Genomic DNA, 72089 nt, shown 5'->3' with positions numbered 1-72089 from the left:
GTGCTACAAGCCCCATTCGCCCATCCAAAAGTGCCCCCAGAGGAAGGCTTTGGGTACAACTGAACTCCCCAGGGGAGCCTTTATGCAGCCCCACATGCAACTGGACCCTCCGTGTTCGCTCTTTACAGCAACCCTAAATAAAAACCTAGCCAGCATGGCAGAAGACTGAAAACTCGGGCCACAGGAAAAGCGTTTCAAGCCCCTTTCGCCCATCCAGAAGTGCCCCCAAAGGAAGGCTTCGGGTACAAGTGAACTCCCCAGGGGAGCCTTTATGCAGCCCCACATGCAACTGGACCCTCCTTGTTCACTGTTTACGAGCAACCCTAAATATACCCCTAGCCACCATGGCAGAAGACTGAAAACTCGGGCCACAGAAAATGTGTTACGAGCCCCATTCACCCATCCAAAAGTGCCCCCAAAGGAAGGCTTTGGGTACATCTGAACTCCCCAGGGGAGCCTTTACGCAGCCCCACATGCAACTGGACCCTCCGTGTTCGATCTTTCACTGAAACCCTAAATATAACCCTAGCCAGCATGGCAGAAGACTGAAAACTCGGGCCACAGAAAAAGCGTTTCAAGCCCCATGCGCCCATCCAGAAGTGCCCCCAAAGGAAGGCTTTGGGTACAAGTGAACTCCCCAGGGGAGCGTTTATGCAGCCCCACATGCAACTGGACCCTCCGTATTCGCTCTTTCACAGCAACCCTAAATATAAACCTGGCCCGCATGGCAGACGACTGAAAAATCCGGCCCCAGAAAACGTGCTACAAGCCCCATTCGACCATCCAAAAGTGCCCCCAGAGGAAGGCTTTGGGTACATCTGAACTCCCCAGGGGAGCTTTTATGCAGGCCCATACGCAACTGGACCCCCCGTGTTCGGTGTTTACAAGCAACCCTAAATATAACACTAGCCAGCATGGCAGAAAACTGAAAACTCGGGCCACAGAAAAAGCGTTTCAAGCCCCATTCACCCATCCAGAAGTGCCCCCAAAGGAAGGCTTTGGGTACAAGTGAACTCCCCAGGGGAGCCTTTATGCAGCCCCACATGCAACTGGACCCTCCGGGTTCACTCTTTCACAGCAACCCTAAATATAGCCCTGGCCCGCCTGGCAGTCGACTGAAAACTCGGGCCACAGAAAAGGTGCTACAAGCCCCATTCGACCATCCAAAAGTGCCCCCAGAGGAAGGCTTTGGGTACAACTGAACTCCCCAGGGGAGCCTTAACGCAGCCCCACATGCAACTGTACCCTTAGGGTTCACTCTTTCACAGCAACCCTAAATATAGCCCTGGCCCGCCTGGCAGTCGACTGAAAACTCGGGCCCCAGAAAATGCGTTAAAAGCCCCATTCACCCATCCAGAAGTGCCCCCAAAGGAAGGCTTTGGGTACAAGTGAACTCCCCAGGGGACCCTTTATGCAGCCCCACATGCAACTGGACCCTCCGGGTTCACTCTTTCACAGCAACCCTAAATATAGCCCTAGCACGCCTGGCAGTCGACTGAAAGCTCGGGCCACAGAAAGTGTGTTACGAGCCCCATTCGCCCATCCAAAAGTGCCCCCAAAGGAAGGCTTTGGGTACAACTGAACTCCCCAGGGGAGCCTTTACGCAGCCCCACATGCAACTGGACCCTCCTTTTTCACTGTTTACGAGCAACACTAAATATACCCCTAGCCACCATGGCAGAAGACTGAAAACTCGGGCTCCAGAAAATGTGTTTCAGGCCCCTTTCACCCATCCAGAAGTGCCCCCAGAGGAAGGCTTTGGGTACAAGTGAACTCCCCAGGGGAGCCTTTATGCAGCCCCACATGCAACTGGACCCTCCGGGTTCACTCTTTCACCGCAAGCCTAAATATAGCCCTAGCACGCCTGGCAGTCGACTGAAAGCTCGGGCCACAGAAAATGTGTTACGAGCCCCATTCGACCATCCAAAAGTGCCCCCAAAGGAAGGCTTTGGGTACATCTGAACTCCCCAGGGGAGCCTTTACGCAGCCCCACATGCAACTGGACCCTCCGCGTTCGCTCTTTCACAGCAACACTAAATATAACCCTAGCCAGCATGGCAGAAGACTGAAAACTCGGGCCACAGAAAAAGCGTTTCAAGCCCCTTTCGACAATCCAGAAGTGCCCCCAAAGGAAGGCTTTGGGTACAAGTGAACTCCCCAGGGGAGCCTTTATGCAGCCCCACATGCAACTGGACCCTCCGTATTCGCTCTTTCACAGCAACCCTAAATATAAACCTGGCCCGCATGGCAGACGACTGAAAAATCGGGCCCCAGAAAACGTGCTACAAGCCCCATTCGACCATCCAAAAGTGCCCCCAAAGGAAGGCTTTGGGTACATCTGAACTCCCCAGGGGAGCTTTTATGCAGGCCCATACGCAACTGGACCCCCCGTGTTCGGTGTTTACAAGCAACCCTAAATATAACACTAGCCAGCATGGCAGAAAACTGAAAACTCGGGCCACAGAAAAAGCGTTTCAAGCCCCATTCACCCATCCAGAAGTGCGCCCAAAGGAAGGCTTTGGGTACAAGTGAACTCCCCAGGGGAGCCTTTATGCAGCCCCACATGCAACTGGACCCTCCGGGTTCACTCTTTCACAGCAACCCTAAATATAGCCCTGGCCCGCCTGGCAGTCGACTGAAAACTCGGGCCACAGAAAACATGCTACAAGCCCCATTCGCGCATCCAAAAGTGCCCCCAGAGGAAGGCTTTGGGTACAACTGAACTCCCCAGGGGAGCCTTAACGCAGCCCCACATGCAACTGGACCCTCCGGGTTCACTCTTTCACAGCAACCCTAAATATAGCCCTGGCCCGCCTGGCAGTCGACTGAAAACTCGGGCCCCAGAAAATGCGTTAAAAGCCCCATTCACCCATCCAGAAGTGCCCCCAAAGGAAGGCTTTAGGTACAAGTGAACTCCCCAGGGGAGCCTTTATGCAGCCCCACATGCAACTGGACCCTCCGGGTTCACTCTTTCACCGCAAGCCTAAATTTAGCCCTAGCACGCCTGGCAGTCGACTGAAAGCTCGGGCCACAGAAAATGTGTTACGAGCCCCATTCGACCATCCAAAAGTGCCTCCAAAGGAAGGCTTTGGGTACATCTGAACTCCCCAGGGGAGCCTTTACGCAGCCCCACATGCAACTGGACACTCTGTGTTCTCCCTTTCACAGCAACCCTAAATATAACCCTGGCCCGCATGGCAGACGACTGAAAAATCGGGCCCCAGAAAACGTGCTACAAGCCCCATTCGACCATCCAAAAGTGCCCCCAGAGGAAGGCTTTGGGTACATCTGAACTCCCCAGGGGAGCTTTTATGCAGGCCCATACGCAACTGGACCCCCCGTGTTCGGTGTTTACAAGCAACCCTAAATATAAAACTAGCCAGCATGGCAGAAAACTGAAAACTCGGGCCACAGAAAAAGCGTTTCAAGCCCCATTCACCCATCCAGAAGTGCCCCCAAAGGAAGGCTTTGGGTACAAGTGAACTCCCCAGGGGAGCCTTTATGCAGCCCCACATGCAACTGGACCCTCCGGGTTCACTCTTTCACAGCAACCCTAAATATAGCCCTGGCCCGCCTGGCAGTCGACTGAAAACTCGGGCCACAGAAAAGGTGCTACAAGCCCCATTCGCCCATCCAAAAGTGCCCCCAGAGGAAGGCTTTGGGTACAACTGAACTCCCCAGGGGAGCCTTTATGCAGCCCCACATGCAACTGGACCCTTAGGGTTCACTCTTTCACAGCAACCCTAAATTTGGCCTAGCACGCCTGGCAGTCGACTGAAAGCTCGGGCCACAGAAAGTGTGTTACGAGCCCCATTCGCCCATCCAAAAGTGCCCCCAGAGGAAGGCTTTGGGTACATCTGAACTCCCCAGGGGAGCCTTTACGCAGCCCCACATGCAACTGGACCCTCCTTGTTCACTGTTTACGAGCAACCCTAAATATACCCCTAGCCACCATGGCAGAAGACTGAAAACTCGGGCTCCAGAAAATGTGTTTCAGGCCCCATTCACCCATCCAGAAGTGCCCCCAGAGGAAGGCTTTGGGTACAAGTGAACTCCCCAGGGGAGCCTTTATGCAGCCCCACATGCAACTGGACCCTCCGTGTTCGCTCTTTACAGCAACCCTGAATATAACCCTAGCCAGCATGGCAGAAGACTGAAAACTCGGGCCACAGAAAAAGCGTTTCAAGCCCCTTTCGCCCATCCAAAAGTGCCCCCAAAGGAAGGCCTTGGGGACATCTGAACTCCCCAGGGGAGCCTTTACGCAGCCCCACATGCAACTGGACCCTCCGCGTTCGCTCTTTACAGCAACCCTAAATGTAACCCTAGCCAGCATGGCAGAAGACTGAAAACTCGGGCCACAGAAAAAGCGTTTCAAGCCCCTTTCGCCCATCCAGAAGTGCCCCCAAAGGAAGGCTTTGGGTACAACTGAACTCCCCAGGGGAGCCTTTATGCAGCCCCACATGCAACTGGACCCTCCGTATTCGCTCTTTCACCGCAAGCCTAAATATAGCCCTAGCACGCCTGGCAGTCGACTGAAAGCTCGGGCCACAGAAAATGTGTTACGAGCCCCATTCGCCCATCCAAAAGTGCCCCCAAAGGAAGGCTTTGGGTACATCTGAACTCCCCAGGGGAGCCTTTATGCAGGCCCATACGCAACTGGACCCCCCGTGTTCGCTGTTTACAAGCAACCCTAAATATAACACTAGCCAGCATGGCAGTCGACTGAAAACTCGGGCCCCAGAAAATGCGTTAAAAGCCCCATTCACCCATCCAGAAGTGCCCCCAAAGGAAGGCTTTGGGTACAACTGAACTCCCCAGGGGAGCCTTTATGCAGCCCCACATGCAACTGGACCCTCCGTATTCGCTCTTTCACAGCAACCCTAAATATAGCCCTGGCCCGCCTGGCAGTCGACTGAAAATTCGGGCCCCAGAAAATGCGTTAAAAGCCTCATTCGCCCATCCAAATGTGCCCCCAGAGGAAGGCTTTGGGTACAACTGAACTCCCCAGGGGAGCCTTTACGCAGCCCCACATGCAACTGGACCCTCCTTGTTCACTGTTTACGAGCAACCCTAAATATACCCCTAGCCACCATGGCAGAAGACTCAAAACTCGGGCTCCAGAAAAAGCGTTTCAAGCCCCATTCACCCATCCAGAAGTGCCCCCAAAGGAAGGCTTTGGGTACAACTGAACTCCCCAGGGGAGCCTTTATGCAGCCCCACATGCAACTGGACCATCCGGGTTCACTCTTTCACCGCAAGCCTAAATATAGCCCTAGCACGCCTGGCAGTCGATTGAAACCTCGGGCCCCAGAAAATGCATTAAAAGCCTAATTGGCCCATCCAAAAGTGCCCCCAAAGGAAGGCTTTGGGTACATCTGAACTCCCCAGGGGAGCCTTTAAGCAGCCCCACATGCAACTAGACCCTCCGGGTTCGCTCTTTCACCGCAAGCCTAAATATCGCCCTCGGCGCAATGGGAGAAGACTGAAAAAGCGGGCCTCAGAAAACGCATTGCGATTTCCCTTGGACCATCCAAAAGTGCCCCCAAAGGAAGGCTTTGGGTACAACTGAACTCCCCAGGGGAGCCTTTATGCAGCCCCACATGCAACTGGACCCTCCGGGTTCACTCTTTCACAGCAACCCTAAATATAGCCCTGGCCCGCCTGGCAGTCGACTGAAAACTCGGGCCCCAGAAAATGCGTTTCAAGCCCTATTCACCCATCCAGAAGTGCCCCCAAAGGAAGGCTTTGGGTACAACTGAACTCCCCAGGGGAGCCTTTATGCAGCCCCACATGCAACTGGACCCTCCGGGTTCACTCTTTCACCGCAAGCCTAAATATAGCCCTAGCACGCCTGGCAGTCGACTGAAAGCTCGGGCCACAGAAAATGTGTTACGAGCCCCATTCGACCATCCAAAAGTGCCCCCAGAGGAAGGCTTTGGGTACATCTGAACTCCCCAGGGGAGCCTTAACGCAGCCCCACATGCAACTGGACCCTCCGTATTCGCTCTTTCACAGGAACCCTAAATATAGCCCTAGCCCGCCTGGCAGTCGACTGAAAACTCGGGCCCCAGAAAATGCGTTTCAAGCCCCATTCACCCATCCAGAAGTGCCCCCAAAGGAAGGCTTTGGGTACAACTGAACTCCCCAGGGGAGCCTTTACGCAGCCCCACATGCAACTGGACCCTCCTTGTTCACTGTTTACGAGCAACCCTAAATAGACCCCTAGCCACCATGGCAGAAGTCTGAAAACTCGGGCCACAGAAAAAGCATTTCAAGCCCCATTCACCCATCCAGAAGTGCCCCGAAAGGAAGGCTTTGGGTACAAGTGAACTCCCCAGGGGAGCCTTTATGCAGCCCCACATGCAACTGGACCCTCCGTGTTCGCTCTTTACAGCAACCCTAAATAAAAACCTAGCCAGCATGGCAGAAGACTGAAAACTCGGGCCACAGAAAAAGCGTTTCAAGCCCCTTTCGCCCATCCAGAAGTGCCCCCAAAGGAAGGCTTTGGGTACAAGTGAACTCCCCAGGGGAGCCTTTATGCAGCCCCACATGCAACTGGACCCTCCGTATTCGCTCTTTCACAGCAACCCTAAATATAGCCCTGGCCCGCCTGGCAGTCGACTGAAAACTCGGGCCCCAGAAAATGCGTTAAAAGCCTCATTCGCCCATCCAGAAGTGCCCCCAAAGGAAGGCTTTGGGTACAAGTGAACTCCCCAGGGGAGCCTTTATGCAGCCCCACATGCAACTGGACCCTCCGGGTTCACTCTTTCACCGCAAGCCTAAATATAGCCCTAGCACGCCTGGCAGTCGTCTGAAAGCTCGGGCCACAGAAAATGTGTTACGAGCCCAATTCGCCCATCCAAAATTGCCCCCAAAGGAAGGCTTTGGGTACAAGTGAACTCCCCAGGGGAGCCTTAACACAGCCCCACATGCAACTGGACCCTCCGGGTTCACTCTTTCACAGCAACCCTAAATTTGGCCTAGCACGCCTGGCAGTCGACTGAAAGCTCGGGCCACAGAAAGTGTGTTACGAGCCCCATTCGCCCATCCAAAAGTGCCCCCAGAGGAAGGCTTTGGGTACATCTGAACTCCAGAGGGGAGCCTTTACGCAGCCCCACATGCAACTGGACCCTCCTTGTTCACTGTTTACGAGCAACCCTAAATATACCCCTAGCCACCATGGCAGAAGACTGAAAACTCGGGCTCCAGAAAATGTGTTTCAGGCCCCATTCACCCATCCAGAAGTGCCCCCAGAGGAAGGCTTTGGGTACAAGTGAACTCCCCAGGGGAGCCTTTATGCAGCCCCACATGCAACTGGACCCTCCGTGTTCGCTCTTTACAGCAACCCTAAATATAACCCTAGCCAGCATGGCAGAAGACTGAAAACTCGGGCCACAGAAAAAGCGTTTCAAGCCCCTTTCGCCCATCCAAAAGTGCCCCCAAAGGAAGGCCTTGGGGACATCTGAACTCCCCAGGGGAGCCTTTACGCAGCCCCACATGCAACTGGACCCTCCGCGTTCGCTCTTTACAGCAACCCTAAATGTAACCCTAGCCAGCATGGCAGAAGACTGAAAACTCGGGCCACAGAAAAAGCGTTTCAAGCCCCTTTCGCCCATCCAGAAGTGCCCCCAAAGGAAGGCTTTGGGTACAACTGAACTCCCCAGGGGAGCCTTTATGCAGCCCCACATGCAACTGGACCCTCCGTATTCGCTCTTTCACCGCAAGCCTAAATATAGCCCTAGCACGCCTGGCAGTCGACTGAAAGCTCGGGCCACAGAAAATGTGTTACGAGCCCCATTCGCCCATCCAAAAGTGCCCCCAAAGGAAGGCTTTGGGTACATCTGAACTCCCCAGGGGAGCCTTTATGCAGGCCCATACGCAACTGGACCCCCCGTGTTCGCTGTTTACAAGCAACCCTAAATATAACACTAGCCAGCATGGCAGAAAACTGAAAACTCGGGCCCCAGAAAATGCGTTAAAAGCCCCATTCACCCATCCAGAAGTGCCCCCAAAGGAAGGCTTTGGGTACAACTGAACTCCCCAGGGGAGCCTTTATGCAGCCCCACATGCAACTGGACCCTCCGTATTCGCTCTTTCACAGCAACCCTAAATATAGCCCTGGCCCGCCTGGCAGTCGACTGAAAACTCGGGCCCCAGAAAATGCGTTAAAAGCCTAATTCGCCCATCCAAAAGTGCCCCCAGAGGAAGGCTTTGGGTACAAGTGAACTCCCCAGGGGAGCCTTTACGCAGCCCCACATGCAACTGGACCCTCCTTGTTCACTGTTTACGAGCAACCCTAAATATACCCCTAGCCACCATGGCAGAAGACTGAAAACTCGGGCTCCGGAAAATGCGTTTCAAGCCCCATTCACCCATCCAGAAGTGCCCCCAAAGGAAGGCTTTGGGTACAACTGAACTCCCCAGGGGAGCCTTTATGCAGCCCCACATGCAACTGGACCCTCCGTATTCGCTCTTTAACCGCAAGCCTAAATATAGCCCTAGCACGCCTGGCAGTCGACTGAAAGCTCGGGCTCCAGAAAATGTGTTACGAGCCCCATTCGCCCATCCAAAAGTGCCCCCAAAGGAAGGCTTTGGGTACAAGTGAACTCCCCAGGGGAGCCTTTATGCAGGCCCATACGCAACTGGACCCCCCGTGTTCGCTGTTTACAAGCAACCCTAAATATAACACTAGCCAGCCTAGCAGAAAACTGAAAACTCGGGCCACAGAAAAGCGTTTCAAGCCCCATTCACCCATCCAGAAGTGCCCCCAAAGGAAGGCTTTGGGTACAACTGAACTCCCCAGGGGAGCCTTTATGCAGCCCCACATGCAACTGGACCCTCCGGGTTCACTCTTTCACCGCAAGCCTAAATATAGCCCTTGGCGCAATGGGAGAAGACTGAAAAAGCGGGCCTCAGAAAACGCATTGCGATTCCCCTTGGACCATCCAGAAGTGCCCCCAAAGGAAGGCTTTGGGTACAAGTGAACTCCCCAGGGGAGCCTTTATGCAGCAACACATGCAACTGGACCCTCCTTGTTCGCTCTTTACAGCAACCCTAAATATAACCCTAGCCAGCATGGCAGAAGACTGAAAACTCGGGCCACAGAAAATGCATTAAAAGCCTAATTCGCCCATCCAGAAGTGTCCCCAAAGGAAGGCTTTGGGTACAACTGAACTCCCCAGGGGAGCCTTTATGCAGCCCCACATGCAACTGGACCCTCCTTGTTCACTGTTTACGAGCAACCCTAAATATACCCCTAGCCAGCATGGCAGAAGACTGAAAACTCAGGCTCCAAAAAATGCGTTTCAAGCCCCATTCACCCATCCAGAAGTGCCCCCAAAGGAAGGCTTTGGGTACAACTGAACTCCCCAGGGGAGCCTTTACGCAGCCCCACATGCAACTGGACCCTCCGTGTTCGCTCTTTACAGCAACCCTAAATATACCCCTAGCCACCATGGCAGAAGACTGAAAACTCGGGCTCCAGAAAAGGCGTTTCAAGCCCCATTCACCCATCCAGAAGTGCCCCCAAAGGAAGGCTTTGGGTACAACTGAACTCCCCAGGGGAGCCTTTATGCAGCCCCACATGCAACTGGACCCTCCGTATTCGCTCTTTCACCGCAAGCCTAAATATAGCCCTAGCACGCCTGGCAGTCGACTGAAAGCTCGGGCTCCAGAAAATGTGTTACGAGCCCCATTCCCCCATCCAAAAGTGCCCCCAAAGGAAGGCTTTGGGTACATCTGAACTCCCCAGGGGAGCCTTTATGCAGGCCCATACGCAACTGGACCCCCCGTGTTCGCTGTTTATAAGCAACCCTAAATATAACACAAGCCAGCATGGCAGTCGACTGAAATCTTGGGCCACAGAAAATGCGTTAAAAGCCTAATTCGCCCATCCAAAAGTGCCCCCAGAGGAAGGCTTTGGGTACATCTGAACTCCCCAGGGGAGCCTTAACGCAGCCCCACATGCAACTGGACCCTCCGTATTCGCTCTTTCACAGGATCCCTAAATATAGCCCTGGCCCGCCTGGCAGTCGACTGAAAACTCGGGCCCCAGAAAATGCGTTAAAAGCCTAATTCGCCCATCCAAAAGTGCCCCCAGAGGAAGGCTTTGGGTACAACTGAACTCCCCAGGGGAGCCTTTACGCAGCCCCACATGCAACTGGACCCTCCTTGTTCACTGTTTACGAGCAACCCTAAATATACCCCTAGCCACCATGGCAGAAGACTGAAAACTCGGGCTCCAGAAAATGCGTTTCAAGCCCCATTCACCCATCCAGAAGGGCCCCCAAAGGAAGGCTTTGGGTACAACTGAACTCCCCAGGGGAGCCTTTATGCAGCCCCACATGCAACTGGACACTCCGGGTTCACTCTCTCACCGCAAGCCTAAATATAGCCCTAGCACGACTGGCAGTCGACTGAAAGCTCGGGCCACAGAAAATGTGTTACGAGCCCCATTCGCCCATCCAAAAGTGCCCCCAAAGGAAGGCTTTGGGTACAAGTGAACTCCCCAGGGGAGCCTTTACGCAGCCCCACATGCAACTGGACCCTCCGGGTTCACTCTTTCACCGCAAGCCTAAATATAGCCCTATCACGCGTGGAAGTCGAATGAAAGCTCGGGCCACAGAAAATGTGTTACGAGCCCCATTCGCCCATACAAAAGTGCCCCCAAAGGAAGGCTTTGGGTACATCTGAACTCCCCAGGGGAGCCTTTACGCAGCCCCACATGCAACTGGACCCTCCGTATTCGCTCTTTCACAGCAAGCCTAAATATATCCCTGGCCCGAATGGCAGACGACTGAAAAATCGGGCCAAAGAAAACGTGCTACAAGCCCCATTCGACCATCCAAAAGTGCCCCCAAAGGAAGGCTTTGGGTACAAGTGAACTCCCCAGGGGAGCCTTTACGCAGCCCCACATGCAACTGGACCCTCTGTATTCGCTCTTTCACAGCAACCCTAAATATAACACTGGCCCGCATGGCAGACGACTGAAAAATCGGGCCCCAGAAAACGTGCTACAAGCAGCATTCGACTATCCAAAAGTGCCCCCAAAGGAAGGCTTTGGGTACAACTGAACTCCCCAGGGGAGCCTTTACGCAACCCCACATGCAACTGGACCCTCCTTGTTCACTGTTTACGAGCAACCCTAAATATACCCCTAGCCACCATGGCAGAAGACTGAAAACTCGGGCTCCAGAATATGCGTTTCAAGCCCCATTCACCCAACCAGAAGTGCCCCCAAAGGAAGGCTTTGGGTACAACTGAACTCCCCAGGGGAGCCTTTATGCAGCCCCACATGCAACTGGACCCTCCGGGTTCACTCTTTCACCGCAAGCCTAAATATAGCCCTCGGCGCAATGGGAGAAGACTGAAAAAGCGGGCCTCAGAAAACGCATTGCGATTCCTGTTGGACCATCCAAAAGTGCCCCCAGAGGAAGGCTTTGGGTACATCTGAACTCCCCAGGGGAGCCTTTACGCAGCCCCACATGCAACTGGACCCTCCGTGTTCGCTCTTTACAGCAACCCTAAATATTACCCTAGCCAGCATGGCAGAAGACTGAAAACTCGGGCCACAGAAAAACTGCTAAAAGCCTAATTCGCCCATCCAGAAGTGCCCCCAAAGGAAGGCTTTGGGTACAACTGAACTCCCCAGGGGAGCCTTTATGCAGCCCCACATGCAACTGGACCCTCCGGGTTTACTCTTTCACATCAACCCTAAATATAGCCCTGGCCCGCCTGGCAGTCGACTGAAAACTCGTGCCCCAAAAAATGCGTTAAAAGCCTAATTCGCCCCTCCAAAAGTGCCCCCAGAGGAAGGCTTTGGGTACAAGTGAACTCCCCAGGGGAGCCTTAACGCAGCCCCACATGCAACTGGACCCTCCGTATTTGCTCTTTCACGGCAACCCTAAATATAGCCCTGGCCCGCCTGGCAGTCGACTGAAAATTCGGGCCAGAGAAAACGTGCTACAAGCCCCATTCGCCCATCCAAAAGTGCCCCCAGAGGAAGCCTTTGGGTACAACTGAACTCCCCAGGGGAGACTTTACGCAGCCCCACATGCAACTGGACCCTCCTTGTTCACTGTTTACGAGCAACCCTAAATATACCCCTAGCCACCATGGCAGAAGACTGAAAACTCGGGCTCCAGAAAATGCGTTTCAAGGCCCATTCACCCATCCAGAAGTGCCTCCAAAGGAAGGCTTTGGGTACAAGTGAACTCCCCAGGGGAGCCTTTATGCAGCCCCACATGCAACTGGACCCTCCGGGTTCACTCTTTCACCGCAAGCCTAAATATAGCCCTCGGCGCAATGGGAGAAGACTGAAAAAGCGGGCCTCAGAAAACGCATTGCGATTCCCCTTGGATCATCCAAAAGTGCCCCCAGAGGAAGGCTTTGGGTACAACTGGACTCCCCAGGGGAGCCTTAACGCAGCCCCACATGCAACTGGACCCTCCTTTTTCACTGTTTACGAGCAACCCTAAATATACCCCTAGCCACCATGGCAGAAGACTGAAAACTCCGGCTCCAGAAAATGCGTTTCAAGCACTATTCACCCATCCAGAGGTGCCGCCAAAGGAAGTCTTTGGGTACAAGTGAACTCCCCAGGGGAGCCTTTAGGCAGCCCCACATGCAACTGGACCCTCCGGGTTCACTCTTTCACCGCAAGCCTAAATATAGCCCTAGCACGCCTGGCAGTCGACTGAAAGCTCGGGCCACAGAAAATGTGTTACGAGCCCCATTCGCCCATCCAAAAGTGCCCCCAAAGGAAGGCTTTGGGTACAACTGAACTCCCCAGGGGAGCCTTTATGCAGCCCCACATGCAACTGGACCCTCCGGGTTCACTCTTTCACCGCAAGCCTAAATATAGCCCTCGGCGCAATGGGAGAAGACTGAAAAAGCGGGCCTCAGAAAACGCATTGCGATTCCCCTTGGATCATCCAAAAGTGCCCCCAGAGGAAGGCTTTGGGTACAACTGGACTCCCCAGGGGAGCCTTAACGCAGCCCCACATGCAACTGGACCCTCCTTTTTCACTGTTTACGAGCAACCCTAAATATACCCCTAGCCACCATGGCAGAAGACTGAAAACTCCGGCTCCAGAAAATGCGTTTCAAGCACTATTCACCCATCCAGAGGTGCCGCCAAAGGAAGTCTTTGGGTACAAGTGAACTCCCCAGGGGAGCCTTTAGGCAGCCCCACATGCAACTGGACCCTCCGGGTTCACTCTTTCACCGCAAGCCTAAATATAGCCCTAGCACGCCTGGCAGTCGACTGAAAGCTCGGGCCACAGAAAATGTGTTACGAGCCCCATTCGCCCATCCAAAAGTGCCCCCAAAGGAAGGCTTTGGGTACAACTGAACTCCCCAGGGGAGCCTTTATGCAGCCCCACATGCAACTGGACCCTCTGTATTCGCTCTTTCACAGCAACCCTAAATGTAACCCTGACCAGAATGGCAGACGACTGAAAAATCGGGCCCCAGAAAACGTGGTACAAGCAGCATTCGACTATCCAAAAGTGCCCCCAAAGGAAGGCTTTGGGTACAACTGAACTCCCCAGGGGAGCCTTTATGCAGGCCCATACGCAACTGGACCCCCCGTGTTCGTTGTTTACAAGCAACCCTAAATATAACACTAGCCAGCAGGGCAGAAAACTGAAAACTCGGGCCACAGAAAAAGTGTTTCAAGCCCCATTCACCCATCCAGAAGTACCCCCAAAGGAAGGCGTTCGGTACAACTGAACTCCCCAGGGGAGCCTTTACGCAGCCCCACATGCAACTGGACCCTCCTTGTTCACTGTTTACGAGCAACCCTAAATATACCCCTAGGCACCATGGCAGAAGTCTGAAAACTCGGGCCACAGAAAAAGCATTTCAAGCCCCATTCACCCATCCAGAAGTGCCCCCAAAGGAAGGCTTTGGGTACAACTGAACTCCCCAGGAGAAGCCTTTATGCAGCCCCACATGCAACTGGACCCTCCGGGTTCACTCTTTCACCGCAAGCCTAAATACAGCCCTAGCACGCCTGGCAGTCGACTGAAAGCTCGGGCCACAGGAAATGTGTTACGAGCCCCATTCACCCATCCAAAAGTGCCCCCAAAGGAAGGCTTTGGGTACAAGTGAACTCCCCAGGGGAGCCTTTATGCAGCCCCACATGCAACTGGACCCTCCGTGTTCGCTCTTTACAGCAACCCTAAATATAACCCTAGCCAGCATGGCAGAAGACTGAAAACTCGGGCCACAGAAAAAGCGTTTCAAGCCCCTTTCGCCCATCCAGAAGTGCCCCCAAAGGAAGGCTTTGGGTACAACTGAACTCCCCAGGGGAGCCTTTATGCAGCCCCACATGCAACTGGACCCTCCGTATTCGCTCTTTCACAGCAACCCTAAATATAACCCTGGCCCGCATGGCAGACGACTGAAAAATCAGGCCCCAGAAAACGTGCTACAAGCCCCATTCGCCCATCCAAAAGTGCCCCCAAAGGAAGGCTTTGGTTACAAGTGAACTCCCCAGGGGAGCCTTTATGCAGCCCCATACGCAACTGGACCCCCCGTGTTCGTTGTTTACAAGCAACCCTAAATATTACCCTAGCCAGCATGGCAGAAGACTGAAAACTCGGGCCACAGAAAAAGCGTTTCAAGCCCCATTCACCCATCCAGAAGTGCCCCCAAAGGAAGGCTTTGGGTACATCTGAACTCCCCAGGGGAGCCTTTACGCAGCCCCACATGCAACTGGACCCTCCGGGTTCACTCTTTCACCGCAAGCCTAAATATAGCCCTATCACTCCTGGCAGTCGACTGAAAGCTCGGGCCACAGAAAATGTGTTACGAGCCCCATTCACCCATCCAGAAGTGCCCCCAAAAGAAGGCTTTGGGTACAACTGAACTCCCCAGGAGAAGCCTTTACGCAGCCCCACATGCAACTGGACCCTCCGGGTTCACTCTTTCACCGCAAGCCTAAATACAGCCCTAGCACGCCTGGCAGTCGACTGAAAGCTCGGGCCACAGAAAATGTGTTACGAGCCCCATTCACCCATCCAAAAGTGCCCCCAAAGGAAGGCTTTGGGTACAAGTGAACTCCCCAGGGGAGCCTTTATGCAGCCCCACATGCAACTGGACCCTCCGTGTTCGCTCTTTACAGCAACCCTAAATATAACCCTAGCCAGCATGGAAGAAGACTGAAAACTCGGGCCACAGAAAAAGCGTTTCAAGCCCCTTTCGCCCATCCAGAAGTGCCCCCAAAGGAAGGCTTTGGGTACAACTGAACTCCCCAGGGGAGCCTTTATGCAGCCCCACATGCAACTGGACCCTCCGTATTCGCTCTTTCACAGCAACCCTAAATATAACCCTGGCCCGCATGGCAGACGACTGAAAAATTGGGCCCCAGAAAACGTGCTACAAGCCCCATTCGCCCATCCAAAAGTGCCCCCAAAGGAAGGCTTTGGTTACAAGTGAACTCCCCAGGGGAGCCTTTATGCAGCCCCATACGCAACTGGACCCCCCGTGTTCGTTGTTTACAAGCAACCCTAAATATTACCCTAGCCAGCATGGCAGAAGACTGAAAACTCGGGCCACAGAAAAAGCGTTTCAAGCCCCATTCACCCATCCAGAAGTGCCCCCAAAGGAAGGCTTTGGGTACATCTGAACTCCCCAGGGGAGCCTTTACGCAGCCCCACATGCAACTGGACCCTCCGGGTTCACTCTTTCACCGCAAGCCTAAATATAGCCCTATCACTCCTGGCAGAAGACTGAAAACTCGGGCCACAGAAAAAGCGTTTCAAGCCCCTTTCGCCCATCCAGAAGTGCCCCCAAAGGAAGGCTTTGGGTACAAGTGAACTCCCCAGGGGAGCCTTTATGCAGCCCCACATGCAACTGGACCCTCCGTATTCGCTCTTTCACAGCAACACTAAATATAACCCTGGCCCGCATGGCAGACGACTGAAAACTCGGGCCACAGAAAAACTGTTAAAAGCCTAATTCGCACATCCAAAAGTGCCCCCAAAGGAAGGCTTTGGTTACAAGTGAACTCCCCAGGGGAGCCTTTACGCAGCCCCACATGCAACTGGACCCTCCTTGTTCACTGTTTACGAGCAACCCTAAATATACCCCTAGCCACCATGGCAGAAGACTGAAAACTCCGGCTCCAGAAAATGCGTTTCAAGCTCCATTCACCCATCCAGAAGCGCCCCCAAAGGAAGGCTTTGGGTACAACTGAACTCCCCAGGAGAAGCCTTTATGCAGCCCCACATGCAACTGGACCCTCCGGGTTCACTCTTTCACCGCAAGCCTAAATATAGCCCTAGCACGCCTGGCAGTCGACTGAAAGCTCGGGCCACAGAAAATGTGTTACGAGCCCCATTCGCCCATCCAAAAGTGCCCCCAAAGGAAGGCTTTGGGTACATCTGAACTCCCCAGGGGAGCCTTTATGCAGCCCCACATGCATCTGGACCCTCCGTGTTCGCTCTTTACAGCAACCCTAAATATAACCCTAGCCAGCATGGAAGAAGACTGAAAATCGGGCCACAGAAAAAGCGGTTCAAGCCCCTTTCGCCAATCCAGAAGTGCCCCCAAAGGAAGGCTTTGGGTACAAGTGAACTCCCCAGGGGAGCCTTTATGCAGCCCCACATGCAACTGGACCCTCCGTATTTGCTCTTTCACAGAAACCCTAGATATAACCCTGGACCGCATGGCAGACGACTGAAAAATCGGGCCCCAGAAAACGTGCTACAAGCCCCATTCGACCATCCAGAAGTGCCCCCAATGGAAGGCTTTGGTTACAAGTGAACTCCCCAGGGGAGTCTTTATGCAGCCCCATACGCAACTGGACCCCCCGTGTTCGCTGTTTACAAGCAACCCTAAATATTACCCTAGCCAGCATGGCAGAAGACTGAAAACTCGGGCCACAAAAAAACTGTTAAAAGCCTAATTCGCCCATCCAAAAGTGCCCCCAAAGGAAGGCTTTGGGTACAAGTGAACTCCCCAGGGGAGCCTTTATGCAGCCCCACATGCAACTGGATCCTCCGGGTTCAATCTCTCAGAGCACCCCTAAATATAGCCCTGGCCCGCCTGGCAGTTGACTGAAAACTAGGGCCCCAGAAAATGCATTAAAAGCCTAATTCGCCCATCCAAAAGTGCCCCCAGAGGAAGGCTTTGGGTACATCTGAACTCCCCAGGGGAACCTTTACGCAGCCCCACATGCAACTGGACCCTCCTTGTTCACTGTTTACGAGCAACCCTAAATATACCCCTAGCCACCATGGCAGAAGACTGAAAACTCGGGCTCCAGAAAATGCGTTTCAAGCCCCATTCACCCATCCAGAAGTGCCCCCAAAGGAAGGCTTTGGGTACAACTGAACTCCCCAGGGGAGCCTTTAGGCAGCCCCACATGCAACTGGACCCTCCGGGTTCACTCTTTCACCGCAAGCCTAAATATAACCCTAGCCACCATGGCAGAAGACTGAAAACTCGGGCTCCAGAAAATGCGTTTCAAGCCCCATTCACCCATACAGAAGTGCCCCCAAAGGAAGGCTTTGGGTACAACTGAACTCCCCAGGGGAGCCTTTATGCAGCCCCACATGCAACTGGACCCTCCGGGTTCACTCTTTCACCGCAAGCCTAAATATAGCCCTAGCACGCCTGGCAGTCGACTGAAAGCTCGGGCCACAGAAAATGTGATACGAGCCCCATTCGCCCATCCAAAAGTGCCCCCAAAGGAAGGCTTTGGGTACAACCGAACTCCCCAGGGGAGCCTTTACGCAGCCCCACATGCAACTGGACCCTCCGGGTTCACTCTTTCACCGCAAGCCTAAATATAACCCTATTACGCGTGGAAGTCGAATGAAAGCTCGGGCCACAGAAAATGTGTTACGAGCCCCATTCGCCCATCCAAAAGTGCCCCCAAAGGAAGTCTTTGGGTACATCTGAACTCCCCAGGGGAGCTTTTACGCAGCCCCACATGCAACTGGACCCTCCGTATTTGCTCTTTCACAGCAAGCCTAAATATAACCCTGGCCCGAATGGCAGACGACTGAAAAATCGGGCCAAAGAAAACGTGCTACAAGCCCCATTCGACCATCCAAAAGTGCCCCCAAAGGAAGGCTTTGGGTACAAGTGAACTCCCCAGGGGAGCCTTTATGCAGGCCCATACGCAACTGGACCCCCTGCGTTCGCTGTTTACAAGCAACCGTAAATATAACACTAGCCAGCATGGCAGAAAACTGAAAACTCGGGCCACAGAAAAAGCGTTTCAAGCCCCATTCACCCATCCAGAAGTGCCCCCAGAGGAAGGCTTTGGGTACAACTGAACTCCCCAGGGGAGCCTTTACGCAGCCCCACATGCAACTGGACCCTCCCGGTTCACTCTTTCACCGCAAGCCTAAATATAGCCCTAGCACGCCTGGCAGTCGACTGAAAGCTCGGGCCACAGAAAATGTGTTACGAGCCACATTCGCCCATTCAAAAGTGCCCCCAAAGGAAGGCTTTGGGTACATCTGAACTCCCCAGGGGAGCCTTTACGCAGCCCCACATGCAACTGGACCCTCCGGGTTCACTCTTTCACCGCAAGCCTAAATATAGCCCTCGGCGCAATGGGAGAAGACTGAAAAAGCAGTCTCCAGAAAACGCATTGCGATTCCCCTTGGACCATCCAAAAGTGCCCCCAAAGGAAATCTTTGGGTACAACTGGACTCCCCAGGGGAGCCTATATGCAGGCCCATACGCAACTGGACCCCCCGTGTTCGCTGTTTACAAGCAACCCTAAATATAACACTAGCCAGCATGGCAGAAAACTGAAACCTCGGGCCACAGAAAAAGCGTTTCAAGCCCCATTCACCCATCCAGAAGTGCCCCCAAAGGAAGGCTTTGGGTACAAGTGAACTCCCCAGGGGAGCCTTTATGCAGCCCCACATGCAACTGGACCCTCCGTATTCACTCTTTCACAGCAACTCTAAATATAACCTGGCCTGCATGGCAGACGACTGAAAAATCGGGCCCCAGAAAACGTGCTACAAGCCCCATTTGACCATCCAAAAGTGCCCCCAAAGGAAGGCTTTGGGTACAAGTGAACTCCCCAGGGGAGCCTTTACGCAGCCCCACATGCAACTGGACCCTCCTTGTTCACTCTTTACGAGTAACCCTAAATATACCCCTAGCCACCATGGCAGAAGACTGAAAACTCGGGCTCCAGAATATTCGTTTCAAGCCCCATTCACCCAACCAGAAGTGCCCCCAAAGGAAGGCTTTGGGTACAACTGAACTCCCCAGGGGAGCCTTTATGCAGCCCCACATGCAACTGGACCCTCCGGGTTCACTCTTTAACGTCAAGCCTAAATATATCCCTCGGAGCAATGGGAGAAGACTGAAAAAGCGGGCCTCATAAAACGCATTGCGATTCCCCTTGGACCATCCAAAAGTGCCCCCAGAGGAAGGCTTTGGGTACAACTGAACTCCCCAGGGGAGCCTTTATGCAGCCCCACATGCAACTGGACCCTCCGTGTTTACTCTTTCACAGCAACCCTAAATATATCCCTGGCCCGCCTGGCAGTCGACTGAAAACTCGGGCCCCAAAAAATGCGTTAAAAGCCTAATTCGCCCCTCCAAAAGTGCCCCCAAAGGAAGGCTTTGGGTACAACTGAACTCCCCAGGGGAGCCTTTATGCAGCCCCACATGCAACTGGACCCTCCGTGTTCGCTCTTTACAGCAACCCTAAATATAACCCTAGCCAGCATGGCAGAAGACTGAAAACTCGGGCCACAGAAAAACTGTTAAAAGCCTGATTCGCCCATCCAGAAGTGCCCCCAAAGGAAGGCTTTGGGAACAAGTGAACTCCCCAGGGGAGCCTTTATGCAGCCCCACATGCAACTGGACCCTTCGGGTTCACTCTTTCACAGCAACCCTAAATATAGCCCTGGCCCGCCTGGCAGTCGACTGAAAACTCGGGCCCCAGAAAATGCGTTTCAAGCCTAATTCGCCCATCCAAAAGTGCCCCCAGAGGAAGGCTTTGGGTACAAGTGAACTCCCCAGGGGAGCCTTTATGCAGCCCCACATGCAACTGGACCCTTCGGGTTCACTCTTTAACCGCAAGCCTAAATATAGCCCTCGGCGCAATGGGAGAAGACTGAAAAAGCGGGCCTCAGAAAACGCATTGCGATTCCCCTTGGACCATCCAAAAGTGCCCCCAAAGGAAGGCTTTGGGTACATCTGAACTCCCCAGGGGAGCCTTTACGCAGCCCCACATGCAACTGGACCCTCCGTGTTCGCTCTTTACAGCAACCCTAAATATAACCCTAGCCAGCATGGCAGAAGACTGAAAACTCGGGCCACAGAAAAACTGTTAAAAGCCTAATTCGCCCATCCAGAAGTGCCCCCAAAGGAAGGCTTTGGGTACAACTGAACTCCCCAGGGGAGCCTTTACGCAGCCCCACATGCAACTGGACCCTCCGTATTTGCTCTTTCACAGCAACCCTAAATATAGCCCTGGCCCGCCTGGCAGTCGACTGAAAACTCGGGCCAGAGAAAACGTGCTACAAGCCCCATTCGCCCATCCAAAAGTGCCCCCAGAGGAAGGCTTTGGGTACCACTGAACTCCCCAGGGGAGCCTTTATGCAGCCCCACATGCAACTGGACCCTCCTTGTTCACTGTTTACGAGCAACCCTAAATATACCCCTAGCCACCATGGCAGAAGACTGAAAACTCGGGCCACAGAAAATGCGTTAAAAGCCTAATTCGCCCATCCAAAAGTGCCCCCAGAGGAAGGCTTTGGGTACAAGTGAACTCCCCAGGGGAGCCTTTACGCAGCCCCACATGCAACTGGACCCTCCTTGTTCACTGTTTACGAGCAACCCTAAATATACCCCTAGCCACCATGGCAGAAGACTGAAAACTCGGGCTCCAGAAAATGCGTTTCAAGCCCCATTCACCCATCCAGAAGTGCCCCCAAAGGAAGGCTTTGGGTACAACTGAACTCCCCAGGGGAGCCTTTATGCAGCCCCACATGCAACTGGACCCTCCGGGTTCGCTCTTTACAGCAACCCTAAATATACCCCTAGCCAGCATGGCAGAAGACTGAAAACTCGGGCCACAGAAAAAGCGTTTCAAGCCCCTTTCGCCCATCCAAAAGTGCCCCCAAAGGAAGGCTTTGGGTACAAGTGAACTCCCCAGGGGACCCTTTATGCAGCCCCACATGCAACTGGACCCTTCGGGTTCACTCTTTAACCGCAAGCCTAAATATAGCCCTCGGCGCAATCGGAGAAGACTGAAAATGCGGGCCTCAGAAAACGCATTGCGATTCCCCTTGGACCATCCAAAAGTGCCCCCAAAAGAAGGCTTTGGGTACAACTGGACTCCCCAGGGGAGCCTTAACACAGCCCCACATGCAACTGGACCCTCCGTATTCGCTCTTTAACAGCAACCCTAAATATAACCCTGGCCCGCCTGGCAGTCGACTGAAAGCTCGGGCCCCAGAAAACGTGCTACAAGCCCCATTTGACCATCCAAAAGTGCCTCCAGAGAAAGGCTTTGGGTACATCTGATCTCCCCAGGGGAGCCTTTACGCAGCCCCACATGCAACTGGACCCTCCGTGTTCGCTCTTTACAGCAACCCTAAATATAACCCTAGCCAGCATGGCAGAAGACTGAAAACTCGGGCCACAGAAAAACTGTTAAAAGTCTAATTCGCCCATCCAGAAGTGCCCCCAAAGGAAGGCTTTGGGTACAAGTGAACTCCCCAGGGGAGCCTTTATGCAGCCCCACATGCAACTGGACCCTCCGGGTTCACTCTTTCACAGCAACCCTAAATATAGCCCTGGCCCGCCTGGCAGTCGACTGAAAACTCGGGCCACAGAAAATGCATTAAAAGCCTCATTCGCCCATCCAAAAGTGCCCCCAAAGGAAGGCTTTGGGTACAAGTGAACTCCCCAGGGGAGCCTTTATGCAGCCCCACATGCAACTGGACCCTCCGGGTTCACTCTTTCACCGCAAGCCTAAATATAGCCCTAGCACGCCTGGCAGTCGACTGAAAGCTCGGGCCACAGAAAATGTGTTACGAGCCACATTCGCCCATTAAAAAGTGCCCCCAAAGGAAGGCTTTCGGTACATCTGAACTCCCCAGGGGAGCCTTTACGCAGCCCCACATGCAACTGGACCCTCCTTGTTCACTGTTTACGAGCAACCCTAAATATACCCCTAGCCACCATGGCAGAAGACTGAAAACTCGGGCTCCAGAAAATGCGTTTCAAGGCCCATTCACCCATCCAGAAGTGCCCCCAAAGGAAGGCTTTGGGTACAACTGAACTCCCCAGGGGAGCCTTTATGCAGCCCCACATGCAACTGGACCCTCCGGGTTCACTCTTTCACCGCAAGCCTAAATATAGCCCTCGGCGCAATGGGAGAAGACTGAAAAAGCGGTCTCCAGAAAACGCATTGCGATTCCCCTTGGACCATCCAAAAGTGTCCCCAAAGGAAATCTTTGGGTACAACTGGACTCCCCAGGCGAGCCTTTATGCAGGCCCATACGCAACTGGACCCCCCGTGTTCGCTGTTTACAAGCAACCCTAAATATAACACTAGCCAGCATGGCAGAAAACTGAAACCTCGGGCCACAGAAAAAGCGTTTCAAGCCCCATTCGCCCATCCAGAAGTGCCCCCAAAGGAAGGCTTTGGGTACAACTGAACTCCCCAGGGGAGCCTTTATGCAGCCCCACATGCAACTGGACCCTTCGTATTCGCTCTTTCACAGCAACCCTAAATATAGCCCTGGCCCACCTGGCAGTCGACTGAAAACTCGGGCCAGAGAAAACGTGCTACAAGCCCCATTCGCCCATCCAAAAGTGCCCCCAGAGGAAGGCTTTGGGTACAACTGAACTCCCCAGGGGAGCCTTTACGCAGCCCCACATGCAACTGGACCCTCCTTGTTCACTGTTTACGAGCAACCCTAAATATACCCCTAGCCACCATGGCAGAAGACTGAAAACTCGGGCTCCAGAAAATGCGTTAAAAGCCCCATTCACCCATCCAGAAGTGCCCCCAAAGGAAGACTTTGGGTACAACTGAACTCCCCAGGGGAGCCTTAACGCAGCCCCACATGCAACTGGACCCTTCGGGTTCACTCTTTAACGGCAAGCCTAAATATAACCCTCGGCGCAATCGGAGAAGACTGAAAATGCGGGCCTCAGAAAACGCATTGCGATTCCCCTTGGACCATCCAAAAGTGCCCCCAAAGGAAGGCTTTGGGTACAACTGAACTCCCCAGGGGAGCCTTAACGCAGCCCCACATGCAACTGGACCCTCCGTATTTGCTCTTTCACAGCAACCCTAAATATAGCCCTGGCCCACCTGGCAGTCGACTGAAAACTCGGGCCAGAGAAAACGTGCTACAAGCCCCATTCGCCCATCCAAAAGTGCCCCCAGAGGAAGGCTTTGGGTACAACTGAACTCCCCAGGGGAGCCTTTACGCAGCCCCACATGCAACTGGACCCTCCTTGTTCACTGTTTACGAGCAACCCTAAATATACCCCTAGCCACCATGGCAGAAGACTGAAAACTCGGGCTCCAGAAAATGCGTTAAAAGCCCCATTCACCCATCCAGAAGTGCCCCCAAAGGAAGGCTTTGGGTACAACTGAACTCCCCAGGGGAGCCTTAACGCAGCCCCACATGCAACTGGACCCTTCGGGTTCACTCTTTAACGGCAAGCCTAAATATAACCCTCGACGCAATCGGAGAAGACTGAAAATGCGGGCCTCAGAAAACGCATTGCGATTCCCCTTGGACCATCCAAAAGTGCCCCCAAAGGAAGGCTTTGGGTACAACTGGACTCCCCAGGGGAGCCTTAACGCAGCCCCACATGCAACTGGACCCTCCGGGTTCACTCTTTCACAGCAACCCTAAATATAGCCCTCGGCGCAATGGGAGAAGACTGAAAATGCGGGCCTCAGAAAACGCATTGCGATTCCCCTTGGACCATCCAAAAGTGCCCCCAAAGGAAGGCTTTGGGTACATCTGAACTCCCCAGGGGAGCCTTTATGCAGCCCCACATGCAACTGGACCCTCCGTGTTCGCTCTTTACAGCAACCCTAAATATAACCCTAGCCAGCATGGCAGAAGACTGAAAACTCGGGCCACAGAAAAACTGTTAAAAGCCTAATTCGCCCATCCAGAAGTGCCCCCAGAGGAAGGCTTTGGGTACAACTGAACTCCCCAGGGGAGCCTTTATGCAGCCCCACATGCAACTGGACCCTCCTTGTTCACTGTTTACGAGCAACCCTAAATATACCCCTAGCCACCATGGCAGAAGACTGAAAACTCGGGCTCCAGAAAATGCGTTTCAAGCCCCATTCACCCATCCAAAAGTGCCCCCAAAGTAAGGCTTTGGGTACAAGTGAACTCCCCAGGGGAGCCTTTATGCAGCCCCACATGCAACTGGACCCTCCGTGTTCGCTCCTTACAGCAACCCTAAATATAACCCTAGCCAGCATGGCAGAAGACTGAAAACTCGGGCCACAGAAAAAGCGTTTCAAGCCCCATTCACCCATACAGAAGTGCCCCCAAAGGAAGGCTTTGGGTACTTCTGAACTCCCCAGGGGAGCCTTTATGCAGCCCCACATGCAACTGGACCCTCCGGGTTCACTCTTTCACCGCAAGCCGAAATATAGCCCTAGCACGCCTGGCAGTCGACTGAAAGCTCGGGCCACAGAAAATGTGTTACGAGCCCCATTCGCCCATCCAAAAGTGCCCCCAAAGGAAGGCTTTGGGTACATCTGAACTCCCCAGGGGAGCCTTTACGCAGCACCACATGCAACTGGACCCTCCATGTTCGCTCTTTCACAGCAACCCTAAATATAACCCTAGCCAGCATGGCAGAAGACTGAAAACTCGGGCCACAGAAAAAGTGTTTCAAGCCCCTTTCGACAATCCAGAAGTGCCCCCAAAGGAAGGCTTTGGGTACAAGTGAACTCCCCAGGGGAGCCTTTATGCAGCCCCACATGCAACTGGACCCTCCGTATTCGCTCTTTCACAGCAACCCTAAATATAAACCTGGCCCGCATGGCAGACGACTGAAAAATCGGGCCCCAGAAAACGTGCTACAAGCCCCATTCGCCCATCCAAAAGTGCCCCCAGAGGAAGGCTTTGGGTACATCTGAACTCCCCAGGGGAGCTTTTATGCAGGCCCATACGCAACTGGACCCCCCGTGTTCGGTGTTTACAAGCAACCCTAAATATAACACTAGCCAGCATGGCAGAAGACTGAAAACTCGGGCCACAGAAAAAGCGTTTCAAGCCCCATTCACCCATCCAGAAGTGCCCCCAAAGGAAGGCTTTGGGTACAAGTGAACTCCCCAGGGGAGCCTTTATGCAGCCCCACATGCAACTGGACCCTCCGGGTTCACTCTTTCACAGCAACCCTAAATATAGCCCTGGCCCGCCTGGCAGTCGACTGAAAACTCGGGCCACAGAAAACGTGCTACAAGCCCCATTCGCCCATCCAAAAGTGCCCCCAGAGGAAGGCTTTGGGTACAACTGAACTCCCCAGGGGAGCCTTTACGCAGCCCCACATGCAACTGGACCCTCCGGGTTCACTCTTTCACAGCAACCCTAAATATATCCCTGGCCCGCCTGGCAGTCGACTGAAAACTCGGGCCCCAGAAAATGCGTTTCAAGCCCCATTCACCCATCCAGAAGTGCCCCCAAAGGAAGGCTTTGGGTACAAGTGAACTCCCCACGGGAGCCTTTATGCAGCCCCACATGCAACTGGACCCTCCGTATTCGCTCTTTCACAGCAACCCTAAATATAAACCTGGCCCGCATGGCAGACGACTGAAAAATCGGGCCCCAGAAAACGTGCTACAAGCCCCATTCGACCATCCAAAAGTGCCCCCAAAGGAAGGCTTTGGGTACATCTGAACTCCCCAGGGGAGCTTTTATGCACGCTCGTACACAACTGGACCCCCCGTGTTCGGTGTTTACAAGCAACCCTAAATATAACACTAGCCAGCATGGCAGAAAACTGAAAACTCGGGCCACAGAAAAAGCGTTTCAAGCCCCATTCACCCATCCAGAAGTGCCCCCAAAGGAAGGCTTTGGGTACAAGTGAACTCCCCAGGGGAGCCTTTATGCAGCCCCACATGCAACTGGACCCTCCGGGTTCACTCTTTCACAGCAACCCTAAATATAGCCCTGGCCCGCCTGGCAGTCGACTGAAAACTCGGGCCACAGAAAAAGCGTTTCAAGCCCCTTTCGCCCATCCAGAAGTGTCCCCAAAGGAAGGCTTTGGGTACAAGTGAACTCCCCAGGGGAGTCTTTATGCAGCCCCACATGCAACTGGACCCTCCGTATTTGCTCTTTAACAGCAACCCTAAATATAGCCCTGGCCCGCCTGGCAGTCGACTGAAAACTCGGGCCACAGAAAATGCGTTAAAAGCCTCATTCGCCCATCCAAAAGTGCCCCCAGAGCAAGGCTTTGGGTACAAGTGAACTCCCCAGGGGAGCCTTAACGCAGCCCCACATGCAACTGGACCCTCCGTATTTGCTCTTTCACAGCAAGCCTAAATATAGCCCTAGCACGCCTGGCAGTCGACTGAAAGCTCGGGCCACAGAAAATGTGTTACGAGCCCCATTCGCCCATCCAAAAGTGCCCCCAAAGGAAGGCTTTGGGTACATCTGAACTCCCCAGGGGAGCCTTTACGCAGCCCCACATGCAACTGGACCCTCCGTGTTCGCTCTTTCACAGCAACCCTAAATATATCCCTAGCCAGCATGGCAGAAGACTGAAAACTCGGGCCACAGAAAAAGCGTTTCAAGCCCCTTTCGACAATCCAGAAGTGCCCCCAAAGGAAGGCTGTGGGTACAAGTGAACTCCCCAGGGGAGCCTTTATGCAGCCCCACATGCAACTGGACCCTCCGTATTCGCTCTTTCACAGCAACCCTAAATATATACCTGGCCCGCATGGCAGACGACTGAAAAATCGGGCCCCAGAAAACGTGCTACAAGCCCCATTCGACCATCCAAAAGTGCCCCCAAAGGAAGGCTTTGGGTACATCTGAACTCCCCAGGGGAGCTTTTATGCAGGCCCATACGCAACTGGACCCCCCGTGTTCGGTGTTTACAAGCAACCCTAAATATAACACTAGCCAGCATGGCAGAAAACTGAAAACTCGGGCCACAGAAAAAGCGTTTCAAGCCCCATTCACCCATCCAGAAGTGCCCCCAAAGGAAGGCTTTGGGTACAAGTGAACTCCCCAGGGGAGCCTTTATGCAGCCCCACATGCAACTGGACCCTCCGGGTTCACTCTTTCACAGCAACCCTAAATATAGCCCTGGCCCGCCTGGCAGTCGACTGAAAACTCGGGCCACAGAAAACGTGCTACAAGCCCCATTCGCCCATCCAAAAGTGCCCCCAGAGGAAGGCTTTGGGTACAAGTGAACTCCCCAGGGGAGCCTTTACGCAGCCCCACATGCAACTGGACCCTCCTTGTTCACTGTTTACGAGCAACCCTAAATAGACCCCTAGCCACCATGGCGAAGACTGAAAACTCGGGCCACAGAAAAAGCATTTCAAGCCCCATTCACCCATCCAGAAGTGCCCCCAAAGGAAGGCTTTGGGTACAACTGAACTCCCCAGGGGAGCCTTTATGCAGCCCCACATGCAACTGGACCCTCCGGGTTCACTCTTTCACCGCCAGCCTAAATATAGCCCTAGCACACCTGGCAGTCGTCTGAAAGCTCGGGCCACAGAAAATGCGTTAAAAGCCCCATTCACCCATCCAGAAGTGCCCCCAAAGAAAGGCTTTGGGTACAAGTGAACTCCCCAGGGGAGCCTTTATGCAGCCCCACATGCAACTGGACCCTCCGGGTTCACTCTTTCACAGCAACCCTAAATATAGCCCTGGCCCGCCTGGCAGTCGACTGAAAACTCGGGCCACAGAAAACGTGCTACAAGCCCCATTCGCCCATCCAAAAGTGCCCCCAGAGGAAGGCTTTGGGTACAAGTGAACTCCCCAGGGGAGCCTTTACGCAGCCCCACATGCAACTGGACCCTCCTTGTTCACTGTTTACGAGCAACCCTAAATAGACCCCTAGCCACCATGGCAGAAGACTGAAAACTCGGGCCACAGAAAAAGCATTTCAAGCCCCATTCACCCATCCAGAAGTGTCCCCAAAGGAAGGCTTTGGGTACAAGTGAACTCCCCAGGGGAGCCTTTATGCAGCCCCACATGCAACTGGACCCTCCGTGTTCGCTCTTTACAGCAACCCTAAATAAAAACCTAGCCAGCATGGCAGAAATCTGAAAACTCGGGCCACAGAAAAAGCGTTTCAAGCCCCTTTCGCCCATCCAGAAGTGCCCCCAAAGGAAGGCTTTGGGTACAAGTGAACTCCCCAGGGGAGTCTTTATGCAGCACCACATGCAACTGGACCCTCCTTGTTCACTGTTTACGAGCAACCCTAAATATACCCCTAGCCACCATGGCAGAAGACTGAAAACTCGGGCTCCAGAAAATGCGTTTCAAGCCCAATTCACCCATCCAGAAGTGCCCCCAAAGGAAGGCTTTGGGTACAAGTGAACTCCCCAGGGGAGCCTTTATGCAGCCCCACATGCAACTGGACCCTCCGGGTTCACTCTTTCACCGCAAGCCTAAATATAGCCCTAGCACGCCTGGCAGTCGTCTGAAAGCTCGGGCCACAGAAAATGTGTTACGAGCCCAATTCGCCCATCCAAAATTGCCCCCAAAGGAAGGCTTTGGGTACATCTGAACTCCCCAGGGGAGCCTTTACACAGCCCCACATGCAACTGGACCCTCCGTGTTCGCTCTTTCACAGCAACCCTAAATATAACCCTAGTCAGCATGGCAGAAGACTGAAAACTCGGGCCACAGAAAAAGCGTTTCAAGCCCCTTTCGACAATCCAGAAGTGCCCCCAAAGGAAGGCTTTGGGTACAAGTGAACTCCCCAGGGGAGCCTTTATGCAGCCCCACATGCAACTGGACCCTCCGTATTCGCTCTTTCACAGCAACCCTAAATATAAACCTGGCCCTCCTGGCAGTCGACTGAAAACTCGGGCCTCAGAAAACGTGCTACAAGCCCCATTCGCCCATCCAAAAGTGCCCCCAGAGGAAGGCTTTTGGTACAACTGAACTCCCCAGGGGAGCCTTAACGCAGCCCCACATGCAACTGTACCCTTAGGGTTCACTCTTTCACAGCAACCCTAAATATAGCCCTGGCCCGCCTGGCAGTCGACTGAAAACTCGGGCCACAGAAAATGCGTTAAAAGCCCCATTCACCCATCCAGAAGTGCCCCCAAAGAAAGGCTTTGGGTACAAGTGAACTCCCCACGGGAGCCTTTATGCAGCACCACATGCAACTGGACCCTCCGTGTTCGCTCTTTACAGCAACCCTAAATAAATCCTAGCCAGCATGGCAGAAGACTGAAAACTCGGGCTCCAGAAAATGTGTTTCAGGCCCCATTTACCCATCCAGAAGTGCCCCCAGAGGAAGGCTTTGGGTACAAGTGAACTCCCCAGGGGAGCCTTTATGCAGCCCCACATGCAACTGGACCCTCCGGGTTCACTCTTTCACCGCAAGCCTAAATATAGCCCTAGCACGCCTGGCAGTCGACTGAAAACTCGGGCCACAGAAAATGTGTTACGAGCCCCATTCGCCCATCCAAAAGTGCCCCCAAAGGAAGGCTTTGGGTACATCTGAACTCCCCAGGGGAGCCTTTACGCAGCCCCACATGCAACTGGACCCTCCGTGTTCGCTCTTTCACAGCAACCCTAAATATAACCCTAGCCAGCATGGCAGAAGACTGAAAACTCGGGCCCCAGAAAAAGCGTTTCAAGCCCCTTTCGACAATCCAGAAGTGCCCCCAAAGGAAGGCTTTGGGTACAAGTGAACTCCCCAGGGGAGCCTTTATGCAGCCCCACATGCAACTGGACCCTCCGTATTCGCTCTTTCACAGCAACCCTAAATATAAACCTGGCCCGCATGGCAGACGACTGAAAAATCGGGCCCCAGAAAACGTGCTACAAGCCCCATTCGACCATCCAAAAGTGCCCCCAAAGGAAGGCTTTGGGTACATCTGAACTCCCCAGGGGAGCTTTTATGCAGGCCCATACGCAACTGGACCCCCCGTGTTCGGTGTTTACAAGCAACCCTAAATATAACACTAGCCAGCATGGCAGAAAACTGAAAACTCGGGCCACAGAAAAAGCGTTTCAAGCCCCATTCACCCATCCAGAAGTGCCCCCAAAGGAAGGCTTTGGGTACAAGTGAACTCCCCAGGGGAGCCTTTATGCAGCCCCACATGCAACTGGACCCTCCGGGTTCACTCTTTCACAGCAACCCTAAATATAGCCCTGGCCCGCCTGGCAGTCGACTGAAAACTCGGGCCACAGAAAACGTGCTACAAGCCCCATTCGCCCATCCAAAAGTGCCCCCAGAGGAAGGCTTTGGGTACAACTGAACTCCCCAGGGGAGCCTTAACGCAGCCCTACATGCAACTGTACCCTTAGGGTTCACTCTTTCACAGCAACCCTAAATATAGCCCTGGCCCGCCTGGCAGTCGACTGAAAACTCGGGCCCCAGAAAATGCGTTAAAAGCCCCATTCACCCATCCAGAAGTGCCCCCAAAGAAAGGCTTTGGGTACAAGTGAACTCCCCAGGGGAGCCTTTATGCAGCCCCACATGCAACTGGACCCTCCGGGTTCACTCTTTCACAGCAACCATAAATGTAACCCTAGCCAGCATGGCAGAAGACTGAAAACTCGGGCCACAGAAAAAGCGTTTCAAGCCCCTTTCGCCCATCCAGAAGTGCCCCCAAAGGAAGGCTTTGGGTACAAGTGAACTCCCCAGGGGAGCCTTTATGCAGCCCCACATGCAACTGGACCCTCCTTGTTCACTGTTTACGAGCAACCCTAAATATACCCCTAGCCACCATGGCAGAAGACTGAAAACTCGGGCTCCAGAAAATGCGTTTCAAGCCCCATTCACCCATCCAGAAGTGCCCCCAGAGGAAGGCTTTGGGTACAAGTGAACTCCCCAGGGGAGCCTTTATGCAGCCCCACATGCAACTGGACCCTCCGTGTTCGCTCTTTACAGCAACCCTAAATATAACCCTAGCCAGCATGGCAGAAGACTGAAAACTCGGGCCACAGAAAAAGCGTTTCAAGCCCCTTTCGCCCATCCAGAAGTGCCCCCAAAGGAAGGCTTTGGGAACAACTGAACTCCCCAGGGGAGCCTTTATGCAGCCCCACATGCAACTGGACCCTCCGGGTTCACTCTTTCACCGCAAGCCTAAATATAGCCCTAGCACGCCTGGCAGTCGACTGAAAGCTCGGGCCACAGAAAGTGTGTTACGAGCCCCATTCGCCCATCCAAAAGTGCCCCCAAAGGAAGGCTTTGGGTACATCTGAACTCCCCAGGGGAGCCTTTACGCAGCCCCACATGCAACTGGACCCTCCTTGTTCGCTCTTTCACAGCAACCCTAAATATAACCCTAGCCAGCATGGCAGAAGACTGAAAACTCGGGCCACAGAAAAAGCGTTTCAAGCCCCTTTCGACAATCCAGAAGTGCCCCCAAAGGAAGGCTTTGGGTACAAGTGAACTCCCCAGGGGAGCCTTTACGCAGCCCCACATGCAACTGGACCCTCCGTATTCGCTCTTTCACAGCAACCCTAAATATAAACCTGGCCCGCATGGCAGACGACTGAAAAATCGGGCCCCAGAAAACGTGCTACAAGCCCCATTCGACCATCCAAAAGTGCCCCCAAAGGAAGGCTTTGGGTACATCTGAACTCCCCAGGGGAGCTTTTATGCAGGCCCATACGCAACTGGACCCCCCGTGTTCGGTGTTTACAAGCAACCCTAAATATAACACTAGCCAGCATGGCAGAAAACTGAAAACTCGGGCCACAGAAAAAGCGTTTCAAGCCCCATTCACCCATCCAGAAGTGCCCCCAAAGGAAGGCTTTGGGTACAAGTGAACTCCCCAGGGGAGCCTTTATGCAGCCCCACATGCAACTGGACCCTCCGGGTTCACTCTTTCACAGCAACCCTAAATATAGCCCTGGCCCGCCTGGCAGTCGACTGAAAACTCGGGCCACAGAAAACGTGCTACAAGCCCCATTCGCCCATCCAAAAGTGCTCCCAGAGGAAGGCTTTGGGTACAACTGAACTCCCCAGGGGAGCCTTAACGCAGCCCCACATGCAACTGGACCCTTAGGGTTCACTCTTTCACAGAAACCCTAAATATAGCCCTGGCCCGCCTGGCAGTCGACTGAAAACTCGGGCCCCAGAAAATGCGTTAAAAGCCCCATTCACCCATCCAGAAGTGCCCCCAAAGGAAGGCTTTGGGTACAAGTGAACTCCCCAGGGGAGCCTTTATGCAGCCCCACATGCAACTGGACCCTCCGGGTTCACTCTTTCACCGCAAGCCTAAATATAGCCCTAGCACGCCTGGCAGTCGACTGAAAGCTCGGGCCACAGAAAATGTGTTACGAGCCCCATTCGACCATCCAAAAGTGCCCCCAAAGGAAGGCTTTGGGTACATCTGAACTCCCCAGGGGAGCCTTTACGCAGCCCCACATGCAACTGGACCCTCCTTGTTCGCTCTTTACAGCAACCCTAAATATAACCCTAGCCAGCATGGCAGAAGACTGAAAACTCGGGCCACAGAAAAAGCGTTTCAAGCCCCATGCGCCCATCCAGAAGTGCCCCCAAAGGAAGGCTTTGGGTACAAGTGAACTCCCCAGGGGAGCCTTTATGCAGCCCCACATGCAACTGGACCATCCGGGTTCACTCTTTCACCGCAAGCCTAAATATAGCCCTAGCACGCCTGGCAGTCGATTGAAACCTCGGGCCCCAGAAAATGCATTAAAAGCCTAATTGGCCCATCCAAAAGTGCCCCCAAAGGAAGTCTTTGGGTACATCTGAACTCCCCAGGGGAGCCTTTACGCAGCCCCACATGCAACTAGACCCTCCGGGTTCGCTCTTTCACCGCAAGCCTAAATATAGCCCTCGGCGCAATGGGAGAAGACTGAAAAAGCGGGCCTCAGAAAACGCATTGCGATTTCCCTTGGACCATCCAAAAGTGCCCCCAAAGGAAGGCTTTGGGTACAACTGAACTCCCCAGGGGAGCCTTTATGCAGCCCCACATGCAACTGGACCCTCAGGGTTCACTCTTTCACAGCAACCCTAAATATAGCCCTGGCCCGCCTGGCAGTCGACTGAAAACTCGGGCCCCAGAAAATGCGTTTCAAGCCCTATTCACCCATCCAGAAGTGCCCCCAAAGGAAGGCTTTGGGTACAACTGAACTCCCCAGGGGAGCCTTTATGCAGCCCCACATGCAACTGGACCCTCCGGGTTCACTCTTTCACCGCAAGCCTAAATATAGCCCTAGCACGCCTGGCAGTCGACTGAAAGCTCGGGCCACAGAAAATGTGTTACGAGCCCCATTCGACCATCCAAAAGTGCCCCCAGAGGAAGGCTTTGGGTACATCTGAACTCCCCAGGGGAGCCTTAACGCAGCCCCACATGCAACTGGACCCTCCGTATTCGCTCTTTCACAGGAACCCTAAATATAGCCCTGGCCCGCCTGGCAGTCGACTGAAAACTCGGGCCCCAGAAAATGCGTTTCAAGCCCCATTCACCCATCCAGAAGTGCCCCCAAAGGAAGGCTTTGGGTACAACTGAACTCCCCAGGGGAACCTTTACGCAGCCCCACATGCAACTGGACCCTCCTTGTTCACTGTTTATGAGCAACCCTAAATAGACCCCTAGCCACCATGGCAGAAGACTGAAAACTCGGGCCACAGAAAAAGCGTTTCAAGCCCCATTCACCCATCCAGAAGTGCCCCCAAAGGAAGGCTTTGGGTACAAGTGAACTCCCCAGGGGAGCCTTTATGCAGCCCCACATGCAACTGGACCCTCCGTATTCGCTCTTTCACCGCAAGCCTAAATATAGCCCTAGCACGCCTGGCAGTCGACTGAAAGCTCGGGCCCCAGAAAATGTGTTACGAGCGCCATTCGACCATCCAAAAGTGCCCCCAAAGGAAGGCTTTGGGTACATCTGAACTCCCCAGGGGAGCCTTTATGCAGCCCCACATGCAACTGGACCCTCCGGGTTCACTCTTTCACCGCAAGCCTAAATATAGCCCTTGGCGCAATGGGAGAAGACTGAAAAAGCGGGCCTCACAAAACGCATTGCGATTCCCCTTGGACCATCCCAAAGTGCCCCCAAAGGAAGGCTTTGGGTACAACTGGACTCCCCAGGGGAGCCTTTACGCAGCCCCACATGCAACTGGACCCTCCGTGTTCGCTCTTTACAGCAACCCTAAATATAACCCTAGACAGCATGGCAGAAGACTGAAAACTCGGGCCACAGAAAATGCATTAAAAGCCTAATTCGCCCATCCAGAAGTGCCCCCAAAGGAAGGCTTTGGGTACAACTGAACTCCCCAGGGGAGCCTTTACGCAGCCCCACATGCAACTGGACCCTCCTTGTTCACTGTTTACGAGCAACCCTAAATAGACCCCTAGCCACCATGGCAGAAGACTGAAAACTCGGGCTCCAGAAAATGCGTTTCAAGCCCCATTCACCCATCCAGAAGTGCCCCCAAAGGAAGGCTTTGGGTACAACTGAACTCCCCAGGGGAGCCTTTATGCAGCCCCACATGCAACTGGACCCTCCGTATTCGCTCTTTCACCGCAAGCCTAAATATAGCCCTAGCACGCCTGGCAGTCGACTGAAAGCTCGGGCCCCAGAAAATGTGTTACGAGCCCCATTCGCCCATCCAAAAGTGCCCCCAAAGGAAGGCTTTGGGTACATCTGAACTCCCCAGGGGAGCCTTTATGCAGGCCCATACGCAACTGGACCCCCCGTGTTCGCTGTTTACAAGCAACCCTAAATATAACACTAGCCAGCATGGCAGAAAGCTGAAAACACGGGCCACAGAAAAAGCGTTTCAAGCCACTTTCGCCCATCCAGAAGTGCCCCCAAAGGAAGGCTTTGGGTACAAGTGAACTCCCCAGGGGAGCCTTTATGCAGCCCCACATGCAACTGGACCCTCCGGGTTCACTCTTTCACCGCAACCCTAAATATAACCCTGGCCCGCCTGGCAGTCGACTGAAAACTCGGGCCCCAGAAAATGCGTTAAAAGCCTCATTCGCCCATCCAAATGTGCCCCCAGAGGAAGGCTTTGGGTACAACTGAACTCCCCAGGGGAGCCTTTACGCAGCCCCACATGCAACTGGACCCTCCTTGTTCACTGTTTACGAGCAACCCTAAATATACCCCTAGCCACCATGGCAGAAGACTGAAAACTCGGGCTCCAGAAAAAGCGTTTCAAGCCCCATTCACCCATCCAGAAGTGCCCCCAAAGGAAGGCTTTGGGTACAACTGAACTCCCCAGGGGAGCCTTTATGCAGCCCCACATGCAACTGGACCATCCGGGTTCACTCTTTCACCGCAAGCCTAAATATAGCCCTAGCACGCCTGGCAGTCGATTGAAAGCTCGGGCCCCAGAAAATGCATTAAAAGCCTAATTGGCCCATCCAAAAGTGCCCCCAAAGGAAGGCTTTGGGTACATCTGAACTCCCCAGGGGAGCCTTTACGCAGCCCCACATGCAACTAGACCCTCCGGGTTCGCTCTTTCACCGCAAGCCTAAATATAGCCCTCGGCGCAATGGGAGAAGACTGAAAAAGCGGGCCTCAGAAAACGCATTGCGATTTCCCTTGGACCATCCAAAAGTGCCCCCAAAGGAAGGCTTTGGGTACAACTGAACTCCCCAGGGGAGCCTTTATGCAGCCCCACATGCAACTGGACCCTCAGGGTTCACTCTTTCACAGCAACCCTAAATATAGCCCTGGCCCGCCTGGCAGTCGACTGAAAACTCGGGCCCCAGAAAATGCGTTTCAAGCCCTATTCACCCATCCAGAAGTGCCCCCAAAGGAAGGCTTTGGGTACAACTGAACTCCCCAGGGGAGCCTTTATGCAGCCCCACATGCAACTGGACCCTCCGGGTTCACTCTTTCACCGCAAGCCTAAATATAGCCCTAGCACGCCTGGCAGTCGACTGAAAGCTCGGGCCACAGAAAATGTGTTACGAGCCCCATTCGCCCATCCAAAAGTGCCCCCAGAGGAAGGCTTTGGGTACATCTGAACTCCCCAGGGGAGCCTTAACGCAGCCCCACATGCAACTGGACCCTCCGTATTCGCTCTTTCACAGGGACCCTAAATATAGCCCTGGCCCGCCTGGCAGTCGACTGAAAACTCGGGCTCCAGAAAATGCGTTTCAAGCCCCATTCACCCATCCAGAAGTGCCCCCAAAGGAAGGCTTTGGGTACAACTGAACTCCCCAGGGGAGCCTTTACGCAGCCCCACATGCAACTGGACCCTCCTTGTTCACTGTTTACGAGCAACCCTAAATAGACCCCTAGCCACCATGGCAGAAGACTGAAAACTCGGGCCACAGAAAAAGCGTTTCAAGCCCCATTCACCCATCCAAAAGTGCCCCCAAAGGAAGGCTTTGGGTACATCTGAACTCCCCAGGGGAGCCTTTATGCAGCCCCACATGCAACTGGACCCTCCGTATTCGCTCTTTCACCGCAAGCCTAAATATAGCCCTAGCACGCCTGGCAGTCGACTGAAAGCTCGGGCCCCAGAAAATGTGTTACGAGCCCCATTCGACCATCCAAAAGTGCCCCCAAAGGAAGGCTTTGGGTACATCTGAACTCCCCAGGGGAGCCTTTATGCAGCCCCACATGCAACTGGACCCTCCGGGTTCACTCTTTCACCGCAAGCCTAAATATAGCCCTTGGCGCAATGGGAGAAGACTGAAAAAGCGGGCCTCAGAAAACACATTGCGATTCCCCTTGGACCATCCCAAAGTGCCCCCAAAGGAAGGCTTTGGGTACAACTGGACTCCCCAGGGGAGCCTTTACGCAGCCCCACATGCAACTGGACCCTCCGTGTTCGCTCTTTACAGCAACCCTAAATATAACCCTAGCCAGCATGGCAGAAGACTGAAAACTCGGGCCACAGAAAATGCATTAAAAGCCTAATTCGCCCATCCAGAAGTGCCCCCAAAGGAAGGCTTTGGGTACAACTGAACTCCCCAGGGGAGCCTTTATGCAGCCCCACATGCAACTGGACCCTCCTTGTTCACTGTTTACGAGCAACCCTAAATATACCCCTAGCCAGCATGGCAGAAGACTGAAAACTCAGGCTCCAGAAAATGCGTTTCAAGCCCCATTCACCCATCCAGAAGTGCGCCCAAAGGAAGGCTTTAGGTACAACTGAACTCCCCAGGGGAGCCTTTACGCAGCCCCACATGCAACTGGACCCTCCTTGTTCACTGTTTACGAGCAACCCTAAATAGACCCCTAGCCACCATGGCAGAAGACTGAAAACTCGGGCTCCAGAAAATGCGTTTCAAGCCCCATTCACCCATCCAGAAGTGCCCCCAAAGGAAGGCTTTGGGTACAAGTGAACTCCCCAGGGGAGCCTTTATGCAGCCCCACATGCAACTGGACCCTCCGTATTCGCTCTTTCACCGCAAGCCTAAATATAGCCCTAGCACGCCTGGCAGTCGACTGAAAGCTCGGGCCACAGAAAATGTGTTACGAGCGCCATTCGCCCATCCAAAAGTGCCCCCAAAGGAAGGCTTTGGGTACATCTGAACTCCCCAGGGGAGCCTTTACGCAGCCCCACATGCAACTGGACCCTCCGGGTTCACTCTTTCACCGCAAGCCTAAATATAGCCCTTGGCGCAATGGGAGAAGACTGAAAAAGCAGGCCTCAGAAAACGCATTGCGATTCCCCTTGGACCATCCCAAAGTGCCCCCAAAGGAAGGCTTTGGGTACAACTGGACTCCCCAGGGGAGCCTTTACGCAGCCCCACATGCAACTGGACCCTCCGTGTTCGCTCTTTACAGCAACCCTAAATATAACCCTAGCCAGCATGGCAGAAGACTGAAAACTCGGGCCACAGAAAATGCATTAAAAGCCTAATTCGCCCATCCAGAAGTGCCCCCAAAGGAAGGCTTTGGGTACAAGTGAACTCCCCAGGGGAGCCTTTATGCAGCCCCACATGCAACTGGACCCTCCTTGTTCACTGTTTACGAGCAACCCTAAATATACCCCTAGCCAGCATGGCAGAAGACTGAAAACTCAGGCTCCAGAAAATGCGTTTCAAGCCCCATTCACCCATCCAGAAGTGCCCCCAAAGGAAGGCTTTGGGTACAACTGAACTCCCCAGGGGAGCCTTTATGCAGCCCCACATGCAACTGGACCCTCCGTATTCGCTCTTTCACCGCAAGCCTAAATATAGCCCTAGCACGCCTGGCAGTCGACTGAAAGCTCGGGCCACAGAAAATGTGTTACGAGCCCCATTCGCCCATCCAAAAGTGCCCCCAGAGGAAGGCTTTGGGTACATCTGAACTCCCCAGGGGAGCCTTTACGCAGCCCCACATGCAACTGGACCCTCCGCGTTCGCTCTTTACAGCAACCCTAAATGTAACCCTAGCCAGCATGGCAGAAGACTGAAAACTCGGGCCACAGAAAAAGAGTTTCAAGCCCCTTTCGCCCATCCAGAAGTGCCCCCAAAGGAAGGCTTTGCGTACAAGTGAACTCCCCAGGGGAGCCTTTATGCAGCCCCACATGCAATTGACCCTCCGTATTCGCTCTTTCACAGCAAACATAAATATAACCCTGGCACGCATGGCAGACGACTGAAAAATCAGGCCCCAGAAAACGTGCTACAAGCCCCATTCGACCATCCAAAAGTGCCCCCAAAGGAAGGCTTTGGGTACAAGTGAACTCCCCAGGGGAGCCTTTATGCAGGCCCATACGCAACTGGACCCCCCGTGTTCGCTGTTTACAAGCAACCCTAAATATAACACTAGCCAGCCTTGCAGAAAACTGAAAACTCGGGCCACAGAAAAGCGTTTCAAGCCCCATTCACCCATCCAGAAGTGCCCCCAAAGGAAGGCTTTGGGTACAACTGAACTCCCCAGGGGAGCCTTTATGCAGCCCCACATGCAACTGGACCTTCCGGGTTCACTCTTTCACAGCAACCCTAAATATAACCCTGGCCCGCATGGCATTCGACTGAAAACTCGGGCCACAGAAAATGCATTAAAAGCCTAATTCGCTCATCCAAAAGTGCCCCCAAAGGAAGGCTTTGGGTACAACTGAACTCCCCAGGGGAGCCTTTATGCAGCCCCACATGCAACTGGACCCTCCGGGTTCACTCTTTCACCGCAAGCCTAAATATAGCCCTTGGCGCAATGGGAGAAGACTGAAAAAGCGGGCCTCAGAAAACGCATTGCGATTCCCCTTGGACCATCCAGAAGTGCCCCCAAAGGAAGGCTTTGGGTACAAGTGAACTCCCCAGGGGAGCCTTTATGCAGCCCCACATGCAACTGGACCCTCCGGGTTCACTCTTTCACAGCAACCCTAAATATAACCCTGGCCCGCATGGCATTCGACTGAAAACTCGATCCACAGAAAATGCGTTAATAGCCTAATTCGCCCATCCAAAAGTGCCCCCAGAGGAAGGCTTTGGGTACAACTGAACTCCCCAGGGGAGCCTTTACGCAGCCCCACATGCAACTGGACCCTCCTTGTTCACTGTTTACGAGCAACCCTAAATATACCCCTAGCCACCATGGCAGAAGACTGAAAACTCGGGCTCCAGAAAATGCGTTTCAAGCCCCATTCACCCATCCAGAAGTGCCCCCAAAGGAAGGCTTTGAGTACAACTGAACTCCCCAGGGGAGCCTTTACGCAGCCCCACATGCAACTGGACCCTCCGTATTCACTGTTTACGAGCAACCCTAAATAGACCCCTAGCCACCATGGCAGAAGACTGAAAACTCGGGCCACAGAAAAAGCGTTTCAAGCCCCATTCACCCATCCAGAAGTGCCCCCAAAGGAAGGCTTTGGGTACAACTGAACTCCCCAGGGGAGCCTTTATGCAGCCCCACATGCAACTGGACCCTCCGGGTTCACTCTTTCACCGCAAGCCTAAATATAGCCCTTGGCGCAATGGGAGAAGACTGAAAAAGCAGGCCTCAGAAAACGCATTGCGATTCCCCTTGGACCATCCCAAAGTGCCCCCAAAGGAAGGCTTTGGGTACAACTGGACTCCCCAGGGGAGCCTTTACGCAGCCCCACATGCAACTGGACCCTCCGTGTTCGCTCTTTACAGCAACCCTAAATATAACCCTAGCCAGCATGGCAGAAGACTGAAAACTCGGGCCACAGAAAATGCATTAAAAGCCTAATTCGCCCATCCAAAAGTGCCCCCAAAGGAAGGCTTTGGGTACAACTGAACTCCCCAGGGGAGCCTTTACGCAGCCCCACATGCAACTGGACCCTCCGTGTTCGCTCTTTACAGCAACCCTAAATATACACCTAGCCACCATGGCAGAAGACTGAAAACTCGGGCTCCAGAAAAGGCGTTTCAAGCCCCATTCACCCATCCAGAAGTGCCCCCAAAGGAAGGCTTTGGGTACAACTGAACTCCCCAGGGGAGCCTTTATGCAGCCCCACATGCAACTGGACCCTCCGTATTCGCTCTTTCACCGCAAGCCTAAATATAGCCCTAGCACGCCTGGCAGTCGACTGAAAGCTCGGGCCACAGAAAATGTGTTACGAGCCCCATTCCCCCATCCAAAAGTGCCCCCAAAGGAAGGCTTTGGGTACATCTGAACTCCCCAGGGGAGCCTTTATGCAGGCCCATACGCAACTGGACCCCCCGTGTTCGCTGTTTACAAGCAACCCTAAATATAACACTAGCCAGCATGGCAGTCGACTGAAATATTGGGCCACAGAAAATGCGTTAAAAGCCTAATTCGCCCATCCAAAAGTGCCCCCAGAGGAAGGCTTTGGGTACATCTGAACTCCCCAGGGGAGCCTTAACGCAGCCCCACATGCAACTGGACCCTCCGTATTCGCTCTTTCACAGGAACCCTAAATATAGCCCTGGCCCGCCTGGCAGTCGACTGAAAACTCGGGCCCCAGAAAATGCGTTAAAAGCCTAATTCGCCCATCCAAAAGTGCCCCCAGAGGAAGGCTTTGGGTACAACTGAACTCCCCAGGGGAGCCTTTACGCAGCCCCACATGCAACTGGACCCTCCTTGTTCACTGTTTACGAGCAACCCTAAATATACCCCTAGCCAGCATGGCAGAAGACTGAAAACTCGGGCTCCAGAAAATGCGTTTCAAGCCCCATTCACCCATCCAGAAGGGCCCCCAAAGGAAGGCTTTGGGTACAAGTGAACTCCCCAGGGGAGCCTTTATGCAGCCCCACATGCAACTGGACCCTCCGGGTTCACTCTTTCACCGCAAGCCTAAATATAGCCCTAGCACGCCTGGCAGTCGACTGAAAGCTCGGGCCACAGAAAATGCATTAAAAGCCTAATTGGCCCATCCAAAAGTGCCCCCAAAGGAAGGCTTTGGGTACATCTGAACTCCCCAGGGGAGCCTTTACGCAGCCCCACATGCAACTAGAACCTCCGGGTTCGCTCTTTCAACGCAAGCCTAAATATAGCCCTCGGCGCAATGGGAGAAGACTGAAAAAGCGGGCCTCAGAAAACGCATTGCGATTTCGCTTGGACCATCCAAAAGTGCCCCCAAAGGAAGGCTTTGGGTACAACTGGACTCCCCAGGGGAGCCTTTACGCAGCCCCACATGCAACTGGACCCTCCGTATTCGCTCATTCACAGCAACCCTAAATATACCCCTAGCCACAATGGCAGAAGACTGAAAACTCGGGCTCCAGAAAATGCGTTTCAAGCCCCATTCACCCATCCAGAAGTGCCCCCAAAGGAAGGCTTTGGGTACAAGTGAACTCCCCAGGGGAGCCTTTATGCAGCCCCACATGCAACTGGACCCTCCGGGTTCACTCTTTCACCGCAAGCCTAAATATAGCCCTAGCACGCCTGACAGTCGACTGAAAGCTCGGGCCACAGAAAATGTGTTACGAGCCCCATTCGCCCATCCAAAATTGCCCCCAAAGGAAGGCTTTGGGTACATCTGAACTCCCCAGGGGAGCCTTTACGCAGCCCCACATGCAACTGGACCCTCCGGGTTCACTCTTTCACAGCAACCCTAAATATAGCCCTGGCCCGCCTGGCAGTCGACTGAAAACTCGGGCCCCAGAAAATGCGTTTCAAGCCCCATTCACCCATCCAGAAGTGCCCCCAAAGGAAGGCTTTGGGTACAACTGAACTCCCCAGGGGAGCCTTTACGCAGCCCCACATGCAACTGGACCCTCCGTGTTCGCTCTTTACAGCAACCCTAAATATAACCCTAGCCACCATGGCAGAAGACTGAAATCTCAAGCCACAGAAAAAGCGTTTCAAGCCCCTTTCGCCCATCCAGAAGTGGCCCCAAAGGAAGGCTTTGGGTACAACTGAACTCCCAGGGGAGCCTTTACGCAGCCCCACATGCAACTGGACCCTCCGCGTTCGCTCTTTACAGCAACCCTAAATATAACCCTAGCCAGCATGGCAGAAGACTGAAAACTCGGGCCACAGAAAAAGCGTTTCAAGACCCTTTCGCCCATCCAGAAGTGCCCCCAAAGGAAGGCTTTGGGTACAAGTGAACTCCCCAGGGGAGCCTTTATGCAGCCCCACATGCAACTGGACCCTCCGGGTTCACTCTTTCACAGCAACCCTAAATATAACCCTGGCCCGCATGGCAGACGACTGAAAAATCAGGCCCCAGAAAACGTGCTACAAGCCCCATTCGACCATCCAAAAGTGCCCCCAAAGGAAGGCTTTGGGTACAACTGAACTCCCCAGGGGAGCCTTTATGCAGCCCCACATGCAACTGGACCCTCCGAGTTCACTCTTTCACCGCAAGCCTAAATATAGCCCTAGCACGCCTGGCAGTCGACTGAAAGCTCGGGCCAGAGAAAACGTGCTACAAGCCCCATTCGCCCATCCAAAAGTGCCCCCAAAGGAAGGCTTTGGGTACAACTGAACTCCCCAGGGGAGCCTTTACGCAGCCCCACATGCAACTGGACCTTCCTTGTTCACTGTTTACGAGCAACCCTAAATATACCCCTAGCCACCATGGCAGAAGACTGAAAACTCGGGCTCCAGAAAATGCGTTTCAAGCCCCATTCACCCATCCAGAAGTGCCCCCAAAGGAAGGCTTTGGGTACAACTGAACTCCCCAGGGGAGCCTTTATGCAGCCCCACATGCAACTGGACCGTCCGTATTTGCTCTTTCACAGCAACCCTAAATATAGCCCTTGGCGCAATGGGAGAAGACTGAAAAAGCGGGCCTCAGAAAACGCATTGCGATTCCCCTTGGACCATCCCAAAGTGCCCCCAAAGGAAGGCTTTGGGTACAAATGAACTCCCCAGGGGAGCCTTTATGCAGCCCCACATGCAACTGGACCCTCCGTATTCGCTCTTTCACAGCAACCCTAAATATAACCCTGGCCCGCCTGGCAGTCGACTGAAAACTCGGGCTCCAGAAAATGCGTTAAAAGCCTCATTCGCCCAACCAAAAGTGCCCTCAGAGGAAGGCTTTGGGTACAACTGAACTCCCCAGGGGAGCCTTTACGCAGCCCCACATGCAACTGGACCCTCCTTGTTCACTGTTTACGAGCAACCCTAAATATACCCCTAGCCACCATGGCAGAAGACTGAAAACTCGGGCTCCAGAAAATGCGTTTCAAGCCCCATTCACCCATCCAGAAGTGCCCCCAAAGGAAGGCTTTGGGTACAAGTGAACTCCCCAGGGGAGCCTTTATGGAGCCGCACATGCAACTGGACCCTCCGGGTTCACTCTTTCACCGCAAGCCTAAATACAGCCCTGGCCCGCCTGGCAGTCGACTGAAAGCTCGGGCCACAGAAAATGCATTAAAAGCCTAATTGGCCCATCCAAAAGTGCCCCCAAAGAAAGGCTTTGGGTACAAGTGAACTCCCCAGGGGAGCCTTTACCCAGCCCCACATGCAACTGGACCCTCCGTATTCGCTCTTTCACCGCAAGCCTAAATATAGCCCTCGGCGCAATGGGAGAAGACTGAAAAAGCGGGCCTCAGAAAACGCATTGCGATTCCCCTTGGACCATCCAAAAGTGCCCCCAAAGCAAGGCTTTGGGTACAACTGGACTCCCCAGGGGAGCCTTTACGCAGCCCCACATGCAACTGGACCCTCCTTGTTCACTGTTTACGAGCAACCCTAAATATACCCCTAGCCACCATGGCAGAAGACTGAAAACTCGGGCTCCAGAAAATGCGTTTCAAGCCCCATTCACCCATCCTAAAGTGCCCCCAAAGGAAGGCTTTGGGTACAAGTGAACTCCCCAGGGGAGCCTTTATGCAGCCCCACATGCAACTGGACCCTCCGGGTTCACTCTTTCACCGCAAGCCTAAATATAGCCCTAGCACGCCTGGCAGTCGACTGAAAGCTCGGGCCACAGAAAATGTGCTACGAGCCCCATTCGCCCATCCAAAAGTGCTCCCAAATGAAGGCTTTGGGTACAACTGAACTCCCCAGGGGAGCCTTTACGCAGCCCCACATGCAACTGGACCCTCCTTGTTCACTGTTTACGAGCAACCCTAAATATACCCCTAGCCACCATGGCAGAAGACTGAAAACTCGGTCTCCAGAAAATGCGTTTCAAGCCCCATTTACACATCCAGAAGTGCCCCCAAAGGAAGGCTTTGGGTACAAGTGAACTCCCCAGGGGAGCCTTTATGCAGCCCCACATGCAACTGGACACTCCGGGTTCACTCTTTCACCGCAAGCCTAAATATAGCCCTCTGCGCAATGGGAGAAGTCTGAAAAAGCGGGCCTAAGAAAACGCATTGCAATTCCCCTTGGACAATCCAAAAGTGCCCCCAAAGGAAGGCTTTGGGTACAACTGGACTCCCCAGGGGAGCCTTTACGCAGCCCCACATGCAACTGGACCCTCCGTATTCGCTCTTTCACAGCAACCCTAAATATAGCCCTGGCCCGCCTGGCAGTCGACTGAAAACTCGTACCACAGAAAAACTGTTAAAAGCCTAATTCGCCCATCCAAAAGTGCCCCCAGAGGAAGGCTTTGGGTACAAGTGAACTCCCCAGGGGAGCCTTTATGCAGCCCCACATGCAACTGGACCCTCCTTGTTCACTGTTTACGAGCAACCCTAAATATACCCCTAGCCACCATGGCAGAAGACTGAAAACTCGGGCTCCAGAAAAGGCGTTTAAAGCCCCATTCACCCATCCAGAAGTGCCCCCAAAGGAAGGCTTTGGGTACAAGTGAACTCCCCAGGGGAGCCTTTATGCAGCCCCACATGCAACTGGACCCTCCGGGTTCACTCTTTCACCGCAAGCCTAAATATAGCTCTGGCCCGCCTGGCAGTCGACTGAAAACTCGGGCCCCAGAAAATCTGTTACGAGCCCCAATCGCCCATCCAGAAGTGCCCCCAGAGGAAGGCTTTGGGTACCACTGAACTCCCCAGGGGAGCCTTTATGCAGCCCCACATGCAACTGGACCCTCCTTGTTCACTGTTTACGAGCAACCCTAAATATACCCCTAGCCACCATGGCAGAAGACTGAAAACTCGGGCCACAGAAAATGCGTTAAAAGCCTAATTCGCCCATCCAAAAGTGCCCCCAGAGGAAGGCTTTGGGTACAAGTGAACTCCCCAGGGGAGCCTTTACGCAGCCCCACATGCAACTGGACCCTCCTTGTTCACTGTTTACGAGCAACCCTAAATATACCCCTAGCCACCATGGCAGAAGACTGAAAACTCGGGCTCCAGAAAATGCGTTTCAAGCCCCATTCACCCATCCAGAAGTGCCCCCAAAGGAAGGCTTTGGGTACAACTGAACTCCCCAGGGGAGCCTTTATGCAGCCCCACATGCAACTGGACCCTCCGGGTTCGCTCTTTACAGCAACCCTAAATATACCCCTAGCCAGCATGGCAGAAGACTGAAAACTCGGGCCACAGAAAAAGCGTTTCAAGCCCCTTTCGCCCATCCAAAAGTGCCCCCAAAGGAAGGCTTTGGGTACAAGTGAACTCCCCAGGGGACCCTTTATGCAGCCCCACATGCAACTGGACCCTTCGGGTTCACTCTTTAACCGCAAGCCTAAATATAGCCCTCGGCGCAATCGGAGAAGACTGAAAATGCGGGCCTCAGAAAACGCATTGCGATTCCCCTTGGACCATCCAAAAGTGCCCCCAAAAGAAGGCTTTGGGTACAACTGGACTCCCCAGGGGAGCCTTAACACAGCCCCACATGCAACTGGACCCTCCGTATTCGCTCTTTAACAGCAACCCTAAATATAACCCTGGCCCGCCTGGCAGTCGACTGAAAGCTCGGGCCCCAGAAAACGTGCTACAAGCCCCATTTGACCATCCAAAAGTGCCTCCAGAGAAAGGCTTTGGGTACATCTGATCTCCCCAGGGGAGCCTTTACGCAGCCCCACATGCAACTGGACCCTCCGTGTTCGCTCTTTACAGCAACCCTAAATATAACCCTAGCCAGCATGGCAGAAGACTGAAAACTCGGGCCACAGAAAAACTGTTAAAAGTCTAATTCGCCCATCCAGAAGTGCCCCCAAAGGAAGGCTTTGGGTACAAGTGAACTCCCCAGGGGAGCCTTTATGCAGCCCCACATGCAACTGGACCCTCCGGGTTCACTCTTTCACAGCAACCCTAAATATAGCCCTGGCCCGCCTGGCAGTCGACTGAAAACTCGGGCCACAGAAAATGCATTAAAAGCCTCATTCGCCCATCCAAAAGTGCCCCCAAAGGAAGGCTTTGGGTACAAGTGAACTCCCCAGGGGAGCCTTTATGCAGCCCCACATGCAACTGGACCCTCCGGGTTCACTCTTTCACCGCAAGCCTAAATATAGCCCTAGCACGCCTGGCAGTCGACTGAAAGCTCGGGCCACAGAAAATGTGTTACGAGCCACATTCGCCCATTCAAAAGTGCCCCCAAAGGAAGGCTTTCGGTACATCTGAACTCCCCAGGGGAGCCTTTACGCAGCCCCACATGCAACTGGACCCTCCTTGTTCACTGTTTACGAGCAACCCTAAATATACCCCTAGCCACCATGGCAGAAGACTGAAAACTCGGGCTCCAGAAAATGCGTTTCAAGGCCCATTCACCCATCCAGAAGTGCCCCCAAAGGAAGGCTTTGGGTACAACTGAACTCCCCAGGGGAGCCTTTATGCAGCCCCACATGCAACTGGACCCTCCGGGTTCACTCTTTCACCGCAAGCCTAAATATAGCCCTCGGCGCAATGGGAGAAGACTGAAAAAGCGGTCTCCAGAAAACGCATTGCGATTCCCCTTGGACCATCCAAAAGTGTCCCCAAAGGAAATCTTTGGGTACAACTGGACTCCCCAGGCGAGCCTTTATGCAGGCCCATACGCAACTGGACCCCCCGTGTTCGCTGTTTACAAGCAACCCTAAATATAACACTAGCCAGCATGGCAGAAAACTGAAACCTCGGGCCACAGAAAAAGCGTTTCAAGCCCCATTCGCCCATCCAGAAGTGCCCCCAAAGGAAGGCTTTGGGTACAACTGAACTCCCCAGGGGAGCCTTTATGCAGCCCCACATGCAACTGGACCCTTCGTATTCGCTCTTTCACAGCAACCCTAAATATAGCCCTGGCCCACCTGGCAGTCGACTGAAAACTCGGGCCAGAGAAAACGTGCTACAAGCCCCATTCGCCCATCCAAAAGTGCCCCCAGAGGAAGGCTTTGGGTACAACTGAACTCCCCAGGGGAGCCTTTACGCAGCCCCACATGCAACTGGACCCTCCTTGTTCACTGTTTACGAGCAACCCTAAATATACCCCTAGCCACCATGGCAGAAGACTGAAAACTCGGGCTCCAGAAAATGCGTTAAAAGCCCCATTCACCCATCCAGAAGTGCCCCCAAAGGAAGACTTTGGGTACAACTGAACTCCCCAGGGGAGCCTTAACGCAGCCCCACATGCAACTGGACCCTTCGGGTTCACTCTTTAACGGCAAGCCTAAATATAACCCTCGGCGCAATCGGAGAAGACTGAAAATGCGGGCCTCAGAAAACGCATTGCGATTCCCCTTGGACCATCCAAAAGTGCCCCCAAAGGAAGGCTTTGGGTACAACTGAACTCCCCAGGGGAGCCTTAACGCAGCCCCACATGCAACTGGACCCTCCGTATTTGCTCTTTCACAGCAACCCTAAATATAGCCCTGGCCCACCTGGCAGTCGACTGAAAACTCGGGCCAGAGAAAACGTGCTACAAGCCCCATTCGCCCATCCAAAAGTGCCCCCAGAGGAAGGCTTTGGGTACAACTGAACTCCCCAGGGGAGCCTTTACGCAGCCCCACATGCAACTGGACCCTCCTTGTTCACTGTTTACGAGCAACCCTAAATATACCCCTAGCCACCATGGCAGAAGACTGAAAACTCGGGCTCCAGAAAATGCGTTAAAAGCCCCATTCACCCATCCAGAAGTGCCCCCAAAGGAAGGCTTTGGGTACAACTGAACTCCCCAGGGGAGCCTTAACGCAGCCCCACATGCAACTGGACCCTTCGGGTTCACTCTTTAACGGCAAGCCTAAATATAACCCTCGACGCAATCGGAGAAGACTGAAAATGCGGGCCTCAGAAAACGCATTGCGATTCCCCTTGGACCATCCAAAAGTGCCCCCAAAGGAAGGCTTTGGGTACAACTGGACTCCCCAGGGGAGCCTTAACGCAGCCCCACATGCAACTGGACCCTCCGGGTTCACTCTTTCACAGCAACCCTAAATATAGCCCTCGGCGCAATGGGAGAAGACTGAAAATGCGGGCCTCAGAAAACGCATTGCGATTCCCCTTGGACCATCCAAAAGTGCCCCCAAAGGAAGGCTTTGGGTACATCTGAACTCCCCAGGGGAGCCTTTATGCAGCCCCACATGCAACTGGACCCTCCGTGTTCGCTCTTTACAGCAACCCTAAATATAACCCTAGCCAGCATGGCAGAAGACTGAAAACTCGGGCCACAGAAAAACTGTTAAAAGCCTAATTCGCCCATCCAGAAGTGCCCCCAGAGGAAGGCTTTGGGTACAACTGAACTCCCCAGGGGAGCCTTTATGCAGCCCCACATGCAACTGGACCCTCCTTGTTCACTGTTTACGAGCAACCCTAAATATACCCCTAGCCACCATGGCAGAAGACTGAAAACTCGGGCTCCAGAAAATGCGTTTCAAGCCCCATTCACCCATCCAAAAGTGCCCCCAAAGTAAGGCTTTGGGTACAAGTGAACTCCCCAGGGGAGCCTTTATGCAGCCCCACATGCAACTGGACCCTCCGTGTTCGCTCCTTACAGCAACCCTAAATATAACCCTAGCCAGCATGGCAGAAGACTGAAAACTCGGGCCACAGAAAAAGCGTTTCAAGCCCCATTCACCCATACAGAAGTGCCCCCAAAGGAAGGCTTTGGGTACTTCTGAACTCCCCAGGGGAGCCTTTATGCAGCCCCACATGCAACTGGACCCTCCGGGTTCACTCTTTCACCGCAAGCCGAAATATAGCCCTAGCACGCCTGGCAGTCGACTGAAAGCTCGGGCCACAGAAAATGTGTTACGAGCCCCATTCGCCCATCCAAAAGTGCCCCCAAAGGAAGGCTTTGGGTACATCTGAACTCCCCAGGGGAGCCTTTACGCAGCACCACATGCAACTGGACCCTCCATGTTCGCTCTTTCACAGCAACCCTAAATATAACCCTAGCCAGCATGGCAGAAGACTGAAAACTCGGGCCACAGAAAAAGTGTTTCAAGCCCCTTTCGACAATCCAGAAGTGCCCCCAAAGGAAGGCTTTGGGTACAAGTGAACTCCCCAGGGGAGCCTTTATGCAGCCCCACATGCAACTGGACCCTCCGTATTCGCTCTTTCACAGCAACCCTAAATATAAACCTGGCCCGCATGGCAGACGACTGAAAAATCGGGCCCCAGAAAACGTGCTACAAGCCCCATTCGACCATCCAAAAGTGCCCCCAGAGGAAGGCTTTGGGTACATCTGAACTCCCCAGGGGAGCTTTTATGCAGGCCCATACGCAACTGGACCCCCCGTGTTCGGTGTTTACAAGCAACCCTAAATATAACACTAGCCAGCATGGCAGAAGACTGAAAACTCGGGCCACAGAAAAAGCGTTTCAAGCCCCATTCACCCATCCAGAAGTGCCCCCAAAGGAAGGCTTTGGGTACAAGTGAACTCCCCAGGGGAGCCTTTATGCAGCCCCACATGCAACTGGACCCTCCGGGTTCACTCTTTCACAGCAACCCTAAATATAGCCCTGGCCCGCCTGGCAGTCGACTGAAAACTCGGGCCACAGAAAACGTGCTACAAGCCCCATTCGCCCATCCAAAAGTGCCCCCAGAGGAAGGCTTTGGGTACAACTGAACTCCCCAGGGGAGCCTTTACGCAGCCCCACATGCAACTGGACCCTCCGGGTTCACTCTTTCACAGCAACCCTAAATATATCCCTGGCCCGCCTGGCAGTCGACTGAAAACTCGGGCCCCAGAAAATGCGTTTCAAGCCCCATTCACCCATCCAGAAGTGCCCCCAAAGGAAGGCTTTGGGTACAAGTGAACTCCCCACGGGAGCCTTTATGCAGCCCCACATGCAACTGGACCCTCCGTATTCGCTCTTTCACAGCAACCCTAAATATAAACCTGGCCCGCATGGCAGACGACTGAAAAATCGGGCCCCAGAAAACGTGCTACAAGCCCCATTCGACCATCCAAAAGTGCCCCCAAAGGAAGGCTTTGGGTACATCTGAACTCCCCAGGGGAGCTTTTATGCACGCTCGTACACAACTGGACCCCCCGTGTTCGGTGTTTACAAGCAACCCTAAATATAACACTAGCCAGCAGGGCAGAAAACTGAAAACTCGGGCCACAGAAAAAGCGTTTCAAGCCCCATTCACCCATCCAGAAGTGCCCCCAAAGGAAGGCTTTGGGTACAAGTGAACTCCCCAGGGGAGCCTTTATGCAGCCCCACATGCAACTGGACCCTCCGGGTTCACTCTTTCACAGCAACCCTAAATATAGCCCTGGCCCGCCTGGCAGTCGACTGAAAACTCGGGCCACAGAAAAAGCGTTTCAAGCCCCTTTCGCCCATCCAGAAGTGTCCCCAAAGGAAGGCTTTGGGTACAAGTGAACTCCCCAGGGGAGTCTTTATGCAGCCCCACATGCAACTGGACCCTCCGTATTTGCTCTTTAACAGCAACCCTAAATATAGCCCTGGCCCGCCTGGCAGTCGACTGAAAACTCGGGCCACAGAAAATGCGTTAAAAGCCTCATTCGCCCATCCAAAAGTGCCCCCAGAGCAAGGCTTTGGGTACAAGTGAACTCCCCAGGGGAGCCTTAACGCAGCCCCACATGCAACTGGACCCTCCGTATTTGCTCTTTCACAGCAAGCCTAAATATAGCCCTAGCACGCCTGGCAGTCGACTGAAAGCTCGGGCCACAGAAAATGTGTTACGAGCCCCATTCGCCCATCCAAAAGTGCCCCCAAAGGAAGGCTTTGGGTACATCTGAACTCCCCAGGGGAGCCTTTACGCAGCCCCACATGCAACTGGACCCTCCGTGTTCGCTCTTTCACAGCAACCCTAAATATATCCCTAGCCAGCATGGCAGAAGACTGAAAACTCGGGCCACAGAAAAAGCGTTTCAAGCCCCTTTCGACAATCCAGAAGTGCCCCCAAAGGAAGGCTGTGGGTACAAGTGAACTCCCCAGGGGAGCCTTTATGCAGCCCCACATGCAACTGGACCCTCCGTATTCGCTCTTTCACAGCAACCCTAAATATAAACCTGGCCCGCATGGCAGACGACTGAAAAATCGGGCCCCAGAAAACGTGCTACAAGCCCCATTCGACCATCCAAAAGTGCCCCCAAAGGAAGGCTTTGGGTACATCTGAACTCCCCAGGGGAGCTTTTATGCAGGCCCATACGCAACTGGACCCCCCGTGTTCGGTGTTTACAAGCAACCCTAAATATAACACTAGCCAGCATGGCAGAAAACTGAAAACTCGGGCCACAGAAAAAGCGTTTCAAGCCCCATTCACCCATCCAGAAGTGCCCCCAAAGGAAGGCTTTGGGTACAAGTGAACTCCCCAGGGGAGCCTTTATGCAGCCCCACATGCAACTGGACCCTCCGGGTTCACTCTTTCACAGCAACCCTAAATATAGCCCTGGCCCGCCTGGCAGTCGACTGAAAACTCGGGCCACAGAAAACGTGCTACAAGCCCCATTCGCCCATCCAAAAGTGCCCCCAGAGGAAGGCTTTGGGTACAAGTGAACTCCCCAGGGGAGCCTTTACGCAGCCCCACATGCAACTGGACCCTCCTTGTTCACTGTTTACGAGCAACCCTAAATAGACCCCTAGCCACCATGGCAGAAGACTGAAAACTCGGGCCACAGAAAAAGCATTTCAAGCCCCATTCACCCATCCAGAAGTGCCCCCAAAGGAAGGCTTTGGGTACAACTGAACTCCCCAGGGGAGCCTTTATGCAGCCCCACATGCAACTGGACCCTCCGGGTTCACTCTTTCACCGCCAGCCTAAATATAGCCCTAGCACACCTGGCAGTCGTCTGAAAGCTCGGGCCACAGAAAATGCGTTAAAAGCCCCATTCACCCATCCAGAAGTGCCCCCAAAGAAAGGCTTTGGGTACAAGTGAACTCCCCAGGGGAGCCTTTATGCAGCCCCACATGCAACTGGACCCTCCGGGTTCACTCTTTCACAGCAACCCTAAATATAGCCCTGGCCCGCCTGGCAGTCGACTGAAAACTCGGGCCACAGAAAACGTGCTACAAGCCCCATTCGCCCATCCAAAAGTGCCCCCAGAGGAAGGCTTTGGGTACAAGTGAACTCCCCAGGGGAGCCTTTACGCAGCCCCACATGCAACTGGACCCTCCTTGTTCACTGTTTACGAGCAACCCTAAATAGACCCCTAGCCACCATGGCAGAAGACTGAAAACTCGGGCCACAGAAAAAGCATTTCAAGCCCCATTCACCCATCCAGAAGTGTCCCCAAAGGAAGGCTTTGGGTACAAGTGAACTCCCCAGGGGAGCCTTTATGCAGCCCCACATGCAACTGGACCCTCCGTGTTCGCTCTTTACAGCAACCCTAAATAAAAACCTAGCCAGCATGGCAGAAGACTGAAAACTCGGGCCACAGAAAAAGCGTTTCAAGCCCCTTTCGCCCATCCAGAAGTGCCCCCAAAGGAAGGCTTTGGGTACAAGTGAACTCCCCAGGGGAGTCTTTATGCAGCACCACATGCAACTGGACCCTCCTTGTTCACTGTTTACGAGCAACCCTAAATATACCCCTAGCCACCATGGCAGAAGACTGAAAACTCGGGCTCCAGAAAATGCGTTTCAAGCCCAATTCACCCATCCAGAAGTGCCCCCAAAGGAAGGCTTTGGGTACAAGTGAACTCCCCAGGGGAGCCTTTATGCAGCCCCACATGCAACTGGACCCTCCGGGTTCACTCTTTCACCGCAAGCCTAAATATAGCCCTAGCACGCCTGGCAGTCGTCTGAAAGCTCGGGCCACAGAAAATGTGTTACGAGCCCAATTCGCCCATCCAAAATTGCCCCCAAAGGAAGGCTTTGGGTACATCTGAACTCCCCAGGGGAGCCTTTACACAGCCCCACATGCAACTGGACCCTCCGTGTTCGCTCTTTCACAGCAACCCTAAATATAACCCTAGTCAGCATGGCAGAAGACTGAAAACTCGGGCCACAGAAAAAGCGTTTCAAGCCCCTTTCGACAATCCAGAAGTGCCCCCAAAGGAAGGCTTTGGGTACAAGTGAACTCCCCAGGGGAGCCTTTATGCAGCCCCACATGCAACTGGACCCTCCGTATTCGCTCTTTCACAGCAACCCTAAATATAAACCTGGCCCTCCTGGCAGTCGACTGAAAACTCGGGCCACAGAAAACGTGCTACAAGCCCCATTCGCCCATCCAAAAGTGCCCCCAGAGGAAGGCTTTTGGTACAACTGAACTCCCCAGGGGAGCCTTAACGCAGCCCCACATGCAACTGTACCCTTAGGGTTCACTCTTTCACAGCAACCCTAAATATAGCCCTGGCCCGCCTGGCAGTCGACTGAAAACTCGGGCCACAGAAAATGCGTTAAAAGCCCCATTCACCCATCCAGAAGTGCCCCCAAAGAAAGGCTTTGGGTACAAGTGAACTCCCCACGGGAGCCTTTATGCAGCACCACATGCAACTGGACCCTCCGTGTTCGCTCTTTACAGCAACCCTAAATAAATCCTAGCCAGCATGGCAGAAGACTGAAAACTCGGGCTCCAGAAAATGTGTTTCAGGCCCCATTTACCCATCCAGAAGTGCCCCCAGAGGAAGGCTTTGGGTACAAGTGAACTCCCCAGGGGAGCCTTTATGCAGCCCCACATGCAACTGGACCCTCCGGGTTCACTCTTTCACCGCAAGCCTAAATATAGCCCTAGCACGCCTGGCAGTCGACTGAAAACTCGGGCCACAGAAAATGTGTTACGAGCCCCATTCGCCCATCCAAAAGTGCCCCCAAAGGAAGGCTTTGGGTACATCTGAACTCCCCAGGGGAGCCTTTACGCAGCCCCACATGCAACTGGACCCTCCGTGTTCGCTCTTTCACAGCAACCCTAAATATAACCCTAGCCAGCATGGCAGAAGACTGAAAACTCGGGCCCCAGAAAAAGCGTTTCAAGCCCCTTTCGACAATCCAGAAGTGCCCCCAAAGGAAGGCTTTGGGTACAAGTGAACTCCCCAGGGGAGCCTTTATGCAGCCCCACATGCAACTGGACCCTCCGTATTCGCTCTTTCACAGCAACCCTAAATATAAACCTGGCCCGCATGGCAGACGACTGAAAAATCGGGCCCCAGAAAACGTGCTACAAGCCCCATTCGACCATCCAAAAGTGCCCCCAAAGGAAGGCTTTGGGTACATCTGAACTCCCCAGGGGAGCTTTTATGCAGGCCCATACGCAACTGGACCCCCCGTGTTCGGTGTTTACAAGCAACCCTAAATATAACACTAGCCAGCATGGCAGAAAACTGAAAACTCGGGCCACAGAAAAAGCGTTTCAAGCCCCATTCACCCATCCAGAAGTGCCCCCAAAGGAAGGCTTTGGGTACAAGTGAACTCCCCAGGGGAGCCTTTATGCAGCCCCACATGCAACTGGACCCTCCGGGTTCACTCTTTCACAGCAACCCTAAATATAGCCCTGGCCCGCCTGGCAGTCGACTGAAAACTCGGGCCACAGAAAACGTGCTACAAGCCCCATTCGCCCATCCAAAAGTGCCCCCAGAGGAAGGCTTTGGGTACAACTGAACTCCCCAGGGGAGCCTTAACGCAGCCCTACATGCAACTGTACCCTTAGGGTTCACTCTTTCACAGCAACCCTAAATATAGCCCTGGCCCGCCTGGCAGTCGACTGAAAACTCGGGCCCCAGAAAATGCGTTAAAAGCCCCATTCACCCATCCAGAAGTGCCCCCAAAGAAAGGCTTTGGGTACAAGTGAACTCCCCAGGGGAGCCTTTATGCAGCCCCACATGCAACTGGACCCTCCGGGTTCACTCTTTCACAGCAACCATAAATGTAACCCTAGCCAGCATGGCAGAAGACTGAAAACTCGGGCCACAGAAAAAGCGTTTCAAGCCCCTTTCGCCCATCCAGAAGTGCCCCCAAAGGAAGGCTTTGGGTACAAGTGAACTCCCCAGGGGAGCCTTTATGCAGCCCCACATGCAACTGGACCCTCCTTGTTCACTGTTTACGAGCAACCCTAAATATACCCCTAGCCACCATGGCAGAAGACTGAAAACTCGGGCTCCAGAAAATGCGTTTCAAGCCCCATTCACCCATCCAGAAGTGCCCCCAGAGGAAGGCTTTGGGTACAAGTGAACTCCCCAGGGGAGCCTTTATGCAGCCCCACATGCAACTGGACCCTCCGTGTTCGCTCTTTACAGCAACCCTAAATATAACCCTAGCCAGCATGGCAGAAGACTGAAAACTCGGGCCACAGAAAAAGCGTTTCAAGCCCCTTTCGCCCATCCAGAAGTGCCCCCAAAGGAAGGCTTTGGGAACAACTGAACTCCCCAGGGGAGCCTTTATGCAGCCCCACATGCAACTGGACCCTCCGGGTTCACTCTTTCACCGCAAGCCTAAATATAGCCCTAGCACGCCTGGCAGTCGACTGAAAGCTCGGGCCACAGAAAGTGTGTTACGAGCCCCATTCGCCCATCCAAAAGTGCCCCCAAAGGAAGGCTTTGGGTACATCTGAACTCCCCAGGGGAGCCTTTACGCAGCCCCACATGCAACTGGACCCTCCTTGTTCGCTCTTTCACAGCAACCCTAAATATAACCCTAGCCAGCATGGCAGAAGACTGAAAACTCGGGCCACAGAAAAAGCGTTTCAAGCCCCTTTCGACAATCCAGAAGTGCCCCCAAAGGAAGGCTTTGGGTACAAGTGAACTCCCCAGGGGAGCCTTTACGCAGCCCCACATGCAACTGGACCCTCCGTATTCGCTCTTTCACAGCAACCCTAAATATAAACCTGGCCCGCATGGCAGACGACTGAAAAATCGGGCCCCAGAAAACGTGCTACAAGCCCCATTCGACCATCCAAAAGTGCCCCCAAAGGAAGGCTTTGGGTACATCTGAACTCCCCAGGGGAGCTTTTATGCACGCTCGTACACAACTGGACCCCCCGTGTTCGGTGTTTACAAGCAACCCTAAATATAACACTAGCCAGCAGGGCAGAAAACTGAAAACTCGGGCCACAGAAAAAGCGTTTCAAGCCCCATTCACCCATCCAGAAGTGCCCCCAAAGGAAGGCTTTGGGTACAAGTGAACTCCCCAGGGGAGCCTTTATGCAGCCCCACATGCAACTGGACCCTCCGGGTTCACTCTTTCACAGCAACCCTAAATATAGCCCTGGCCCGCCTGGCAGTCGACTGAAAACTCGGGCCACAGAAAACGTGCTACAAGCCCCATTCGCCCATCCAAAAGTGCTCCCAGAGGAAGGCTTTGGGTACAACTGAACTCCCCAGGGGAGCCTTAACGCAGCCCCACATGCAACTGGACCCTTAGGGTTCACTCTTTCACAGAAACCCTAAATATAGCCCTGGCCCGCCTGGCAGTCGACTGAAAACTCGGGCCCCAGAAAATGCGTTAAAAGCCCCATTCACCCATCCAGAAGTGCCCCCAAAGGAAGGCTTTGGGTACAAGTGAACTCCCCAGGGGAGCCTTTATGCAGCCCCACATGCAACTGGACCCTCCGGGTTCACTCTTTCACCGCAAGCCTAAATATAGCCCTAGCACGCCTGGCAGTCGACTGAAAGCTCGGGCCACAGAAAATGTGTTACGAGCCCCATTCGACCATCCAAAAGTGCCCCCAAAGGAAGGCTTTGGGTACATCTGAACTCCCCAGGGGAGCCTTTACGCAGCCCCACATGCAACTGGACCCTCCTTGTTCGCTCTTTACAGCAACCCTAAATATAACCCTAGCCAGCATGGCAGAAGACTGAAAACTCGGGCCACAGAAAAAGCGTTTCAAGCCCCATGCGCCCATCCAGAAGTGCCCCCAAAGGAAGGCTTTGGGTACAAGTGAACTCCCCAGGGGAGCCTTTATGCAGCCCCACATGCAACTGGACCATCCGGGTTCACTCTTTCACCGCAAGCCTAAATATAGCCCTAGCACGCCTGGCAGTCGATTGAAACCTCGGGCCCCAGAAAATGCATTAAAAGCCTAATTGGCCCATCCAAAAGTGCCCCCAAAGGAAGTCTTTGGGTACATCTGAACTCCCCAGGGGAGCCTTTACGCAGCCCCACATGCAACTAGACCCTCCGGGTTCGCTCTTTCACCGCAAGCCTAAATATAGCCCTCGGCGCAATGGGAGAAGACTGAAAAAGCGGGCCTCAGAAAACGCATTGCGATTTCCCTTGGACCATCCAAAAGTGCCCCCAAAGGAAGGCTTTGGGTACAACTGAACTCCCCAGGGGAGCCTTTATGCAGCCCCACATGCAACTGGACCCTCAGGGTTCACTCTTTCACAGCAACCCTAAATATAGCCCTGGCCCGCCTGGCAGTCGACTGAAAACTCGGGCCCCAGAAAATGCGTTTCAAGCCCTATTCACCCATCCAGAAGTGCCCCCAAAGGAAGGCTTTGGGTACAACTGAACTCCCCAGGGGAGCCTTTATGCAGCCCCACATGCAACTGGACCCTCCGGGTTCACTCTTTCACCGCAAGCCTAAATATAGCCCTAGCACGCCTGGCAGTCGACTGAAAGCTCGGGCCACAGAAAATGTGTTACGAGCCCCATTCGACCATCCAAAAGTGCCCCCAGAGGAAGGCTTTGGGTACATCTGAACTCCCCAGGGGAGCCTTAACGCAGCCCCACATGCAACTGGACCCTCCGTATTCGCTCTTTCACAGGAACCCTAAATATAGCCCTGGCCCGCCTGGCAGTCGACTGAAAACTCGGGCCCCAGAAAATGCGTTTCAAGCCCCATTCACCCATCCAGAAGTGCCCCCAAAGGAAGGCTTTGGGTACAACTGAACTCCCCAGGGGAACCTTTACGCAGCCCCACATGCAACTGGACCCTCCTTGTTCACTGTTTATGAGCAACCCTAAATAGACCCCTAGCCACCATGGCAGAAGACTGAAAACTCGGGCCACAGAAAAAGCGTTTCAAGCCCCATTCACCCATCCAGAAGTGCCCCCAAAGGAAGGCTTTGGGTACAAGTGAACTCCCCAGGGGAGCCTTTATGCAGCCCCACATGCAACTGGACCCTCCGTATTCGCTCTTTCACCGCAAGCCTAAATATAGCCCTAGCACGCCTGGCAGTCGACTGAAAGCTCGGGCCCCAGAAAATGTGTTACGAGCGCCATTCGACCATCCAAAAGTGCCCCCAAAGGAAGGCTTTGGGTACATCTGAACTCCCCAGGGGAGCCTTTATGCAGCCCCACATGCAACTGGACCCTCCGGGTTCACTCTTTCACCGCAAGCCTAAATATAGCCCTTGGCGCAATGGGAGAAGACTGAAAAAGCGGGCCTCACAAAACGCATTGCGATTCCCCTTGGACCATCCCAAAGTGCCCCCAAAGGAAGGCTTTGGGTACAACTGGACTCCCCAGGGGAGCCTTTACGCAGCCCCACATGCAACTGGACCCTCCGTGTTCGCTCTTTACAGCAACCCTAAATATAACCCTAGACAGCATGGCAGAAGACTGAAAACTCGGGCCACAGAAAATGCATTAAAAGCCTAATTCGCCCATCCAGAAGTGCCCCCAAAGGAAGGCTTTGGGTACAACTGAACTCCCCAGGGGAGCCTTTACGCAGCCCCACATGCAACTGGACCCTCCTTGTTCACTGTTTACGAGCAACCCTAAATAGACCCCTAGCCACCATGGCAGAAGACTGAAAACTCGGGCTCCAGAAAATGCGTTTCAAGCCCCATTCACCCATCCAGAAGTGCCCCCAAAGGAAGGCTTTGGGTACAACTGAACTCCCCAGGGGAGCCTTTATGCAGCCCCACATGCAACTGGACCCTCCGTATTCGCTCTTTCACCGCAAGCCTAAATATAGCCCTAGCACGCCTGGCAGTCGACTGAAAGCTCGGGCCCCAGAAAATGTGTTACGAGCCCCATTCGCCCATCCAAAAGTGCCCCCAAAGGAAGGCTTTGGGTACATCTGAACTCCCCAGGGGAGCCTTTATGCAGGCCCATACGCAACTGGACCCCCCGTGTTCGCTGTTTACAAGCAACCCTAAATATAACACTAGCCAGCATGGCAGAAAGCTGAAAACACGGGCCACAGAAAAAGCGTTTCAAGCCACTTTCGCCCATCCAGAAGTGCCCCCAAAGGAAGGCTTTGGGTACAAGTGAACTCCCCAGGGGAGCCTTTATGCAGCCCCACATGCAACTGGACCCTCCGGGTTCACTCTTTCACCGCAACCCTAAATATAGCCCTGGCCCGCCTGGCAGTCGACTGAAAACTCGGGCCCCAGAAAATGCGTTAAAAGCCTCATTCGCCCATCCAAATGTGCCCCCAGAGGAAGGCTTTGGGTACAACTGAACTCCCCAGGGGAGCCTTTACGCAGCCCCACATGCAACTGGACCCTCCTTGTTCACTGTTTACGAGCAACCCTAAATATACCCCTAGCCACCATGGCAGAAGACTGAAAACTCGGGCTCCAGAAAAAGCGTTTCAAGCCCCATTCACCCATCCAGAAGTGCCCCCAAAGGAAGGCTTTGGGTACAACTGAACTCCCCAGGGGAGCCTTTATGCAGCCCCACATGCAACTGGACCATCCGGGTTCACTCTTTCACCGCAAGCCTAAATATAGCCCTAGCACGCCTGGCAGTCGATTGAAAGCTCGGGCCCCAGAAAATGCATTAAAAGCCTAATTGGCCCATCCAAAAGTGCCCCCAAAGGAAGGCTTTGGGTACATCTGAACTCCCCAGGGGAGCCTTTACGCAGCCCCACATGCAACTAGACCCTCCGGGTTCGCTCTTTCACCGCAAGCCTAAATATAGCCCTCGGCGCAATGGGAGAAGACTGAAAAAGCGGGCCTCAGAAAACGCATTGCGATTTCCCTTGGACCATCCAAAAGTGCCCCCAAAGGAAGGCTTTGGGTACAACTGAACTCCCCAGGGGAGCCTTTATGCAGCCCCACATGCAACTGGACCCTCAGGGTTCACTCTTTCACAGCAACCCTAAATATAGCCCTGGCCCGCCTGGCAGTCGACTGAAAACTCGGGCCCCAGAAAATGCGTTTCAAGCCCTATTCACCCATCCAGAAGTGCCCCCAAAGGAAGGCTTTGGGTACAACTGAACTCCCCAGGGGAGCCTTTATGCAGCCCCACATGCAACTGGACCCTCCGGGTTCACTCTTTCACCGCAAGCCTAAATATAGCCCTAGCACGCCTGGCAGTCGACTGAAAGCTCGGGCCACAGAAAATGTGTTACGAGCCCCATTCGCCCATCCAAAAGTGCCCCCAGAGGAAGGCTTTGGGTACATCTGAACTCCCCAGGGGAGCCTTAACGCAGCCCCACATGCAACTGGACCCTCCGTATTCGCTCTTTCACAGGGACCCTAAATATAGCCCTGGCCCGCCTGGCAGTCGACTGAAAACTCGGGCCCCAGAAAATGCGTTTCAAGCCCCATTCACCCATCCAGAAGTGCCCCCAAAGGAAGGCTTTGGGTACAACTGAACTCCCCAGGGGAGCCTTTACGCAGCCCCACATGCAACTGGACCCTCCTTGTTCACTGTTTACGAGCAACCCTAAATAGACCCCTAGCCACCATGGCAGAAGACTGAAAACTCGGGCCACAGAAAAAGCGTTTCAAGCCCCATTCACCCATCCAAAAGTGCCCCCAAAGGAAGGCTTTGGGTACATCTGAACTCCCCAGGGGAGCCTTTATGCAGCCCCACATGCAACTGGACCCTCCGTATTCGCTCTTTCACCGCAAGCCTAAATATAGCCCTAGCACGCCTGGCAGTCGACTGAAAGCTCGGGCCCCAGAAAATGTGTTACGAGCCCCATTCGACCATCCAAAAGTGCCCCCAAAGGAAGGCTTTGGGTACATCTGAACTCCCCAGGGGAGCCTTTATGCAGCCCCACATGCAACTGGACCCTCCGGGTTCACTCTTTCACCGCAAGCCTAAATATAGCCCTTGGCGCAATGGGAGAAGACTGAAAAAGCGGGCCTCAGAAAACACATTGCGATTCCCCTTGGACCATCCCAAAGTGCCCCCAAAGGAAGGCTTTGGGTACAACTGGACTCCCCAGGGGAGCCTTTACGCAGCCCCACATGCAACTGGACCCTCCGTGTTCGCTCTTTACAGCAACCCTAAATATAACCCTAGCCAGCATGGCAGAAGACTGAAAACTCGGGCCACAGAAAATGCATTAAAAGCCTAATTCGCCCATCCAGAAGTGCCCCCAAAGGAAGGCTTTGGGTACAACTGAACTCCCCAGGGGAGCCTTTATGCAGCCCCACATGCAACTGGACCCTCCTTGTTCACTGTTTACGAGCAACCCTAAATATACCCCTAGCCAGCATGGCAGAAGACTGAAAACTCAGGCTCCAGAAAATGCGTTTCAAGCCCCATTCACCCATCCAGAAGTGCGCCCAAAGGAAGGCTTTAGGTACAACTGAACTCCCCAGGGGAGCCTTTACGCAGCCCCACATGCAACTGGACCCTCCTTGTTCACTGTTTACGAGCAACCCTAAATAGACCCCTAGCCACCATGGCAGAAGACTGAAAACTCGGGCTCCAGAAAATGCGTTTCAAGCCCCATTCACCCATCCAGAAGTGCCCCCAAAGGAAGGCTTTGGGTACAAGTGAACTCCCCAGGGGAGCCTTTATGCAGCCCCACATGCAACTGGACCCTCCGTATTCGCTCTTTCACCGCAAGCCTAAATATAGCCCTAGCACGCCTGGCAGTCGACTGAAAGCTCGGGCCACAGAAAATGTGTTACGAGCGCCATTCGCCCATCCAAAAGTGCCCCCAAAGGAAGGCTTTGGGTACATCTGAACTCCCCAGGGGAGCCTTTACGCAGCCCCACATGCAACTGGACCCTCCGGGTTCACTCTTTCACCGCAAGCCTAAATATAGCCCTTGGCGCAATGGGAGAAGACTGAAAAAGCAGGCCTCAGAAAACGCATTGCGATTCCCCTTGGACCATCCCAAAGTGCCCCCAAAGGAAGGCTTTGGGTACAACTGGACTCCCCAGGGGAGCCTTTACGCAGCCCCACATGCAACTGGACCCTCCGTGTTCGCTCTTTACAGCAACCCTAAATATAACCCTAGCCAGCATGGCAGAAGACTGAAAACTCGGGCCACAGAAAATGCATTAAAAGCCTAATTCGCCCATCCAGAAGTGCCCCCAAAGGAAGGCTTTGGGTACAAGTGAACTCCCCAGGGGAGCCTTTATGCAGCCCCACATGCAACTGGACCCTCCTTGTTCACTGTTTACGAGCAACCCTAAATATACCCCTAGCCAGCATGGCAGAAGACTGAAAACTCAGGCTCCAGAAAATGCGTTTCAAGCCCCATTCACCCATCCAGAAGTGCCCCCAAAGGAAGGCTTTGGGTACAACTGAACTCCCCAGGGGAGCCTTTATGCAGCCCCACATGCAACTGGACCCTCCGTATTCGCTCTTTCACCGCAAGCCTAAATATAGCCCTAGCACGCCTGGCAGTCGACTGAAAGCTCGGGCCACAGAAAATGTGTTACGAGCCCCATTCGCCCATCCAAAAGTGCCCCCAGAGGAAGGCTTTGGGTACATCTGAACTCCCCAGGGGAGCCTTTACGCAGCCCCACATGCAACTGGACCCTCCGCGTTCGCTCTTTACAGCAACCCTAAATGTAACCCTAGCCAGCATGGCAGAAGACTGAAAACTCGGGCCACAGAAAAAGAGTTTCAAGCCCCTTTCGCCCATCCAGAAGTGCCCCCAAAGGAAGGCTTTGCGTACAAGTGAACTCCCCAGGGGAGCCTTTATGCAGCCCCACATGCAATTGACCCTCCGTATTCGCTCTTTCACAGCAAACATAAATATAACCCTGGCACGCATGGCAGACGACTGAAAAATCAGGCCCCAGAAAACGTGCTACAAGCCCCATTCGACCATCCAAAAGTGCCCCCAAAGGAAGGCTTTGGGTACAAGTGAACTCCCCAGGGGAGCCTTTATGCAGGCCCATACGCAACTGGACCCCCCGTGTTCGCTGTTTACAAGCAACCCTAAATATAACACTAGCCAGCCTTGCAGAAAACTGAAAACTCGGGCCACAGAAAAGCGTTTCAAGCCCCATTCACCCATCCAGAAGTGCCCCCAAAGGAAGGCTTTGGGTACAACTGAACTCCCCAGGGGAGCCTTTATGCAGCCCCACATGCAACTGGACCTTCCGGGTTCACTCTTTCACAGCAACCCTAAATATAACCCTGGCCCGCATGGCATTCGACTGAAAACTCGGGCCACAGAAAATGCATTAAAAGCCTAATTCGCTCATCCAAAAGTGCCCCCAAAGGAAGGCTTTGGGTACAACTGAACTCCCCAGGGGAGCCTTTATGCAGCCCCACATGCAACTGGACCCTCCGGGTTCACTCTTTCACCGCAAGCCTAAATATAGCCCTTGGCGCAATGGGAGAAGACTGAAAAAGCGGGCCTCAGAAAACGCATTGCGATTCCCCTTGGACCATCCAGAAGTGCCCCCAAAGGAAGGCTTTGGGTACAAGTGAACTCCCCAGGGGAGCCTTTATGCAGCCCCACATGCAACTGGACCCTCCGGGTTCACTCTTTCACAGCAACCCTAAATATAACCCTGGCCCGCATGGCATTCGACTGAAAACTCGATCCACAGAAAATGCGTTAATAGCCTAATTCGCCCATCCAAAAGTGCCCCCAGAGGAAGGCTTTGGGTACAACTGAACTCCCCAGGGGAGCCTTTACGCAGCCCCACATGCAACTGGACCCTCCTTGTTCACTGTTTACGAGCAACCCTAAATATACCCCTAGCCACCATGGCAGAAGACTGAAAACTCGGGCTCCAGAAAATGCGTTTCAAGCCCCATTCACCCATCCAGAAGTGCCCCCAAAGGAAGGCTTTGAGTACAACTGAACTCCCCAGGGGAGCCTTTACGCAGCCCCACATGCAACTGGACCCTCCGTATTCACTGTTTACGAGCAACCCTAAATAGACCCCTAGCCACCATGGCAGAAGACTGAAAACTCGGGCCACAGAAAAAGCGTTTCAAGCCCCATTCACCCATCCAGAAGTGCCCCCAAAGGAAGGCTTTGGGTACAACTGAACTCCCCAGGGGAGCCTTTATGCAGCCCCACATGCAACTGGACCCTCCGGGTTCACTCTTTCACCGCAAGCCTAAATATAGCCCTTGGCGCAATGGGAGAAGACTGAAAAAGCAGGCCTCAGAAAACGCATTGCGATTCCCCTTGGACCATCCCAAAGTGCCCCCAAAGGAAGGCTTTGGGTACAACTGGACTCCCCAGGGGAGCCTTTACGCAGCCCCACATGCAACTGGACCCTCCGTGTTCGCTCTTTACAGCAACCCTAAATATAACCCTAGCCAGCATGGCAGAAGACTGAAAACTCGGGCCACAGAAAATGCATTAAAAGCCTAATTCGCCCATCCAAAAGTGCCCCCAAAGGAAGGCTTTGGGTACAACTGAACTCCCCAGGGGAGCCTTTACGCAGCCCCACATGCAACTGGACCCTCCGTGTTCGCTCTTTACAGCAACCCTAAATATACACCTAGCCACCATGGCAGAAGACTGAAAACTCGGGCTCCAGAAAAGGCGTTTCAAGCCCCATTCACCCATCCAGAAGTGCCCCCAAAGGAAGGCTTTGGGTACAACTGAACTCCCCAGGGGAGCCTTTATGCAGCCCCACATGCAACTGGACCCTCCGTATTCGCTCTTTCACCGCAAGCCTAAATATAGCCCTAGCACGCCTGGCAGTCGACTGAAAGCTCGGGCCACAGAAAATGTGTTACGAGCCCCATTCCCCCATCCAAAAGTGCCCCCAAAGGAAGGCTTTGGGTACATCTGAACTCCCCAGGGGAGCCTTTATGCAGGCCCATACGCAACTGGACCCCCCGTGTTCGCTGTTTACAAGCAACCCTAAATATAACACTAGCCAGCATGGCAGTCGACTGAAATATTGGGCCACAGAAAATGCGTTAAAAGCCTAATTCGCCCATCCAAAAGTGCCCCCAGAGGAAGGCTTTGGGTACATCTGAACTCCCCAGGGGAGCCTTAACGCAGCCCCACATGCAACTGGACCCTCCGTATTCGCTCTTTCACAGGAACCCTAAATATAGCCCTGGCCCGCCTGGCAGTCGACTGAAAACTCGGGCCCCAGAAAATGCGTTAAAAGCCTAATTCGCCCATCCAAAAGTGCCCCCAGAGGAAGGCTTTGGGTACAACTGAACTCCCCAGGGGAGCCTTTACGCAGCCCCACATGCAACTGGACCCTCCTTGTTCACTGTTTACGAGCAACCCTAAATATACCCCTAGCCAGCATGGCAGAAGACTGAAAACTCGGGCTCCAGAAAATGCGTTTCAAGCCCCATTCACCCATCCAGAAGGGCCCCCAAAGGAAGGCTTTGGGTACAAGTGAACTCCCCAGGGGAGCCTTTATGCAGCCCCACATGCAACTGGACCCTCCGGGTTCACTCTTTCACCGCAAGCCTAAATATAGCCCTAGCACGCCTGGCAGTCGACTGAAAGCTCGGGCCACAGAAAATGCATTAAAAGCCTAATTGGCCCATCCAAAAGTGCCCCCAAAGGAAGGCTTTGGGTACATCTGAACTCCCCAGGGGAGCCTTTACGCAGCCCCACATGCAACTAGAACCTCCGGGTTCGCTCTTTCAACGCAAGCCTAAATATAGCCCTCGGCGCAATGGGAGAAGACTGAAAAAGCGGGCCTCAGAAAACGCATTGCGATTTCGCTTGGACCATCCAAAAGTGCCCCCAAAGGAAGGCTTTGGGTACAACTGGACTCCCCAGGGGAGCCTTTACGCAGCCCCACATGCAACTGGACCCTCCGTATTCGCTCATTCACAGCAACCCTAAATATACCCCTAGCCACAATGGCAGAAGACTGAAAACTCGGGCTCCAGAAAATGCGTTTCAAGCCCCATTCACCCATCCAGAAGTGCCCCCAAAGGAAGGCTTTGGGTACAAGTGAACTCCCCAGGGGAGCCTTTATGCAGCCCCACATGCAACTGGACCCTCCGGGTTCACTCTTTCACCGCAAGCCTAAATATAGCCCTAGCACGCCTGACAGTCGACTGAAAGCTCGGGCCACAGAAAATGTGTTACGAGCCCCATTCGCCCATCCAAAATTGCCCCCAAAGGAAGGCTTTGGGTACATCTGAACTCCCCAGGGGAGCCTTTACGCAGCCCCACATGCAACTGGACCCTCCGGGTTCACTCTTTCACAGCAACCCTAAATATAGCCCTGGCCCGCCTGGCAGTCGACTGAAAACTCGGGCCCCAGAAAATGCGTTTCAAGCCCCATTCACCCATCCAGAAGTGCCCCCAAAGGAAGGCTTTGGGTACAACTGAACTCCCCAGGGGAGCCTTTACGCAGCCCCACATGCAACTGGACCCTCCGTGTTCGCTCTTTACAGCAACCCTAAATATAACCCTAGCCACCATGGCAGAAGACTGAAATCTCAAGCCACAGAAAAAGCGTTTCAAGCCCCTTTCGCCCATCCAGAAGTGGCCCCAAAGGAAGGCTTTGGGTACAACTGAACTCCCAGGGGAGCCTTTACGCAGCCCCACATGCAACTGGACCCTCCGCGTTCGCTCTTTACAGCAACCCTAAATATAACCCTAGCCAGCATGGCAGAAGACTGAAAACTCGGGCCACAGAAAAAGCGTTTCAAGACCCTTTCGCCCATCCAGAAGTGCCCCCAAAGGAAGGCTTTGGGTACAAGTGAACTCCCCAGGGGAGCCTTTATGCAGCCCCACATGCAACTGGACCCTCCGGGTTCACTCTTTCACAGCAACCCTAAATATAACCCTGGCCCGCATGGCAGACGACTGAAAAATCAGGCCCCAGAAAACGTGCTACAAGCCCCATTCGACCATCCAAAAGTGCCCCCAAAGGAAGGCTTTGGGTACAACTGAACTCCCCAGGGGAGCCTTTATGCAGCCCCACATGCAACTGGACCCTCCGAGTTCACTCTTTCACCGCAAGCCTAAATATAGCCCTAGCACGCCTGGCAGTCGACTGAAAGCTCGGGCCAGAGAAAACGTGCTACAAGCCCCATTCGCCCATCCAAAAGTGCCCCCAAAGGAAGGCTTTGGGTACAACTGAACTCCCCAGGGGAGCCTTTACGCAGCCCCACATGCAACTGGACCTTCCTTGTTCACTGTTTACGAGCAACCCTAAATATACCCCTAGCCACCATGGCAGAAGACTGAAAACTCGGGCTCCAGAAAATGCGTTTCAAGCCCCATTCACCCATCCAGAAGTGCCCCCAAAGGAAGGCTTTGGGTACAACTGAACTCCCCAGGGGAGCCTTTATGCAGCCCCACATGCAACTGGACCGTCCGTATTTGCTCTTTCACAGCAACCCTAAATATAGCCCTTGGCGCAATGGGAGAAGACTGAAAAAGCGGGCCTCAGAAAACGCATTGCGATTCCCCTTGGACCATCCCAAAGTGCCCCCAAAGGAAGGCTTTGGGTACAAATGAACTCCCCAGGGGAGCCTTTATGCAGCCCCACATGCAACTGGACCCTCCGTATTCGCTCTTTCACAGCAACCCTAAATATAACCCTGGCCCGCCTGGCAGTCGACTGAAAACTCGGGCTCCAGAAAATGCGTTAAAAGCCTCATTCGCCCAACCAAAAGTGCCCTCAGAGGAAGGCTTTGGGTACAACTGAACTCCCCAGGGGAGCCTTTACGCAGCCCCACATGCAACTGGACCCTCCTTGTTCACTGTTTACGAGCAACCCTAAATATACCCCTAGCCACCATGGCAGAAGACTGAAAACTCGGGCTCCAGAAAATGCGTTTCAAGCCCCATTCACCCATCCAGAAGTGCCCCCAAAGGAAGGCTTTGGGTACAAGTGAACTCCCCAGGGGAGCCTTTATGGAGCCGCACATGCAACTGGACCCTCCGGGTTCACTCTTTCACCGCAAGCCTAAATACAGCCCTGGCCCGCCTGGCAGTCGACTGAAAGCTCGGGCCACAGAAAATGCATTAAAAGCCTAATTGGCCCATCCAAAAGTGCCCCCAAAGAAAGGCTTTGGGTACAAGTGAACTCCCCAGGGGAGCCTTTACCCAGCCCCACATGCAACTGGACCCTCCGTATTCGCTCTTTCACCGCAAGCCTAAATATAGCCCTCGGCGCAATGGGAGAAGACTGAAAAAGCGGGCCTCAGAAAACGCATTGCGATTCCCCTTGGACCATCCAAAAGTGCCCCCAAAGCAAGGCTTTGGGTACAACTGGACTCCCCAGGGGAGCCTTTACGCAGCCCCACATGCAACTGGACCCTCCTTGTTCACTGTTTACGAGCAACCCTAAATATACCCCTAGCCACCATGGCAGAAGACTGAAAACTCGGGCTCCAGAAAATGCGTTTCAAGCCCCATTCACCCATCCTAAAGTGCCCCCAAAGGAAGGCTTTGGGTACAAGTGAACTCCCCAGGGGAGCCTTTATGCAGCCCCACATGCAACTGGACCCTCCGGGTTCACTCTTTCACCGCAAGCCTAAATATAGCCCTAGCACGCCTGGCAGTCGACTGAAAGCTCGGGCCACAGAAAATGTGCTACGAGCCCCATTCGCCCATCCAAAAGTGCTCCCAAATGAAGGCTTTGGGTACAACTGAACTCCCCAGGGGAGCCTTTACGCAGCCCCACATGCAACTGGACCCTCCTTGTTCACTGTTTACGAGCAACCCTAAATATACCCCTAGCCACCATGGCAGAAGACTGAAAACTCGGTCTCCAGAAAATGCGTTTCAAGCCCCATTTACACATCCAGAAGTGCCCCCAAAGGAAGGCTTTGGGTACAAGTGAACTCCCCAGGGGAGCCTTTATGCAGCCCCACATGCAACTGGACACTCCGGGTTCACTCTTTCACCGCAAGCCTAAATATAGCCCTCTGCGCAATGGGAGAAGTCTGAAAAAGCGGGCCTAAGAAAACGCATTGCAATTCCCCTTGGACAATCCAAAAGTGCCCCCAAAGGAAGGCTTTGGGTACAACTGGACTCCCCAGGGGAGCCTTTACGCAGCCCCACATGCAACTGGACCCTCCGTATTCGCTCTTTCACAGCAACCCTAAATATAGCCCTGGCCCGCCTGGCAGTCGACTGAAAACTCGTGCCACAGAAAAACTGTTAAAAGCCTAATTCGCCCATCCAAAAGTGCCCCCAGAGGAAGGCTTTGGGTACAAGTGAACTCCCCAGGGGAGCCTTTATGCAGCCCCACATGCAACTGGACCCTCCTTGTTCACTGTTTACGAGCAACCCTAAATATACCCCTAGCCACCATGGCAGAAGACTGAAAACTCGGGCTCCAGAAAAGGCGTTTAAAGCCCCATTCACCCATCCAGAAGTGCCCCCAAAGGAAGGCTTTGGGTACAAGTGAACTCCCCAGGGGAGCCTTTATGCAGCCCCACATGCAACTGGACCCTCCGGGTTCACTCTTTCACCGCAAGCCTAAATATAGCTCTGGCCCGCCTGGCAGTCGACTGAAAACTCGGGCCCCAGAAAATCTGTTACGAGCCCCAATCGCCCATCCAGAAGTGCCCCCAGAGGAAGGCTTTGGGTACATCTGAACTCCCCAGGGGAGCCTTTACGCAGCCCCACATGCAACTGGACCCTCCGTGTTCGCTCTTTACAGCAACCCTAAATATAACCCTATTCAGCATGGCAGAAGACTGAAAACTCGGGCCACAGAAAAAGCGTTTCAAGCCCCTTTCGCCAATCCAGAAGTGCCCCCAAAGGAAGGCTTTGGGTACAAGTGAACTCCCCAGGGGAGCCTTTATGCAGCCCCACATGCAACTGGACCCTCCTTGTTCACTGTTTACGAGCAACCCTAAATATACCCCTAGCCACCATGGCAGAAGACTGAAAACTCGGGCTCCAGAAAATGCGTTTCAAGCCCCTTTCGACCCATCCAGAAGTGCCCCCAAAGGAAGGCTTTGGGTACAACTGGACTCCCCAGGGGAGCCTTAACGCAGCCCCACATGCAACAGGACCCTCCGTATTCGCACTTTCACAGCAACCCTAAATATAGCCCTGGCCCGCCTGGCAGTCGACTGAAAACTCGGGCCACAGAAAATGCATTAAAAGCCTAATTCGCCCATCCAAAAGTGCACCCAGAGGAAGGCTTTGGGTACAAGTGAACTCCCCAGGGGAGCCTTTACGCAGCCCCACATGCAACTGGACCCTACTTGTTCACTGTTTACGAGCAACCCTAAATATACCCCTAGCCACCATGGCAGAAGACTGAAAACTAGGGCTCCAGAAAATGCGTTTCAAGCCCCATTCACCCATCCAGAAGTGCCCCCAAAGGAAGGCTTTGGGTACAACTGAACTCCCCAGGGGAGCCTTTATGCAGCCCCACATGCAACTGGACCCTCAGGGTTCACTCTTTCACAGCAACCCTGAATATAACTCTGGCCCGCCTAGCAGTCGACTGAAAAATCGGGCCCCAGAAAACGTGCTACAAGCCCCATTCGACCATCCAAAAGTGCCCCCAAAGGAAGGCTTTGGGTACAACTGAACTCCCCAGGGGAGCCTTTATGCAGGCCCATACGCAACTGGACCCCCCGTGTTCGCTGTTTACAAGCAACCCTAAATATAACACTAGCACGCCTGGCAGAAAACTGAAAACTCGGGCCCCAGAAAAACTGTTAAAAGCCTAATACGCCCATCCAAAAGTGCCCCCAGAGGAAGGCTTTGGGTACATCTGAACTCCCCAGGGGAGCCTTTATGCAGCCCCACATGCAACTGGACCCTCCGGGTTCACTCTTTCACAGCAACCCTAAATATAGCCCTGGCCCGCCTGGCAGTCGACTGAAAATTCGGGCCCCAGAAAATGCGTTAAAAGCCTAATTCGCCCATCCAAAAGTGCCCCCAGAGGAAGGCTTTGGGTACATCTGAACTCCCCAGGGGAGCCTTTATGCAGCCCCACATGCAACTGGACACTCCGGGTTCACTCTTTCACCGCAAGCCTAAATATAGCCCTCGGCGCAATGGGAGAAGACTGAAAAAGCGGGCCTCAGAAAACGCATTGCAATTCCCCTTGGACCATCCAAAAGTGCTCCCAAAGGAAGGCTTTGGGTACAACTGGACTCCCCAGGGGAGCCTTAACGCAGCCCCACATGCAACTGGACCCTCCGTATTCGCTCTTTCACAGCAACCCTTAATATATCCCTGGCCCGCCTGGCAGTCGACTGAAAACTCGGGCCCCAGAAAAACTGTTAAAAGCCTAATTCGCCCATCCAAAAGTGCCCCCAGAGGAAGGCTTTGGGTACAGCTGAACTCCCCAGGGGAGCCTTTATGCAGCCCCACATGCAACTGGACCCTCCGGGTTCACTCTTTCACCGCAACACT

The sequence above is a fragment of the Anas acuta genome, chromosome 24, assembly GCF_963932015.1.
Source record: "Anas acuta chromosome 24, bAnaAcu1.1, whole genome shotgun sequence".
In the NCBI taxonomy this organism is placed as follows: Eukaryota; Metazoa; Chordata; class Aves; order Anseriformes; family Anatidae; genus Anas; species Anas acuta.
The sequence above is the reverse complement of the archived record's forward strand: the minus strand, read 5'-3'. Positions refer to the sequence as shown.